Source organism: Sturnira hondurensis, unplaced genomic scaffold (assembly GCF_014824575.4).
Source record: "Sturnira hondurensis isolate 20B ecotype Veracruz unplaced genomic scaffold, ASM1482457v3 Scaffold0004068, whole genome shotgun sequence".
NCBI classification, from domain to species: Eukaryota; Metazoa; Chordata; class Mammalia; order Chiroptera; family Phyllostomidae; genus Sturnira; species Sturnira hondurensis.
In genome coordinates, this window is record NW_028076699.1 from 6,398,933 (window position 1) to 6,464,047 (window position 65,115).

At 40.0% G+C, this 65,115-nt stretch overlaps 3 protein-coding genes across 3 annotated transcripts; 2 read left to right on the forward strand and 1 right to left on the reverse strand.

Moving 5' to 3' along the window:
- Positions 1-9,703: 9,703 nt before the first annotated feature.
- BTF3L4 (basic transcription factor 3 like 4) lies at positions 9,704-29,604 on the reverse strand. Its single transcript, XM_037043290.1, has 6 exons — positions 29,484-29,604; positions 26,176-26,241; positions 21,279-21,392; positions 13,559-13,760; positions 12,683-12,742; positions 9,704-12,152 (listed from the first exon to the last, which is right to left on the reverse strand). The coding sequence occupies exons 2-6, from the start codon at positions 26,227-26,229 to the stop codon at positions 12,106-12,108; spliced, it is 477 nt and encodes a 158-aa protein (XP_036899185.1). The 5' UTR covers positions 26,230-26,241; positions 29,484-29,604; the 3' UTR covers positions 9,704-12,105.
- A 1,077-nt stretch (positions 29,605-30,681) lies between these two features.
- Positions 30,682-55,622, forward strand: TXNDC12 (thioredoxin domain containing 12). The gene is made up of 7 exons (XM_037043289.1): positions 30,682-30,912; positions 41,983-42,043; positions 49,133-49,185; positions 50,207-50,280; positions 51,876-51,945; positions 52,644-52,727; positions 54,806-55,622. The coding sequence occupies exons 1-7, from the start codon at positions 30,816-30,818 to the stop codon at positions 54,883-54,885; spliced, it is 519 nt and encodes a 172-aa protein (XP_036899184.1). The 5' UTR covers positions 30,682-30,815; the 3' UTR covers positions 54,886-55,622.
- KTI12 (KTI12 chromatin associated homolog) lies at positions 44,145-45,872 on the forward strand. The gene has a single exon (XM_037043288.1). The coding sequence runs from the start codon at positions 44,233-44,235 to the stop codon at positions 45,295-45,297; it is 1,065 nt and encodes a 354-aa protein (XP_036899183.1). The 5' UTR covers positions 44,145-44,232; the 3' UTR covers positions 45,298-45,872.
- Positions 55,623-65,115: the final 9,493 nt, after the last annotated feature.

Genomic DNA, 65,115 nt, shown 5'->3' on the forward strand with positions numbered 1-65,115 from the left:
TAGTTCTTTTTCTGGTGTTTGTTCTGTTCTTTCATTTGGGCAATATTTCTTTGTCTCCTCAATTTGGCAGCCTCCCTGTGTTTGTTTCTGTGTATTGGGTAGACCTACTTTGTCTCCCTGTAAAAGGCACCTGCAAATTGTGTGGGGCAGAGCCTCAGGTAATTGCCAGGATGGGACAACACATATCATTGCATTGTGGCTCTATGTTGGGGGAGGGCTCAGAGAGGTGATTGTGCCACTGCCTGATTCTGGGGGTTTGCCTGGCACTTGTCCTGTTTTCAGACACTTCACCCACTCCCCATATATGACTGGCACTCTTCCAGCTTTTGCCCTGGTGTTGAATCCCAGAGTGGATGGGTTTTTGAACGTTTTAAGATCATGTGGACCTTTTAAGCAAAGTTTCTTGAAAATCTGGCAGTTTCTTCCACTGCCCCAACCCCCACTGGTTTTTACAGCCAGAGTTATGGGGATTTGTCTTTCTGGTGCTGGAACCCTGGGCTGTGCAGTCTGGCCTGGTGCTGGGATCACTGACTCCCAAGTTATCCCTCCTGATTTTTATCTACCATTCATGAATATGGGACTGCCCATGCCCATTCCACTGCTGCCTCTCCATGCCATCCTGCGTCTCCTCGCTTCTCTGCCCTATCTCTATATCTCTGCCTTTCTTACCCATCTGGATGAATGTGGCTCCTTTAAATCCTTGGTTATTGGACTTCCATACAATTCCATTTTCTGACAGTTCTGGGTGTTGTTTTGAGATTAAGTTGTAATTCTTTTTTGTGGTTGAATGAGGAGGTAAAGTGTGTCTACCTACTAATCCATCTTGACTGGAAGTCCCTAGAGTTCTTCCTTAAAAGTCATGATAAAACATTTAATTCTTTTTTCTTTACCAATTTTTAGAGTAAGAGTTAGTTAAATGGTCACCTCCAATTGTAGCAAATAGATTCTTTTCTTTTACTTCTTTAATAGTATCATTGTGAGTTTATAGACTTTTCTTTATTCAATATTCAAAAAACAGTGACAGTTGCATTTAGTTTGCCACTATTTTTTATTGTTCCAAATTTGGCCAGTGCAAATTCCTTTAAGCTGCCTCTTGTGTAGATTTTATGTCTCCATCATTGCTTAAGCATTTTCTTACTTTCTGGAACAAAAAGGAACCCCAAGTTCACTTTATACTTCCTCTGACCTAGAATCAGCCATTTCTCTAGGAGAGCCCTGATTCCTTATATTGGGGAATACTATGTAGAAGCCAACATCTGGGCACTAAATGCATTTATTGCTATTGGGGTTTCACTGCTTCTGGGCTTATTTAGTGGACAGAGCTAGATAACTTACATTTAAAATATTATGAGATAATATTGATTTTTCAATAAAAGCTTAAATTTTATGTTCTATTACATTTAGATCTGTTATTTCTTAACATGAAAATAATAGTTTCTAGAGCCCTGGCTGGTGTAGCTCAGTGGATTGAGCACAGGCCTGCAAACCAGAGGATCGCAGTTCGATTCCCAGTCAGGGCATATTCCTGGGTTGCAGGCTGGTTCCCTGCAGGCCAACTCCCAGCAGGGGATGCACAAAAGGCAACCATACATTGATGTTTCTCTCCCTCTCTCCTTCCCCTCTAAAGATACATAAATAAATAAAATCTTTAAAAAAATAATAGTTTCTAATAACATTGACTTATCTATTTATTTGCTTTATCCTAAAATGTACATGAAATAGTTGGAAATTAAATGCCAATATTTGGGCCCTGGCTGGTGTAGCTCAGTGGACTGAGTACTGGCCTGTGAACCAAAGTATCACCGGTTTAATTCCTAGTAAGGGCATATGCCTTTACTAGGAATTTAGTAAGGGTTGCAGGCCAGGTCCCCAGAAGGGGATGCGCAAGAGGCAACCACACATTAATGTTTCTCTCTCTCTCTTTCTCCCTCCCTTCCCCGTCTCTAAAAATGAATAAATAAAATCTTTTTTAAAATAAAAAATATAATACAATGATCAGTTTCAAGAAATTTAATATTTTTGTCCAACACATTGTCCACATACAAATTTCACTCACTATCTCACTAACGTCCCTTCTGTAGATCAGAAAACAACTCCTCACAAATTTTTCACATTCCTGCATTGTGGTTAAAGCTTTCTGAGAATAAAAAATCTGGCCACCTGGGCTAAAGAGTGATTAAATAGCAACCCTAAAAATGAAACTCTTGGATAAGGAAAAATCCTTCTCTCTCCTGGGAACAATTTGTTTACATTCCAAGAAGGTGAAGTAGAAAGCTTTACCACCTCTCCCCACGTGGGATCTGTTTATGTTCCAAAGCAAAGCCCTGTCTCTCAGTCTCTGGAAGGAAGGAAGGCAACTGTGAAGGCCTTTCAAGATAAGGTCTGAGATTCATAATTTTGGAGTTTCTGTTATGTTGAACAAACTGTACTGTATGTGCAGGTGACATCAAGCCCTCTTTCTGTCACCCCAAGGGAAAATAGGGCATAGAAAACTGGTGCTAAGATTGCTATGTCAGTAAAAGCTGTTTTATCTCTGACCCAGATCCAGAGGTTTCATATTCTTTGTGTGTGTGTGTGTGTAAACATTTGTGCAAATGGGGTAACCTCTCAGATCCTTTACAGTTTAGGACTTAACAGTTTATAGCTTTTTTCCTCCCTAGATCTTGGGTCCTGTTGGGGAATCATGTTGCATTTAGTTTGTCAAGTTCTTTAGTGTCTTTCAATATTTACCCTTTTAACCTGTTAGTTCATTGACATTTTAAAGAGTTCAGACCATTTGTCTTGTAGCTCCCTTCTTTCCCACATATAGAAAATATATGATGTATACCCTCCTGCATCTTGCTTTTTTATTTAATAATATATCCCAGGGATTACACCACATCAGCAATTTTTAATCTTTTTCATCTCGTGGCACACATAAGCTAATTACTAAAATTCTGAAGCACACCAAGAAATATATTTTTGCTGATTTGACTAAAATAGGTATAATTTTGATTTATTCACACCAGGCAGCTACTGTTCTGTTGATTTATTTGGCAGTCTAAGGGAAAAGAGGTCAGTGCCCCTGACTAAACAGTCAGATATTGCATGTTTCAAAAATTCTTGCAGCACACCAGTGTGCCTGTCACAGCACATCGGTTGAAAATTGCTGTGCTATATTAATATATTCAGATCTTCCTTTCCTTTTTTACGGCTACATAATACCATGGTTAAATATTCTCTTTCCCTAGGATACAGCATATATAATAGGTACTCAGTATTTCTTGAGGATGTAGGTGGTCTGCCCACACACACAAAAGAGGAAATGAATGGGGACAATTGAGTAGGAGAACAAGGTATAGCCTAGACAGGATCATTTGGAATCAGACAGACTTGGGATGCGAATCCAGCCCTCCTGGCAGTTTTGCATAGCGAGTAAGCAATCAAGCTCTGAAACTTCAGAACCTAGATTTGACTCTACCATGTACTTAGCTGTATTTAGTAGCTTGGGAAAGCTACTAAAGCAATTATGCTTCAGTTTCCTCATTTGTAAAATGGAAATAATAAGAACACCTACTTATATCAGGTTATTGTGAGAGCTCAGTAAATATTAGCTATACTTTATACACAGAGTTCAATAAATACTAAGTATACTTAATAGCTGTACTTTTTTCTTTTTGTGTGTTATTTAACCTTTATTGTATTTTTTCCATTACCATTTAGTCCTCTTATATCCCATTCCCCACCAGCAAACATAATTTTTCAAATCTCAATTTCTTCATATGTAAAATAAGGCTAGTAATACTCATTCGGCAGGGAGGCTGTTGAGGGCTGAGTTAGCACAGTGACTAGGACAGAGAATAAATGGAAGCTATTGAAGCTGGGGGGCAGAGGGGGAACGTAATTACTGGGAGAATTATTGGTGCTCTAAGTTCCCTGTGGGTTGGACTGTTTATCTCGTTCACTAACTCAGGTCCAAACACTATACCCGTCACATTGGCTTTGGAGTTAGACAAATCTAACTCTAATTTTGTGTTTAAATTCCAGCTAGGACACCTGCACATTGTGTGATTTTGGACAAGTTAATCAAACTTTCTGATCCATGTTTTCCTCATTAATAAAACAGGGATATCAATAGTACCTATCTCAGATTCGTTGGTGGAATTAAACAGAATGATGGGTGTAAAGCTATCTGCTAACAACTTAGATGACAGTTTTGAAAAAATAAAGCAGATGCCTAACTAAGGTATGTGTGAGAATGTGATTTGCAGACCTCTAACTACAGGGAGGGTGATTGACCAAGCCTACAGCTGCTGAACTGTGAAACCCATCACTGCATTTGTACTAAGGCCATACCTCCATGGGCAACCCCACTCAGTCACTGAGTGTGGCAGGAATACTAAAGCAGACCTATTTCTGGGAGGCATGGGACTCCTTTGATGGTTGATTTTGGCCTGGGGATTCCCTGATGGTTTGCCAAGCTTTTCCTCAGACTACAAGGCAGACTAAGGTGCTTCTACCCAAGCTTTTCTTTCTCTCTCCCCCAGTTAGGGTCAGACTTCCATCTGACAGCTTTCTCAGCCTCCTTTTTTTTTTACCTTACATAGGAACTTTTAGTAAAATCTTTGCATAGTTAATCCCATCTTGGATTCTTTGAGGACCCAGACTAATACACCTCCTTAGAAAAGGAGCACTTAAACATAGTGAATATGTATGCTGGGTTTAGCTGGGTTTTGTTTTGGAAGGAAAAATAACTCAGAGAGGGAAGGAACACTGTAAAAGATCTGACCCTCAGTCACTTACACCTCCTGCTCCTTCTCTCCTTCATCGTCCATAGGTGGTATCCTCAATGAATTTATTGTATATTATATTTCTCTTGGTGCCTGCTTTTGGAGGACTTAACTGACACTGCCAAATGCAGGAGGAGAGAATTCCTGACTCTCAAAAATTGTTCTATGTAGAACCAGAGAGAAAAGCAGGAGCTAGGGTGGATGAGAGTATGTGTATCGATGGGCTGTCAGTTTCACGTCCCATTTTACCTCTGAAACAGGTCTTTTAAAGTGCCTGGAGATCAGTATATGCAAACTAGAGAGTTAAAATAAGCCTAATTAAGTTCTTCAAAATAAGCCAAAATTAAGTTCTAATTTAATCGAGCAAAGTCAGTAAGTAGTATAGTAAATTAGAGGTCATGCTTGTATGATTCTCTGGGGGATAGCATATAGTCAAAGCTGCAAAAAACTTCACACTATTATGCCTTGGGATTTAGTCCTATTTTATTAGGCCCAGGCAATAAGGTTAAGGAAGTGACTCTCACAACCAATTGCCAAGTGAGTTTCATTGTTCTGCTTTATTGCTACCACCCCACAACATTCCTCAAGCCCCTGAGGGAAGGAATAAAAGGCAGATAAAAGGCAAAATAGTACAAGTGTCAAGGTAGAATTCTTTGTACCCTTTATGAATGTTAGGGCTGGGTGGCCCCTAGTGCAGGCACACAATGCTCTGACAGGTGGCAGAGAGCTTTATGGAAGAAACAGGTAACACAGATCTCATTGTCCAATTTGCTGTCCCACTGGTTTCAGCAGCTGCGGGTAGGCAAGATACCACCACTGTAAGGTCTAATTAGATAAAATGAGTATTGGAAAGTTATCAATGGCTAGATTCTCGCTTCCTGGATTTAGCCATGGTCAAGATAACCTGACCTTGGTGGTCATTCCACAAAGAATATACAAGACATGAGTGTCCTTACACTCATTTTGTAAAAAGAAAAAGTCATACCCTGACAGAGATTTTTTGTTATCTTAGAAAGGAATTTTGATTTTATTACTTGGTGTATTTTGCCAAAATGAAGAAGACATATATTAACTCTGGCCGGGTGGCTCAGTTGGTTGGAGTGTCATCCCGTTCCAGGGGTGTCCAAGCTGTGGCCCGCAGGCCACATGAGTCCCAGGATGGCTATGAATGCAGCCCAAAATGAAATCGTAAATTAACTTAAAACATTGAGATTGTTTTGTGTGGTTACATGTTGCAGTGTTTTTAATGTGTGTCCCAAGACAACTCTTCTTCCAGTGTGGCCCAGAGACACCAAAAGGTTGGACGCTCCTGCACGGTACACCAAAGGTTGCGGGCTCCATTCCTGGTCAGAGCACGTACCTAGGTTGCTAATTGGATCCCCAGTCCCCGGTCCCCAGTCTGGGTGTGTACCGGAGACAACCGATTGATGTTTCTCTTTCACATTGATGTTTCTTTCTCTCTCACTCTCTCTCTCAAAATCAGTAAACATATCTTCACATGAGAAAAAAAAGAATGGGAGAAAATAATTGCAAATTATATATCTGATAAGGAATTAATATCCACAATGTATAAATAACTACAACTTAACAACAACAAAAAACAACCTAATTAAAAAATGAGCCCTGGCTGGTGTATCTCAGTGGATTGAGTGCTGGCCTGTGAACCAAAGGGTCACTGGTTTTATTCCCTGTCAAGGCACGTGCCTCGGTTTCAGGCCAGGTAGGTACCCAGTTGGGGGTGCATGAGAGGCAAACACACATTGATGTTCTCTCTTTCTCTCTCCCTTCCCCTCTCTAAAAGTAAATAAAATATTTTTTTAAAAATGAGCTCTGGCCTGTGTAGCTCAGTTGGTTGGTTGTCTTCCCACAAATCAAGAGGTCACCAGGTTTGATTCCTAGTCTGAGGACCTGCCTGGGTTGCAGGTTCAGTCCCCCGGTTGCAAGAGGCAACCCATTAATGTCTCTCTCTCTCTCTTTCTCCCTCCCTTCCCCTCTAAGAAATTAATAATAGCAAAAATCATTTGACTATACATGTAAAGATTTACTTCTGAGATCTCTATTCTGCTCTATTGGTCTATATGTTTTTTTGCCAGTATGTTGTTTTGCTTGCTGCAGCTTTGTAATAAGTTTTGAAATCAGAAGCAAGTCCTCCAACTTCATTTTTTTTCAACTGTTTTGGGTAATTGGGGCCCCATAAAATTCCATGTAAATTTTAGGATGGGTTTTTCTATTTCTGCAAAATACTTGAGTTTTTGATAGCGATTGTTTTGGGTACTATTTACATCTTAACAATATTGTCCTCTATTTCACAAATATTTATTATGTCTCAATTTCTTTTGGCAGTCTTTTGTAGTTTTCAGTGTACAGGTCTTTTTCCTTTTTGGTTATTTATTTCTAAGTATTTTACCTTTTTGATGTTGTTGTGTTATTCTTAATTTTTTTTGGATTGCTATTGTTGGTGTATAGAAATGCAGCTGATTTGTGTTGGTTTTGTATTTTGCAATGTTGATCAATTCATTTATTCTAACATTTTTGTGGACTAGTTTGATTTTTAAAAACAGAAAAAGTGAGTACAGAATAAATTCATAACCACCTTGTTCGACTTTAGAGTATTTCTTTGATAAGGTATGACTAAAATGTGGCAACATTTTGAGACGAAATGCCAATGTCAAGATCAACATATGTGACCTACAAATTTTTGCCTAAATACTGCTATCAAAGATCTCAAATATATAAAATTCACAGATCCTTCTTTTGAAAAACCTCTCAGATTTACATATTGAATAATTGTGGGTAGGTTCGACATTCAGGTTAACAGTGATATCTGATGAAGATTTGTGTGGATAGGAGCCCCATACACATAATTCTCATTTCAATAAATATTTGTTGCGTGGTGTGGGGTGATGTTTACTCTGTTAAATTTTATAGATCTAGATTAAAATCCTGATTCTCCTACTAATTAGTTGTGTGACATCTGGCAACTTTCCTAAACCATTTTTTTGTTTCTTTAAAAGTTGGATTATAATATCTGTGCCACCGGACTGTTTAGGAGTTACACAAGCTAACTCTTTTCAATAGTATTTAATAAATGTTATGATCATGAGTAGACTACACATTCAGCAGTATGCTAGATGTTGGGGATAAAAGATGTACAACATGCCATCTGCCATTGAGATACTCAATATCTGGATGGGAAATGTATTTTAAAAACCAAATAACCTTAATATTGTACTATTGTAAAAAAATGCAAAGGAACAGAAGCTTGAAACAGAATGGTGGTTTTTAAAAATTATTATGACAGCTCTTTATTTATAAATATCGCATCACGAATAGCTTTTGGAACAATTTTGTCAAAAACAGTGAAATGATGACTGTCTTTTTTACCAGATATCTTGTTTATTTTGTGGAGCTCAGCAAAACAAGTCTCTGGGTTGTAACAGGAGGAAACACTAGGATCTGGGCTCAGAAGGACGCTGTCCATTGGCCAGTGCAGGATAACCCAGCTCCCTTGGGTCTGTATTGCAGGGATCATGCACTGCAAGTCATGTGCATCTTCAGTGGCTTGCCTAATCACAGCGGCTGGGTATGACATGCTCAGATATGAAATTTAGCTAGTGTGGCTCCTGTGTAGAGGAAGGATTGGAGGGAGTAAGTAAGACCAATACGGGGGCTACAATAATCCAGGCAAAGTCTATGTGGCAGAGCAATGCAGGATGAACTGAGGTATGGTAGTGTACAATAGAGCCTTGCAGTGCCTAGACCCATAAGGTCCTTTTTGCCATGGTTTGGGAGACATCACACTTTATCTTTTATCTTCGTCATTGAGGGAGTTCTAAGGAACCCTGTTTGATTCAGCCATTTTAGAGAAGAAAACAGGCTGAGAGCAAGGCTATTGTTAAAACACTATCATGGGGCTTTATTAACATTGTACTCTATGAACATCGCCCCCACTGGAACACAACAAATCTAAATAATGGCCCCTGGAGGTGGGCTCTGCAGCAGTCCTGTTGGAAAGGTTACAGCATGGTAGGTAATGAAACTGATATCCATATAAAGACCTGTGATTTCCTACTATACCATGCTATGGCTTATCATGACATTTTATTTATTGATATATAGCATACTTAGGGGACAAACACAGAATGAAAACAAAGAAACAAATCAAACACATCCCAATATGGGTTTTCACAAGAATCTGGTAGACTTATTAAAATTTAATGGAATGCTGTAAACACTAGTTACTTAACAAATTAAGGTACTTAATGTATTATTCTTAAACCATTGCTTAATGGGAAAAGTACAGGTAAAACAAATATGAGATCTCAACTATTTACTTTGGGTTTCCTAAAAATAGATAAATGAGCGTTACAAAACTGAAAGTGCTAACCACAAAAATTAAGACCATGAATCAATTCTTTTTGCAGAAAGATATTTCTTTGATTGCCCCAAAAATTTAAAGTGAATTTTCCCCAGAAAATACTTCTATACTTATCTTGGCAATAAATATATAACCTTGGGAAAATGTACATATTTAGTAACTACTTCACATATTAAAAAAAACTATGCAATTATTTTTGCCAAGAACACTACAATTTACAAAAGTGTCATTCATACTCTTACCTATGCCTACTCATTCTGAAGGCAGGAACATTTCTTTGGGTTGAGTCAGGATCTCAATATGCTTTGTCCAGGAAAGAAGGTATGAAAACTTTTTTTTTTAAAGAATACTAGCTTATAGGCCTGGCTGGTGTAGCTCAGTGGATTGAGCGTGGGCCTGCAAACCACTCGATCGCGGTTCGATTCCCAGTCAGGCCACATGCCTGGGTTGCGGGCCAGTTCCCAGTAGGGGACTCATGAGAGGCAACCATACATTGATATTTCTCTCCTTCTCTCCTTTCCTTCCTCTCTAAAAGACAAATAAATAAAATCTTTAAAAAAAAAAGAATACTAGCTTATTGCACATGAGAGAAGCCAGCCATTAGTTGTTAACAGGGTAAGAGGAAATACCAGAGCTCCTCTGGGTGAGTAGTTAAAGGCTTTATGGGTATTGATAAAAAGATATTTCTGAAAAGATGATAAAATCATCTTCTTGAGAATTTTCAGTAATGAGTTTTCCAGGACAGCAAGAATCATTAAGATTTAGAAACATCTCAATGGACTAATGATGAATTTTAGATTCTGTAATTAGGTGACCTATCTAGGGTCACATAATTATTGCCAAAATCTAGACTAAGACCCAAGCCTCCTGTTTTCATCTGGAAGACAGGAAATCTTTCCTTTCCTATTTATCTCTTACATGTCTCTAACCACTTCATGCCCACCCTGTCTCTGCCCCCCCCACCCCCCATGTCCTTTGATGACAGAGGAACAGAACTCTGGACTATATAAACCACAGGTGGAAAACACAAGGCCTGCAGGCCGAATCTGACCCTCCCGGCACCTTGTTTCTACCTGGTGGTAGTGCCCAGCTCTTGCTTAGCTGTTAAGGAGTAGTTACATTTATACAGTCCTAAAATTACATTCAGCCTTTTGAAGGCAACCAGGAGGCTGATGTGGCCCCCAATGAAAATGAGTTTGACACCCCTGATATAGACCACTTAGAGTAACAATGGATGAAACATTATTTCAAATAATGATTGGGCTGAAATTCATTTGAGACTTAGGGGTAGAGATGAAATACAAAAGAAGGAAATTCTGCAGACAACAATAAGAGAAGAGGAAATATCCTCTTTTGTTATTTTATTTTGTAGTTAAGTCCATATATTATATAAAACATAACAGGAAAATGAACACATTTATAAAATAAATTGAGGTGTCTGGACGAAAAAACACAAGAGCTTTGCCTTTGTGTTTACAGATTGCTTGGTATCTTCTTGGTCCTGCAGTTTAGATGTCAAATAAAGATGTCTAGCTTGAAACAAAGCTGATAGGCTGTGAGGTTAAGCCACAGTTAGTTTGATGTTGGGCCAGGAAATAATAGATTTTCTAAATCTTATCCTTAAATATTGGCTAAAACAAATGCTGATATAGCAAAATGCAAGCTTTTATCATTAGACATCAAGAGGGAAACTTTAATGAATGCAACTTACCTCCAAGTCCTCTAAAAGGAGGTGACAATTAAATACTGTGTTTTACCAGTGTTCTCCCCAAAGCATTACTCTAGTAAGCATGCAGGAGGATGCTGTGAGCAGCAATAATAAGATCCAATCTAGAGGTAGGTTCAAGGCCAGAGTAGGAGAGTGGTTGAAGAAATCCTCCTGGGGTCAATAACTCTTCATAGAGTACCCTTTGGTGCTGGGGGATGAGTATATGGCCTATTTTTTTTTTCCTGATTCAAAAGGACATTCCCAATCCCAACCTTGCTTTGAAAAAAAAAGGCATTTTTGCACCTGCTATTAAGAACAGCTAGGATACAGGATAAGGCTGGCATAAAATTATTTAGCAAGCACATGCTAGCTATTCCAGTTTGAAATCTAACAAACTGTAAAACCAAGGGGGAAATAAAAAGTTGACGATGAAGCATTATTCCTTAAGATAAGGGAACAAAATCCCCAAAAAGAGGGATTAGGCACTCACTTAACTTTATATGGAGAACATTCTTCTGAGGCTAGGAGGAAGATGAGGAAGAGCATTTCCAAAGATGGGCCAGGCCATGTGGAGGTCAAAAGGAGGAAAAAAGGCGTTTAGAAAAAAACTTCCGGGTCTGACTAGGTAAGTGAAATCTAAGGCAATTGTACCAAAGACATGCTACCTATTTCACCGGCAGGAAGCTGGTGAAAATATCTCAAGACATTTTAAACCCAGTGAAATGTATGAAAAATGTGTTAACCAAGCAAACAAAAACCAAACCTTCAAGGATAAAATCTCTTCAGATTTGAAATCCAAGATTAATTCACTTTTCATTAATTTTATGCATTAGAAAAAATTAAAAGTAACAAATGTAAAGATTTGTTTTATTTCTACTGGGGGAAGAAGGAGGATAAATAGAACTGTTTTCCAATTTGCTCTCCACTGTATATACACATACCCACACACACACACATAAACATACACACACCAAAAACATCCCAAACAAAAAACCAAGAGTCAAAAATCAAGACACCCTCAAGCTGCACCAATATTTCTTATTTTGACCAAAAAAGTAGATCCTGGGAGGAAGTGCAAAATGCAAAAATCATATGACCGAAAAATGCTGAACAAACAGCATTATTAATATACAAAATATTTATATTACTGAACTAGTAACAGTTGATATTCTCCATGTCTGTAAAACTTTGGAACCACATAGCTGATGTTAAATCTAGTCCATGCCAGCTTCCAAAAACCAGAACAAATTTTAGTTAGCTTCATTCTTTGATGCCTCATCAAAATTTTCTACGAGATCTGAAAAAAGCCAAAAAGGGTAAATGAGTTAAAAGTACATAAAAAGAGGTAAATAAAATTCCTAACTTCTAACCCCAGTAAAATAAAATTTTTCTTCCTAGAATTAGCCTTAAAATATATAGGACTTGGGGGCAGAAATGAATTGGTGGCATTTTGCTAATATTTCAATTATCTGCTAACACCATAATCCTAAGGAAATGTTAGTCTTTTTTGTTTATGCATACTAAAGTGGATAGCATTTTCATATATCAATCATAAATCCGACAAAAATGTTATAATAATACCTATCCAAATTTATAATCACAGTGATTCCAAATTCATAAATGCAAGGCAGCAAAGCTTTACATGGTAATTTTGTATTCTAGTATTACATGAGAAGGCTTTTAATCTTTTTAATTAGATCACATCATTGTGAATCAATTTAAATTTATGAGCTCACCATTGACAAAAAATTGTAAGTCATTATGCAGTGAATTTATATGAGATCAGCAGGATACTAAAAATCTTAAAACTAAAGAAATGTCACTTACCTGGAACATCATCATCCTCTTCATCAATGTCTTCTGGTTTTGGTGCTTTGCTATCCAACACTGCAAAAAGTTTATTTTAAAATGAGTCACTGAGAACAAAGACATCTACAAATACTTTATCTTTTTTTCCTGTCTGTATCTTATATAATTATCCAGAAAAAGCTAAGTACTATTAATCTAATGCCATATTTTTTACTTAATACTAAAAATCAATGGAATTTTAACTTCATTAGCTATATACTACATACAGCAGGCAATCTGAATGGGCAATGAACGTAAAACTTATACGCAAAATGGAGTAATTCAGATTAACTTGAATGAAAAGACAGTTAATTCATTCTCCAAATTCTATAATCTCCAAATAGAAAGTTAATATTCAAGGTTGTTTTTCATCTCTTTTGGTGTAAGAAAGTCTCTAGCTATGTAGTATGAGCACTAAAGTAACAGGCTCTTTGATTTTTAGGGGAGACAGGTCACATTTGAAATCAGAACTTTCTTGGAAATTCAGTACAAATGGTCATTACGTCTATAGTAATCAACAATATTAAACAAAAATATAGTTCTGTGATAACACTATGTTCTTGTTGCCATTAGTCAGAAGTGAGTATCAAATTGACTGTTAAATGTGGCCTGCAGATCCTAGCACTTTACCTTTTAGGTAATTACTCTCAACTCTGTATTTCTACCAAAATGTTCCCTATGCCACTGTATAATATTTAGAGAAACAAACTAAGTAATTTATGACGCATACAAGTAACATTATAAAAGTAGAATATATATACAGGCAAATCCTTCCAGTAATGGGACACCTTTTAAAATAAATAGGTTCTTTAATTAAGGTTAGGAGGAAAAGAGGTGCTAAACTGAAATACCTACCTTGCCGAGGGAACTGTTCAGCTAACTTCCTAAGACTTGTTAAGCTGTCAGCACCAAGCTGACTTAATATTCCAGGAAGCATTTCTGTGATTGGTTTGGCTTCTGCATGACCGGTAATTGCAAAGGTGTTGGCAGAAAGGGAAGCTTGGACTTTGGGATTGTTGAAATGAATAACTGTTCCATCATCTTTAATCATGTTTACCTGTATGATCATGAAAGAAAAAGGTACTTCACAAAATAGATACAACTAAAACAGTATCTTTTAAAAAATAGTTTAGCCAGTTATTTTTTTTGACCTGGTAGTTATACAATCCCAAGGTAGTAATTATCTAAGCAGTGGGTATGGGTGGGAAAAGATCCTAACAAGGTAAAATGGTGTATATGGCACAGATTACTAGGATGGTCAAAGAATCTACATTTTAAGTTCAAGACTTCAGAAAGAAGTTCATGCCCACATTTTAAAAAAATGTAATAATCAACCAAGAACTGGCTTCTTAATGAAATAGCCATTATCTTACTCAATTTACACTATCAAACTAAATTGGTACAGATACCATTTAGTGAGGTAGCATCTTAGGGGACGGGTTGTAATGGGGTAACAGTGTCTGGTAAAAATAACCACTGAAAATCCATAAAGAACACTCAGAAATGTAATTGATCAAGTATTTCACTCATTTTAACCCTTAGTAAATTTACAAAGATTTCAACTTGTTCTCTTCTTGTCATTCTATGTAGAGGATTTTTATCAGTTCCTCTAATTCTAGCATGTTGCTTCTCAACAACCTTCAACAACTCTTGTAAATGTCAAAGTACCTCTCCCACCCACTCGCCTGCCCACCTGGACATGCTTTATCAATTACTAGGAAACCTTTAGAATCATCCTCACATTCTTTCTGTAGCTTTTACCAGTATGAATTCTGACTGTTTCAAATTGGACTTATCACATGGCCTTGGACTAATTGAAAAGGAAGATTGAGCTATTTAAAATGTTATTTTTCTCTCACTTGTTCACTTTCTGTTTCAGTAGAACTGAATTTGCATAAGTTAAATGTGTAAATAATGTGATTCCACTATGTAGTTGACTCCACTGGGTAAGTTACCTTGGTGGTAACATGCTTATTATGTAAAAAGGTTAGGAGAGTTAACTCTTGGCTACTTTAGAAGCATTTCATGATCCATCCAAAAACTGCCCTTGTCACAATCAAGCAGAGATGCTGAGTGTTCTCCATGGTCAGTGGAAGTGGGCTTTTCTTCCTCAGAGGTGATCACCACCACTGATAGACAGCACCAGAAAGGAAGGGGAAGAAAGGGGCATCTAAATTTCAGGCAAGACCTGGAACACAGAGAAAATAAAGGCAAATTCCCTGGAAAACTGTAACTTTACAAATAATTTCCCAATTTTTTTCTGAAATAATCACTTTTCAGTTCAATACGCGTCCTCTTTCAGTATTATACTTAAGGTTCTATTATACATATTATACACAGTAGGCACTCAATCTAGCTATTGTAACAAATATCATCATGAGTTAAAAATAGTTTGTTAACTTTAGGAAGAGATATACAGTTCTGAAGATAATTATAGTTTAGTTAGAAAAGTTTAATGTTAAAGTGGCTGAAATTCTGGGAGAGAAAAAAGGTGGCACAATGGATACAAAATGGGATGTTGCTCTGGACCTACCCTAGAATCACATAATTTTAGTATGGGAAAAAAATAAAGATATGGTAGGACTATATTTTCCAAATCAAGACCAATCACATAACTTAATAAAAGATTTCTACAATAGTTCCAGGTATGAAAAAAGTCTCAAATATTGGAATTTGAGATTTTTTAAATTTACAGATGTTAAAATCACAGGAGACTTGAAATAGATATTGTTCCCCCTAAAGTCAGGCCATATTATTTGTTGAACTTCTAGTCAATCTGTTGTGAAGGAAATAAATACTAAAGACAAGAGCTCTTGGTTAAGCAACATACCCAAGAACCAAACGGCTGGTTACATGCAAACTGAACTGAATTTGGGTTTCTTAACTTTGTTTAATTTCCTTCCTATGATGTCATTCATATTCTTAAAATGCTTATTTGCTGATAAAAATTCAATTCTGTGCTCCCATAAAAACTTTCTAGGAAATTATTTGTCTCAGAATATAGGCAAATGGAGAATGAGAAAGGAAAACAGCACAGATACATGGATAACATATATTTTCCTAGCTACAAAATAAATAATAGGCCAACCCAGAACCAAATAGAATAAACAAATTCAAGAGTTTTTCTTCTGTTCAAGCTTCTTCCCCAAGGGCTAAATGTTAAGTCATATTTTATGCCCTGATGTAGGTCTTTGTAGGCCAAAATATGCTGAGTTTAGTGTAAAAAGCAAGATAAATTCCACTTCAGACTGAAATGGAAATAAATTTATTAATGGTTGTTTTAAATGAGGTTGTTTTTAAAAAATGAATAAAAGGCACAGAAAGGGGTGGAGAGTTAGTTTTAGAATACCGAGAATAAAATACTAGAAGTTAAAAAGGCCAGAATATTTTATTTCTGTCTAACATTCCTTCCTCTCTCCTAAGCAAATGACAGTTATATAAGGCTCCTAGACACAAGCGATTAGAAACTATTAAAGGATGAACTGTTGGGCTGATCAGTTAGACACCTCCCCAACTCTTTTAGAGGTAAAAGAGGGGCTAAGGAACTTACTAAACTCACAGAGCAAATTGCATGCATTACATATGGAGAATTCACTTTTTTTCCTGGCGATTTTATTGATGTTTAGTCTAAAATCATAAAATCTACAATCTACATAGAGTATAAAAACAAGAAGCAGACAAGTAAACAAAGACTATTAAATTAGCTACTATACCCTTTTTTAAACAAACAGCTCTTTTATGTCAAAATGTTTTTCCCACTTAATAGGTAGTTGAATGTAAAGGATATACTTGAACAACAGAGGAGACATTTTTGAGACTCCTAGTCCAAAACATCAGATGCCCTTGCTCTCATTTTTTATGTAGCAACACTGACATGTCTTGTGGTTACCAGAAAGTATTTTGTCCTCTCATGCCTAGTGCATTTACATATGCAATTTTCACTCTTTAGAAAAACTTTTTCCTGCTTCTCCACCTTGTAATTTCCCATTTATTGCATCTTTGGGTCTGATGCTTCTAAACTTAAGGTGATCTATAGCACCTTCTATACTTTATGGGTATTACAACTAGACTGTTGTAGTAAAATCATGTTTGCAAGTTTTTTACCTTAATACAGATGAACTCCTAGAGATAAGAGACCATGCCTTACTAGACATAGTATGTCCCCCAAGTATCCAGCACATAATAGTCACTCAAATTTGCTGAATGAATGGACACTGCCTATATACAGAATTTATTCTAAATCATGGATACCATCTTAAGGTTTAGAAATAGCACCAGTAATGCTCCCCAATACAGATGCCCAGAACCATCTGGGCTGTATCTCTGGCCTGACTTTTCCTGCTGTTCTGGCCTTTCAAAATCAACCGGACTGTCCCACAGAATTTAGGGCCATTTTATTTTATTTTATTAAAATCTTTTAAAAAGTTTATTTGATTTTAGGGAGACAGAAAGGGAGAGGGGGAGAGGGAGGGAAGAGTGGTGGGGGAAGAGAGAGAGAAAGAGAGAGAGAGAGAGCGCGCGCAAGAGAGCACCATTTGTTGTTCCACTTATTTATGCATTAATTGCTTGATTCTTGCATGTGTCCTGACCTGGGATTGAAATCACAACCCTGGTATATTACAATGATGTTGTAACCAACTTAGCTACCTGGTCAGGACAAACCTAGGGCCATTTTAAGTCATTCCTGGCATCTGCTGTGTGGCATCATTATGCTGGTATCTAAACTTTTAAAACCCTGGCCTTCCCTGGCTTCTGAGTAGGGTCCATATATTAATCACATCAGCCTTCTATCTGATAAATTCAATGCTTGTTTTATTCCTACACAGCAGTTTTTAAGGCAAAAGGAGGTTCACAAAGTTATACTTGACTACACAGCACTAGCTAACAAATGCCCTCTCAGTTCAGAGAGGAGTTTAAATTTTTCTACTGTGTTCTTTTTGTCCCCACTAGGCTAGGTGGTGACAGTTCTGAAAATTGACAGTTATCTTAAAATCAAGTTTTATTGCCATTCCTTCCTGTACTGGCACTTAAATGTGAGGCTAAGGGATATCATATTTTGAAGATTATGGGCTTTGTGCACTCCCATAAGTCAGTATCTTTCTCATTCAATCCTTCTATGCTCAGCACATGTTTATTTCTAAAGGCTAGTCTAAACTATTATTGGTGTTATAAGCTAAAGCTAACAACTGTCATTATACTATATGACATGCTGAGATCATTTTCTCTTATGCTCTGGTGGCAAAAGTCTGATGAGTTCTCTACAGCTATGCTGTAGATGGTGTAAAATGGCATATCCTTTCTGAAAAGTAATTTGGCAACATCAATGAAGAGTTCTAAAAAGAAAAAAATACAAACAGTAAAAGTTATGTGTACAATTACAAAATTTATACAACCAGCCCTTAAACCTTCTCCTGAGCTCCATCTCCTTATGGCTAACTTTTTGCAGAACAGTTCCTCTGGAATAATCAGTATCTCAAATTTAATAATAAGCATAAGATATCTCATCATGGGAGTAAGCATGTGATAGATGCTAAATAAACATAGTTCCTTCTGTCAAGATTCTTATAATCTGAAAACAGGCAACTTGGTTAATAAGTAACCACTGTAACTCACAATATGAGGTCGTAATAATAAATGTATTATAATGGAGCAGTTTAAGCTAAGGGCAGCAGAAGTACAGAGAAAGTATTAATTATGCCTGGTAGGATAGAGAAGGTTTCAGAGGCAGAATTATACCCTAGTTTAAAAGCTGAATGTAACAGTAAAATTCTATGAAGCAATTAGACCAAATGAATCAGAGATTCAGATTTTTTGTGACTTTTTCATCAAATAATTCTGATAAAATCGATTGTTTCTGAGAAATGGAACAGCTCCCATTTTTTGATAGACTCATGTTATCAGTGGAAGAAAAGTGATAGCACAGTCCCTATATCCAACTAGATTACCAAATAAGAAGTACATCCAAATTTCTTCAAATGTCACAGAACATAAAACACTTCCAGAAATTTAGTTCTGGATTACACTTTTAGAATTCACCTAGGAATTCCTTCCTAAAACCTGGTTATTTACTTGGCTTTGTATGAAAACCATCTGTGACACTCCCCTGCCCTTTACTTTTTGACAGCTTTGAATTTCTCTCTCTTTGGTAACATGTCAAAGTAATCTATATATAATTATTATACCAAATCAACAAACTAATGCATACATAAAAAAGCAGAGAAGCTCGTCTCCATCCAAATAGTCTTTCAGTTTTTAAAGTTTCTAAGGAAGACTTAAGCTTCAGGAAGAGAAAGAAATCACAAATACTGATTTCTTTCAGCCTAGAAAGTAAGATTAAAATTTTACTAGGTAAAAGTGCATTCAACAAGTTATTTAAAACCCACCACTGATCTCCCTGCTCCTCACCCACCAAACTGAGTACTTAACTTTTCTTTCTTTCTTTCTTTCTTTTTTTTTTGGTGATTCAAGGTCTAAGTATAGGAAACACAATAATATTATTTTTGGCAATCCTGTCTTTTCAAAAGATTTTACTTAAAATGCAAAACAACAAAAAGATAGTATATTCCTCAAAGTTCAGCACTATGTAACAAGTTTAAAACATTCCAAATTAAAAACAAAATTCTACCTAATGTGCTTCTTCTAGGACATATTTTTGATATCTTAGTGTTTCTGAAAACTGTATGTTTTCATGTATACATTTAATGCAGTAGTTTTCTTTCTCCTAATAACTTTTTAAAGCAAGCATATCATTTTCTTTAAAAAACTGAAAAATATTACTTTAAATATAGTAATGTAGAACATAAAATGTTTGAGGTAAACCAGATTATATATAGCATACTAGATATTCCTAAACAATATTATTTTAGATATGCAAAATGTTATATCTTGGTTCTTAAAAAATCAATTTTAGAGGGAAAGAAAGAAAAAAGTAAAATTCCTTCCCATCTTAGGTTCAAATATTCAGAAATTTTACAGGTATTAAATGCACTGTTAATTATCTTTATGCATATTTTCTCTGTACAACTAGTTTGTGAGGGCTGGAAGACAGCACGCATGCACACACACACCAGGGTGAAAGAGCGAGAGTATGTACATGTCTATCATGTACCATTAATTTTTTGTGTGATGTTCTGGAGCTGACTCTTCAAGAAGTTAGAACTGAATTGGCAATACCAACAAAATGGAATTCACAATTCAGTTTAATAAATACTACAATAAAATTAAAAACAGAACATTATGGAGGAACACAGGAAAAGCATGCAATCCTCCTTTGCACAAATGTGTATGTGTGCTATAGGAAGGCTTCCGGGAGAAAATAACACCTGCATAAAGACCTAAAAAAGGAGAAACAGCAATGTCCTCAGAAACAGTGATGGGGATTTCTTTTATCTATAATGGGGTAAATAATGAATTCTGATGGGAGGTGCTATTTAATAATACAGGATATAAGCAGGTTACTTTTCCTTTCTTTGCTGAGGTGGTACCACACATAGTAATGATATAATTAACTCTTAACTTATGGCAGTGGAAATTTAAACAGTGGTTACTATCAGAATGGAATCATTAGATAGAAGTAGATCTAGATGGTAATATTACAAATAGTTGATGTTAATATAATTTTTCTTGAGTGTCTTCTGAAATAACATTAATCTCTGAGAGAAACAGTATCATCAAAATATAATAAAATGATTTAAAAATCCATGGAAAGCTACTGCTAGGGCTTCTTGGCTGAGGTAACAATTAGATAGACTTGTGGAGTAGAATGGTGCTCTTATGGGGGGAAAAAAAAGTCCACTGTATCTGTAGAAATCTTGGGGTTTCTTTATTTCTATGTTATTAGAAAATAATCTTATTTTACATTAAAACTCAAGACCATATTTCCTGTTTGAAAATATGAATTCCTTAACTGTCTACTAAAATCATTTTTGGATAATCATCCAATTTTATACAATAAGCAAATTAAATAGCTATAGTTCTTCTAAGATAGGACTAATCTGAATGGTAATATCAGATTCTCTAAGCTGATATTTTACATGTAAAAGTAGATAGCCCTGGGTGATGTGGCTCAGTGGACCGAGTCTAGCCTGTGAACCAAAAAGTTGCTGATTCAATTCCTGCTCAGGGCAGGTACCTGTGTTGTGGGTCAGGTAACAGTTGGGGCATGTGAGAGGCAACCAATTGATGTTTCTCTCATACATCGATGTTTCTCTCCATTTCTTTCTCCCTGCCTTACTGCTCGCTCTCTCTCAAAAAAAAAAAAAAAAATCTAAAAAAAAAAATGTGGCTAATTAGCCCTGGCTAGTATGGCTCAGTGGAATCAATGCCAGCCTGCAAACCAAAAGGTCACCAGTTCAATTCCCAGTCAGGGCACATGCTTGGGTTTCGGCTGGGCCCACAGTTGGGAGCATGCAAGACAAAACTGATAGATATATCTCTCACACATCAGTGTTTTTCTCGCTCTCCTTCTCCCTCCCTTCCCCTCTCTCTGAATAAATAAAACCTTAAAAAAGTGTGGATAATCATTTGTGAATATGCAATTTGTTCATATATTTAATAATTTAAAAAGTGATCATACCTCTTCAATACCAGCTATATTATTCACAGCCAGTTTTTTTAGAGAACTCTGAAGTTTTTTGTCATCAGCTGTAGCTGTTCTATGCACCACCTTCTTCTTTCTGCGAGCTGTACCCTGAAAAATAGCCAAACAGAAGGGTTATTGCAACATGCCTTGCATCTAGAACTACAATCAGATGTCTTCCTATCCATAGTTCTCTTAACGAAAACCCACATAAGAAACTGCTAACTGAACAGTAATGATTAGTAATGCTCAGAGTTATGTTTGTCACAATAATCCAGATTTTTGAAGGTCAGTTCTAGCCAGTTCTTATTCTTCCCAATATCTAGCTTTTATCATCTCAACACATTATGTTTCAAGTTTTCTAATAAAAAATAATTTATAACTTCAAGACAATTCAGTGTGCTTTATAATAATTTTCAAACATTATAAGGAATACCTTTTTACAGTACCTACCACCCTGATGAAAAAAGTCTAAAGATATTCTGAAACTATGGAGATTATGACAATATTAAGAGTCAAATGCTGCCCTGGCTGGTGTGGCTCAGTAGATTGAGTGCCAGACTCTGAACTGAAGGGTCACCAGTGTGATACCCAGTCAGGGCACATGCCTGTGCTGTGGACCAGGTCCTCAGTGGGGACCTGATAGGCAACCACACTTTGATATTTTTCTTTCTCTCCCTTTCTCCCTCCCTCCTCCTCTGTCCAGAAATGGATAAATAAAATCTTAAAAAGAAAAAGAATCAAATGCCTACTATGTGAGTATTCTAGAGTCCTAGAATCCAGGAATGAAAAACATTAAGTTCTTAGTTCAAGGAACATATATTATAGTGAGAGTATAAAGTCAATAAATGCATAAATTGTATCATTTCAAATGGGTTAAGGGTATTAAGAAAACACAGTGATAAGAGCACTGGGTAGGAGCTAAGTTAAAAAAAATAAAGACGCTATGTGAGATAGAAAAAAAGAAAAAATGTTAAGGGAAGGCCTCTCTGAAGAGGTGACATAAGAGTTGAGACCCATGGGAAAATCTAGGGGAAGAGAGAGCTAAACAGAATGAAATGAGTGAACCTATTGTGTTTAGACAAAGAAAGCAGGCCAGTATGGCTACAGCAGAGGGCACAATAGGAAAGGAGGAGGAAAATGAAATCAGAAAGATAGGCAAGGGCTAGGTCATGTAGCCTAGAATGCCAAAAAAAGAATTTGGATTTTACTCCAATAGCAATAGAAAGCCATTGGAAGCCATTTTAAGCATGGAAATGACTTTATCTGATTTACGTTTTTAGAAGATGACTGAGGCTGCTGTGGAAAATGAACTATAATGAGATCAACCAGGAAGCTACTGTAGCAGTCCTGTTGGGGAGATGAGGATTGCGGCAGTGGAGATGGGTAGAGCTCAGACTGTCAGAACACATAGGACTTGCTGATGCACTGGATGTCAGATAGGAGAAAAAGGAAATCTAGAATGATGTTTAGAATTTTGGCCTAAGCAAATAGGTTGAGAATTACATTAAGATAGAAAAGTCTCATTTCTAAATAGGTACTTTGAAATTCTAAATACATTTTTCCCACTGAAAACTATTTAAAATAAAGGATATTTTCAAATAAATTTTCAGAAGTGGAATAGCTGGGTCATAAGGCAGTTCCACTTTTAATTTTTTGAAGTATCTCCATATTGCTTTTCACGGTGGCTGCACCAATCTGCATTCCCACCAACAGTGCAGAAGGTTCCCCTTTCTCCACACTTGTTTGTTGATTGATGATAGCAGTTCTGACAGGTGTGAGGTGATGTCTCATTGTGGTTTTAATTTGCATTTCTCTGATAATTAGTTTAAGCACCTTTTCATATGTATGTTGGCCACCTGTATGTCCTCTTAGGAGAAGTGTCTAGGTCTTTTGCCCATTTTTAATTGGATTGTTTGGGGGTGTTATTTGGTGTTAAGTTCCATAAGTTGATTCTGGGAATTTATCTGAAGAAACTTGAAACACTAATTCGAAAGAATATACACATGTCTATGTTCATTGCAGCATTATTTACAATGGCCAAGATTTGGAAGCAGCCCAACTGTCCATCAGTAGATGAGTGGATAAAATAGCTGTGGTCCATTTACACAACAGAACACTATTCAGCCATAAAAAAGAATAAAATTTTACCCTTTGTGATAGCATGGGTGGACCTGAAGAACATTACGCTGCCCCAACTGGTGTGGCTCAGTGGAGTGAGCACTGGTCTACAAACCAAAGGACTGCCAGTTTGATTCCCAGTCAGGGCACATGCCTGGGTTGCAGGCCAGATCCCCAGTGGGGGATACATGAGAGACAACCACACATTGATGTTTCCCTCCCTCTCTTTCTCTCTCCCTTACCCTCTCTGTAAAAATAAGTAAATAAAATCTTAAAAAAAAACATTATGCTAAGTGAAATAAGCCGTTCAGAGAAAGACAAATACCATATGATTTCACTCATATGTGGAGTTTAATGAACAAACTGAACTAACAAGCAAAATAGAGAGAGCAGGCTGACAGTTCTGGGTGGAGGCTTGGGGGTGGAGGGATGGAGAAAAAAGAAAAGGAACTCATTGACACTGACAACAGTGTGGTGACTGTGGGGGTGGGTGGGTGGAGGTGGAAGATGGAATAGGGGTAACTGGTAATGGAAAAAATACAAAAAAAATTTCTGTAAAAAATAAAAATAAAATAAGGGATAAAATTCCTGGGCCAATTTATAAAAATGAAACCTAAACCAGAGCTGAAAAACTAACAAAAACAGCCTAAGTCTTGAAGGCTAATAAGCCTTTCTGAGGCATGGCAGGAGTGATAGGAGAGGAAGGGGGTTTCGATCTCTGAGTAGCTCCTGCAGTAGTACTCAGCCTTACTGAGGGCAGGCAGAAGTTCACTTTCAGTAACATTGGTAGGAGTGGAAGAGAGCCCTGTGAGTAGCAGCAGAGATCGTGATGAAATCCAGTTTCTGAAGGATGGATTGGAGTGACTGTTTACATAGTCATTTATTTGTGAAACATTCCTGAATCAGGGGTAGCTTAATTGCTTGCTGGATACCTCAACTCAAATGATCCTCAGATATCTCAAATTGAACAGGTCTAAAAGCTTATCAATCCACCAAACTATTCTTCCTGTATTTTCTAAGTTTTATAGCTAGTGGTACCATCATATATCCAGTATCTAAAGCCAGAAATACGGAGTCATCCCAAACTCCTCTCTCCCTTTAATCCCCCATATACTATCAGTCATGTCAATTCCAACCCCTAAATTTGTGTCCCACATATTATAGCAGTAGTCTCTCAATTGCTCTCCTCTGTGCAAACTTCTATTTCATTCCATTTTCCAGACTGCCAGCAGTCATCTTTCTAAAATGACTTTTACTTCCTTCTTAAAATTCTGCAGCAGTTGCCCCTTGCCTCTAGGATAAAATCCTCAGCTCCTAGTATGGCATATAAGAATATAATGCAACCCCAAATTATATACTCTAAACTCTAGCTGTACCAAGGTAAAGCAAACCATCCCATTAAAGCACCATGTTATCTCAAGAACCTTTGTGCCTTTCCATGTGTGAGAATGACAATCTCTTTTCAACCTACCCATTTTACCCTCTCACCTGTCTATCTAGTGACAAAGTCTTATTCTTCAAATCTCAGCTCAGTGATGACTTGCTTGTCTCTCCTAGGCAAGAGTGCCTTGTACTTCATTTTAACATTTATAACTCTACAGAATAATTGTAAGGATGTCTCTCTTCCAAGCTGAGCTGTGCTAAGAGAAGGGGACCTTAACTTATCTATATTCTATGTGTTTGGCACATAGTAGGTGCTCAATACACTAGTTAAATGAATGTAGGGGTGTGTGTATCTGTATATATATATGTATATGTATATGTATATATGTGTGTGTGTGTATATAGTGATGTGCTACATAAACTCTTCTAGGTATATTCTGTGGTTCTTGAATATCCCTAGTTTTTGCATTGGTACATGACATCACATTTGATATAACAACTTGACTACTTTGGTTACATGAATGCTAATTTAATTCCAAAGTCATATAACTGTATCACTATGAAAGGAGAAAGTACTAGTCACTTCTTCCCTTCATCATCTCCTGTCTCCTCCTCAGGAGCTGTGGTTATCATCAAAGTAAATGACACAGTGGGGCTGCTACGTAGTATCCTACCTACGTCTCCCCAGGTCAGAGGTAAGGACTGTCCTTGCTTTTCCTTTAGCAAAAATTATACTGGGCAGAGATAAAGTTAGAATATTCTCCTTGAGCCCAGAGCCAGAGCTGAAGGGCATCAAAGACTTTTCATGTTTAGAACTAGCTCTTCCTTAGGCTTCAAAGTATATAAGAATGCTCATGTTCATATAGGCAGGAAATCTGGGAGAAAAACCTAGCAATGAACAAAATGTACAGTCAGCTTGAACATCTCTAGTTAAACCACTTGTAAACCAAACTACAGCAGTAAAAGTATTCAGTCAAGACGAGGTAACCTTAACATCTGGGATGCCCTACAGGTCTGTTCTGTGCCAGACACCATGTTAGGTGTTTTATAAATATCACTCTAATTTTTAGGAGCATCTTATGTAGGATTATTTCTCTTTTGCAGATGTGAAAATAGAAGCTTAACAAGGTTGGGTAGCTTGTTCATTTCACATAACTACCAGATATTAAGAAAATTCAAACAAAGGTGCCAGAGAGAGAAGTCTTCTAGTTATCTATTTTAGAGTTAGACAAGTTATTTTCAATTTGGAATGTGCTTTGACCTTGATTATTAAAAAGATTTTAGAGTTTCAATGACCACAAATCCAAAATAACAACAACAACAACAACAACAACAACACTATCTGGTAAATAATACATTCTCCTATCAATTTTTCTTATGCCACACTCACCTTGCCCCCTATCCGGACCTGAGCCTGAAGTTTGGCTAACTTTTCTTGATTCATGCTGTGGTAAATCTATGGGGGGAAAAATAGATTTGTTAAAGTCACTGTTTTACCAAAATAAAATAACTGTTTATGCAGCAGTACCTTCTGGTTCACTGAGCTTGCAATATTCACTACTGTCTATATTCTTAATAAATATTAGTAACCTTTTTGAGCTTCATGAACCAGATACTAAAAGAACCAAAATTAAGTAATACCACAAAGGAGTCAAATATACAAATAGAAAACAGAATGGGATTCAATGTTACCTACTTGAAGATATCCCTCCTTTAAAGCACGATTCAGTACTTTGGCATTCAGTAAAACCTAACCAGTTATAAAATCTCTGAAGGCAAGCCAGTTTTTCCCTAAGATTTTTACAGCAGAGAGCTGTTACCAAATGTTATCAGCACAACCTTTAGACATTTTCCAAATCACATTCTGTATTCCTTGTAAACCATAAATAGAAGACCGGAAAACAAAAACAAACAAAAAAAACCCCAACTAGACAAAGAAAAATTCAACAATAGCCTGTCTAGCTGTCAAGATATGAGGTGGCTGTGTCCTCTATTCAAGGTCAGATGGTACAGGGAAAGAACCAGATTTTTAGATGTTCAGTGTTTCTGTAGCACTTCCCACCAAGTTCATCAAATACTTTGCACTGATACATTATGTCATACTTGTCAAGATATTCTTGTATTCAGGGTATAATGCCTCACTGCACAATTTAACAAAAACATCTCTGCCACATTAATACTAAATTTTGGGGGGAGGAGGAAGTAAAGAGACTCTTCAATGTAAGCTCTTTAAGGCTAAACTTAATTTTGAAAATTCTAAGAACATTACAAAGTCAGGAATCCTAGTATGGACAGTGATATTTGTACAAAGGAAAAAAAGTTCTTAAGTTTATAACGGGCCATAACATTCCATACAAAGGCCAATGTTAAAGTATTGTTTTGCTTGTTCTGTGGATCAACAGATCATTATTGAGATGTGAGGGATGGAACATAGAAGAACAAGGCTGTTATCAAATCTCTCTGGCCAATTCTCTAACTTCTTCATGATCATTCAGGTGAAAAAAATTGTTTTCATTTGAGAAATGAGAGAATCAAAGATTATATTAGTACAAAACATCCTGTATTCTGACTCTCTGTTTACACTAATTTGTATGTATCTTTGCTTTAAGGCCAAATAAATCCCGTTCTCAACATTTATTTTTACATTAATTCAGATTTATTTATAGTCTTCATTTTCCTAGTTGTGCAGCTTAATCAAATAACATTTAGAACTTATGATTCCTTAGATCTTTGTTGAAGCACTGTATCACAATGCTCAAGCAGCTAAAAACACACTTTCATTGAAGTGTGATTAGAGTACAAAACCAGAAGTCTTCAGTGTGTGCCAACCTCATCTTGTAGATTTATATGTGCTGGTGTAAATCCCAGTATCTATACTCAGTATCCACAGAAAAAGACCAATATTCACTTTTCTCAAAGGAACTGGCCATGAAGATATACTGAACTAACAAAGAGCCTAAGGACTTTTTTTACAAAAAAGGGGCACAGGGAAAATATTAAAACTAGACATAGGGTAAACCTTTTGGGACTCTTACACGTTTTGAAGTGAAAATCCCCAAGAAGAGATGGAAGAGAAGTGACAGAAGATAATGAATCCTGACTTGTTTGAAACAAAACCAACAAAACTATTTATATCAATGTGTAGAATAGATTCCATTTCAGGTAATCAGGAAAACAGAGAACCTGATCTCAGGCAGCTATCTCAGAAGAAAATTTTAGGGAGGTTGGAAGCTCAAGAAGGTAGGGAAGGAAGAAGGGTGGTCCTTTGTCTGTTAGCATTGGGGGTGTATAGAATTCAAGTAGGAAAGAGGATTGGACTTTGTCTATGAGAAATGTCAGGCTCAGAAAGGATCTGGACTAAACTTCAAAGATCATCTGGTTTACTTCCTTATTCCTCAATCAACTTGTAATTCTTGTACGGGAGTCCATCTGAAAAGTATGGAGTCCATACTTGCAAGCAGCCAGGAGGGTAAAAATATGAGTAATAAACAGTTCACTTCCTTCTCAATTGAACATCTGCAAATAAGGGCCCAGAAGGGAAAACTCACTTTCTAGTTTCAAAATAGAAAACTTCCTAAGGCCATATGTTATAATGAGTTCTTTCCTGGGGATCCTAGAATCTTTTAGCCCTTTCTTTCCTGAAGGACTCAAAAAGGGTATAAACAATGAGGTTATACTCAGTATTTGAGTGCCTAAGTTCCAAACATTATAATATGCACTTTCACACAGATCATTTTGACAGAGATAAAATAATTTCTACTTTTAGTCCAGACTTTTTTTTTTTATTATTATGCGGGGTTTCTTCAAGAGAGGCGTCGGCTTTGGAATCAGAAGAATCAACGTTCTACCTCCTAGGGTTTCTGAAAGGTATTTTACTTCTCTGAACCAATGTTCCTCCTGTACTAGAAAAGGTGCAACACCACACATTTCATAGGGTTATTTTAAGGGCTAAAGGTGATCAATAACACGGGGTATGGCTCACAGTAGATATGCAAAAACTAGGAACTACTGTACTCAATCTCGAGGGGACAGCTATGGTACAATGATATAAAGAACGTGGTATAAAGAACGTGGGAAACGAAGTTGAGACCATCATTCCTAGCTGTGCAACACTGTGTCTATGGGTCAATCATCAGTTTCCTGACAGCTTATACTAAGCATCAGGCGGTGTGATGGGGCTATGCAGATGGGCAAGGCACGGTACCACGAGTGGGAAGCCGACAGATAAACAAATACTGCCATTAGGAGCTGAAGAGCGTTGCAACGTAATTCGGTTCCAAAGGCTAGGGGCTCGGAGCCTGCTAACCTCAGTTTCCCTATCTGTAGGGGAGGAACAAGTGAGATGACAACAGACTGGCTGTGTATACAGCTCAAAGCTCCCAGCACTGTTGTGAATAACAAGAGTAACAGGACAGAAGTAGGGAACCACCCGCCTCCTGGGGCTGGATCTGAGTGGCGAGAGCGCGGGCCCGCTCGCCCCCACAGGGGGCGGTGGTGCTGGGGACCTTCCCTCAGGTGCCGACCCCCAGCTGCGCCGCCGGTGACCGACAGGCCAGGCTAGCCGCCTCCGCCCCCACTTCACGCGCCACGGCGGAAGTGGCAGCCCGAGAGGTTGGTGGGTGTCGGAAGAAGAGGGCGGGGGGAGACCGTGCGCAGAGGCCTATGGCCGTGGAGTGGCGGGACCGCCGGGGGTCTCACCTGAAGCAGGGAGGGTCCTCAAACACCAGCACGCGGCAAGAGCAAGATGGCTGCCTCAGTGGAGACAGAGAAAGACGACGGAGGCGGCGGCGGCGGGAGCGGAGTCCACGTGACACGGCGGCCCTCGCCTGAGCAACCTATCCGGGAAGAGCATACACAAACTACAGGGCCCAGCCTGCTCTGCGCCTCCCAATAGAGGGGTGGCAGGTGCCGGTGACCGCGCTGCATTCTGGAGCTTGCAGTCTCCCGAGCATTCCATTGTGTTGGTTCCTGCAATGTATAGGGAGCCTGAAAAAGGGCCGTGTGTGTTTTTCTTTGCGTCTGTACGTTGTCAGACTTTTTTACTAGTCGTTAAGTATATACTGTCGAACTCGTCTTCGCTCAGGAGAAGAGACGGGAAGTTTGACCAGTTATGCATCAGAGAGAAAAACTGAAGAGAAATATTCAACCCATAAAGTTTAAAAACAAGTAGATTTAACCAGAAGGAGCTTTGAAAGGGGTGCTAACACTTTAAATGCCTGAAGTAACCTTATGTCCAGATTCACTCAAGAGCTAGGTCAGTTTTGCAATAAGGTACCAAGTTTTGTTTTTCTCGGAGCTGGCACGAGTTAGTTGCATAATCCCTGATGGAAGCACTGAGGTTGGAAGGAAAATAAGGTCCAGCGCTTCTCCAGCAAGGGGCATTCTTGCAAACAAGGAAACCAAGTACCCCCAAACAGGTTTCCCAGGTCTACGGGAGACCTAAGCATGAACCTAAGAATGAAATCCGGTCGTCTAGACTTAGATTTGCGGCGGGGGAAGTGATGGGGCTAGGGGACAATCTGTTTGGAGCGGCTGACTTCGGCGATCAATAATTTGCGTCACGAGAAGACAGAAAAAAGGAAAGAATTTGCACTGTGAATATTAAATGCAGCTGTCCTAGGGGGCGGGGCTAGCTTGCTGAAGGACGCAAAGAGAAACTGTTCAATGAAGCCTCCTACCCACCCCCACCACCCCCCACTATCCCCCACTATATCGGCCCACCTTTTCCCCTCTAGGCGCCCCGGGTGAACAGCCAGAATCCCGACGGTGGGGGAGGGGAAGCAACGTGCGCTTGAGAACAACATCGGTACCTTTTTACGTGATCTGCACCTTTAAACTCACTGGGTCACAATCCGGACCTCGGAGGCACCACCCACATCCGTTTAACATCACTTCCTTTAAGGTTAGGAAAAAAAAAAAAAAATCTGGGAACTCAGGGGGTTGAATTGAACCGCACTTGGGAGCCGGCGCGACCCTTCTACTAGGAATCCAAACCTTCGTCTGCTTAACCCGGTGGCCCCTCACACCACCATGGAGCTGCGGCCTGGTCTCGGGGCCACCTGTTTGCTGGGCTTCAGTTTCCTGCTCCTGGTCACCTCTTCTGATGGACATACTGGGCTTGGAAAGGGTCAGACCACGTTCTTATCTTAATCTTTACTTATTCTGGGGTTCAGCCTAGTACAACCCTCTGCTCGTCTTAACACGACCCCTCCCCTCTCCCGTACTATCTCTTGGGTCACACCAGATTCCTTTTTATCTTCTCCCACCGCTCCTGAATTTGAAGAAGATTTCTAAGGGTAGGGAGTAGCGGGTCTGGGGAATGCTTTGATGGGGAAATTGTTCTTGGCTTAGGGTAAAGAATGGCCCTAGCCCATCGTAGTGCTTAGCGCTTTGTAGGTAGGTCCTACGGGACCGCCACCTTTACTGCTAGGAGAAATAGGGCCTTTGGGGACCTGCACATCCAGAGAGCCTTGGGTCTGAAGATTTTCCAATTTACCCTCTTCCTTGAGTTAGGTTACTGCTTCCTCCTTGCCCTGGGGGGAACAGCACCTGCATTCCAGGAAGAGGGGCAAAAGGAAGGGCTTAAAGGAGGATAGCTCTAATGTTGGGTCACCAACAATCATCCCTCCTGTGATTCAGTCAGTATCTCTGAAGAGAATTAATTGTTTTTGAGGGCTGATGGGACAGTGTTTATAAAGGGAAGATAAGAGATGTGACCTCCCTACTCCATCCCATTACTTACATCTTCATTGGAACCCAGGGTTTATGCTTTTTTAAGTGGATGAGTGATATAACTCACCCACCATCACCCATTGAGTCCCCTCCCCTTCCATTTTTTTTTTGTACTGACCTTACTGTATGGAATGACTCTGCTGCTGTCTTAAATTCTATTTTTCTCTTATCCTCCTGTTTGTCTATTTATTGGTATGTGATGAGCTTGGGTGGACACTCAGTGTGCCTGAATACGGTCACTCCTTAAATCAGTAAGTAATTTTTGATCACTTATCATATTTCCAGGCACTGTCTTGGGCACTCCTGTTTTCACAAGCTTATATTCAACTCAGAGAGAGAGTAGACATATGAACAAATTAATAAGACAATTTCAGCTGAGGATCAGTGCTAGAAAGAAAATGCATCTGGAATGTAGTACAAAGGCTAGAAAGACTGAGGGAACTGTCATTATTTGAACTAGGAGGGTCAGGGATTGTTTCTCTGAGGTGGTACGTGGGTTTCCATCCCAGTGATAAAATTGCATGGTAAACTATACTGGGCCAGAATGTTTTAAATACTGACCACCCTATTTTAAAACAGATTACTGTATCTTTAATGTTAAAATTGTAAGTACCAAGGGAGACAGAGTGTAATGTTAGTAGTGTGGGTTTTGATCTGAGTTTCAATTTATTCTGCCACTAACTAGCTAAGAGCCCTGGAGCAAGTTGCTTAACTTCTCCAAGCCTCGTTCTTCATCTACAATAATGGGCATAATATTAACTACCTTAGACATCAACAAGTAATTTACTCTGTTCCAGTTATTCTGTTAGGTATAGGAAACTGCTTGGAGTCATGTATTCAGTATTTTTATTCTTTGTTAGACATGAAGGTGTGTGCGGTTATTCCAATTATTGTTTCTGTATAATAATCTACCCCAAAAGTTAGTGGCATAAGGAAGTCATTTTATTATGTTCATGATTCTGTGGGTCAGAAGTTTAAACAGGACCCAGTGGGGAAGGTCTCTTATTCCATTCCATGATGTCTGGGGCCTCAGCTGCTGGTTACTTCTCTGTGTGGTCTTTCTTCAAGGGCTAGTATGGGCCTCCTCACAGTAAGAGGTGGATTTCAAGAGTGGCTGCCCCCCAAAACAGATGGAAATGCATAGCATTTTAAAAAATCCTCACCCGAGGATATGTTTGTTGATTTTAGAGAAAGAGAAAGAAACATCAATCGGTTGCCTCCCATATGCAGACTGGAATCGAACCATGACCTAGGTGTGTGTCCTGACCAGGAATCAAACCTTTTTTGGTGTGTGGGGTGATGCTCCAACCAGTTGAGCTACCCGGCCAGGCCTGTGTAGCATTTTATCATCTAGCTTTACAAGTCACATAGCATCACTTTCACTATACTCTGTCTGGGCCTGTTCGAGGGGGAGGGACATTAACCTTCCCACCCCCACAGAGGGAAATGTTGAGTTCACGTTGTAAGAAGAGCATGTGGAATGGGAGGTAGCCTGAAGACTGTCAAGTAAGGAGGCAATTACATGACACTGTGAGCAAGGGACACCAAGTAACTAGGATCACCTAGGAGGTCAGCTTGAGGCAGGGGGACTGTGTTGTGATGATTAAAAAGCAAAAGGCTCTTAATATTGTGTTACAAATTTGGAAAGTATTTAGGTAATGCTTATTATTAGGCATCCCAAAGAATATTTATTGCTCCTGAAAGGAATTAATATTTTAAACTTTCATTTTTTTTAGTAATTCTTGGGTATGGATTCTTGGGAAATAAATTACAGCCTACCCACTCCGCCTCCCAAAAAAGCGCACCTGATGGCAGTTGTTCACAAAAATCTTAATGAGTAAGATTTCGTCCCAGATGTGTAGGTAGCTTGGGCTCATTCCAGAAGCTGGCCTGGTGGTTGGCAAACAGGAGAGACGGCGTGTTTTCATTAAGAAGAGGAAGTGCATGCATGCCCTGGCTCATGTAGCTCAGTTGGTTGGAGCATCGTCCCATAACCAAAAGGAGAGGAAGTGCAGTGGTGTGGTGCGAGTGAGCACTGGGTAGGAATCAGGAGGCCTGGGTTTTAATACTGGTCAGAACGTGTAGCCTGCTGTGGTCTTCCCTGGGTACTATTTACAAAATAAGAGAGTTGAATCAGAAATGATTCCTAAGAGTTCTTCTGGCTCCAACATTGGACAATAATTTTGTTATTCTCCATTTGCTAAAAGTTTGGACTATATCCCCATGGGAAAAAGTGTAATGACTAACATTTACCATACATTGCTATATTCCAGGCACTGGTCTGTACATTTTTTACATATTTGCTGGCTTAATCCTCATAGTAAACTTTGAGATGGGTAATATTATTATCGTTCCCATTTCGCAGTTAGCCTAAAATGGGGCAGAGGAGTCACAAAGCCAGTAAGTGTGGGCTGCAAAGCCCAGAGCCAGAGTGCTCTTAACAAGCACACCACTCCTGCCTCTGAATGCAGAAACTGCTTTAAAGGCTTAAGAGCTGAAATGAGGAAGCTCTCAGTGGGGACAGTTCACGTGCTGTCCTCCTGAAACAGAAATGTCAAGTCTCCAGAGAAAAAATTTGGCACTGACACATGCGCAGTGTTTACATTCTACATTGCATCCTATTCACAACAACCCTATGGAATAGATACGTTGTGAGAGCCGTATTTTGCATTCGTGAAAACAGTGGCTGAACTAGAATTCCAGTGCAGGTCTGTTTGACCACAGACAGACTTTTATTTAACCACTGTGTTATTTTATCTCTCAGGTACAGTGTTCCCTATTTTAGAGGCTTGGCAGCCAGCTCTGACACTTGACCTTTTGCCAGCTGGGAGGGGGTAGAAATGCTCTCCTGATGTCTTTAGTTTACACTCATGAACGTAATTTTTGGGTGAAGGAAGTCTGAGGTAAATGCTGTGTTTAGAAATGGTCACTTTCCTTATTTTTCCTCTTTTTAAAAAAGTAATGGTCTTAGGGAAGGAGTTGCTGATGTGGGAGCCTTCAGCTCACTTTGCAGATAACTGGCATAAATTAAGTGGCTGTGCAGGTGACATGTTAGGTAACTGGACTCTCTTCAGATGTACACGTTGGCAGCAGATGAGGGTGGGTGGGGCTGGGGAGGAGGTGGTTTTAGTAACTAGATAAACACTCTGTGCTTTCAAGTTATTTCTGAAAGGAAACAAAAGGACCTAGATTCTCCAGATCTGAAGACAGTGTTTTCATTCTGCTTGGGTGGAGCCACATTCCTTCATCCATTTATTCCTTTTGTTTTTGCTAGAGAGGCAGTAAAGTAGTGCAAGTGATTAAACTCCAGTCTCTGGAACTCCACCATCTAGGTTCTAATCCCAGCTCTGCCACTTATGGGCAGTGTAACCTTGAGCAAGCTATAAACTTCAACTTCCATATTTGTAAAATGGGGATAATTAGAGTTTCTACCTCATAAATTTATTGTGAGAATTAAAGTCAATACATGTAAAAGCACATAAAACAGTGCCTGACATGTAATAAATGCCACGTGAATGTTAGTTGTCATTATTTTGTTGTAATTATCACATAAAGTAACAATTCAAGAAGTAATGGTGGTGATTATTCCTGTTATGGGAATTTCCAGTTACTTTTTAATATAAATTTTCAGAGACATTTTGTACATATAGTGAACTGCTTCAAATTACACCTCTACACTTACTCTTAGGGATAACGAGGTAAGGCAGTTAAAGGAAGTACTGGGGTACCAGAAGAGCATGTTAACTGGGAACCAAGAAACCTAGATTCTGGTTGTAGCTTCCTTTGTGGTTTGGATAGGTTCTGCTCTTTTCTAGGCCTTTGTAATATGAGACGATTGGGCTAACTGATCTCAAGTTTGCACTGTCCAATGTAAGTAGCACTAGCCACACGTCACTCTTAATTAATTTAAATTTTAAATTAGTTAAAATTAAATGCATACAATTAAAAATTTAGCTCCTCAGTTGCATTAGCTACATTTCAAGTACTCACCAGCCACCTGTGGCTTGTGGTTGCCGTATTGAACAGTGCAGATACAGGACATTTCCATCATCGACGAATGTTCTGTTGAACTGCCCTGCCCTAGAGATTCTCTTAGTAATAACCTGCTGTGACTGTAAGTTTTGTCAGCTAGCTTCTGAGTAGCCCAAGTTTATGGAGAAATTTTAACTAACCTGATAGTAATTTAGCTTCCCTGACTTTCTTTGGGCTGCTATTGCCTGGTATAAATGTTTCAATAATTTTATTTTTGACTTTTTAAGTCCTTCTGTTTTAAGTGCTCTTCTAAACATCATATAGTGTTTTAAAAAATCTGACCATTTCTGTCTTTTAACTCTGACAAGTTCAGTCCTCTTATTAAGTTTGTGGCAATTATTGACAGAGCTGGTCTTATTTTTTTCATCCAGTTTCTACTGCTACTGTTTTTTCTATGCGTTTTTCTCTGTTTGTGCCCTTTCTTGGGGGATTGAGTATTTGGTTGTTCTTATTTTGCTTTATCTCTTTTGTTATCTTGAAGGTGGGCACTCTAGTTCTTTTCTTTTAGTGGTTGCACTTGAAATTTTACTTGCATGCTTAACAAAATCTAACATTAATATCTTAATGTTATTAAGAACATTTCACCTTCAGTCACTTCCTCTTATCAGTAGTTGTCTAGTGCTTTTGTTCTGCCTTTTTCTAAAACTCTACAAATTGAGTATTACTTATTTTTATATGAATAATGTTTAGATTTATCTACACATTCGCCAATTTATTTGCTTACTGTTCTTTGTATCTAGGCTTTCTTCCGGAATCAGTTCCTTCCTGAAACTTGCCCTTTGTTTATTTTTTAGTTTCTCTGGTTCTTCTCCCCTGAAGGACTATTTTATATTTCCTGTGTAGTCTCTTCAGACCTCCAGTACTTCTTCCACCCTCCTTGTCCTCAGCTGGTGACCATGTTTCCTATTTAATAGAAGGCAGAAGGACTTAAAAGAGGCCTTTCAAAAATTGCACCACTACATTTACCTACCTTCTAGCACAAGTGTTCATGTATTTTTCCTTTCTTGTCTTTATTGGATAAACTAGCTGTGCTCCTAACAAAAATTAATCCCTCTTCTTGAGTACTAAATCACATGTGCTTTCACCTACTCAAGATGTGTTGATTGATTGATTGATTGATGAGAGACAGAGAGATGGAAACATTGATTTGTTGTTCCACTTATTTATGTATTCAGTGGTTGCTTCTTGTAGGTACCCTGACTGGAAATCACACCCAGAACTTTGACATATTGGGATGATGCTGTAACCCACTGACCTACCCAGCCAGGGCTACTCAAGATATTTTCTACTTTCCCTTCTTGTCCTGTACCATCAGTTTTCTACCATTATCGTATCATTTCTATCAACTTTCAACATCCTATACTCACCTCCCCATTGAATTAAAACCCTTCATCAACTCATAACTCCCTTTAGCAACCCCCCCCCCCCCTTACCAACTCCAGTAAAATTCCTTGGAACAGTTTACGTACTAGTTCTCTAGTCCTTCCCCTGGGCCATCTTGATGTGCTCCAGTCATGCTTTCACCCCCACTCCTCTGCTGAAACTGGTCTTGTCAAGGTCAGCATTGTTCTTCAGTTGCTAAATCCAGTGATCATTTCCGATTTAAAAGGAATATTCAAGTCAGTTGATCACCTTCCCTTCTTGGAAGCACCTTTGAAATACTTGAAATGTAGGTCTCCACATGCTGTTGGTTTTCTGTCACTGTCACTGGCAGTTCCTTCTCATGGCCTTGGCAGGTTCTTTTCTCCTCCCTAACCTGGGGTTGTTTCAGGGTTCTTGGACTCCCTCTCCATCTATATTCACTACCTTGGGGTCTCAGGCTTTAAATAACATCCATATGCTCATAACTGCTTTGAATTCCAGGTTCAGATACTCGGTTGTTTGTTCAGCATCTCTAATTGGATGTCTAGTAAGCATCTCAAAATGAACATATACACATCCAAAGTTTGTTTTTATGAAGATTTTATTTATTTATTTTTAGAGAGCGGGAAAGAGAGGGGGAGCAACATTGATTGGTTGCCTGGCACGCGCCCTGTGTGTTCCCTGACCTTTCCAACTGGCGACTTTTTGCTTTGTGGGTTGATGTTCAACCAACTTTAGCTGCACTGGTCAGGGACAAATCTGAACTTTTAATGTTCCTTTCTAAAACTCACTTCCCAAGCTCTCTTCCCCATTTCTGTAAATGGCAACTCTATTCTTCCACGTGCCCTTAGACTCATCCTTGTCTTCCCTTACCTTATATCCACAGCAGTGCTTTCAAAATATAATCTGAATTTGAAAGTATCTTACTCCATCTATTGCCACAACTGGTCCAAACCATCATCATTGCCAACCTGGCTTATTGCAGTTCCCTTTGCTTTTATCCCCTGTATTAGTTTGCTAGGGCTGCAGATTACCACAGACTGAGTGGCTCAAATAACAGAAATTTGTGTGTCACAGTTCTAGAGGCTAGGAGTCTGAAATCAAGGTGTCGATAAGATTGGTTTCTTCTGAAGGCTGAGGGAAGGCTCTGTGCCAGACCTCCTTCCTTGCATATGGCTGTGCTCTCCATGGGCGCATATTTTTATAGGGAGACCAGCCATATATGGTTTGGGCCCACCCCAATGACCTCATTTTAATTGTATCCCCTCTGTAAAGACCCTATTTCCAAGTAAGGTCACAGTCTGAAATACTGGAAGTCATGACTCCCACAGATCTTTTGTGTGGGGAGGCAATTCAATTCATGACACCCCCTACATTCTGTTTTTACATTTCAACTAGAATTTAACTGTATTTTGATTTTGTCATTTGCCCGAGGTGTTATATATTGTGCTTCTTGTATCTACACATTCCTGTTTTTATCTTCATTCTTGAAAATTCTCATGATCTTTATTTAAAAAATGCAAATTTATTTTTAAAATATATATATTTTAAAATATATAATATATTTCATCTTTTAACAAGTATATTTTCCTCCTATTTTTGTTCTCCTGTCACCCAGTGGCTCACCCGGGGTGTTTTCTCTCTTCAAGTATGTCCTTTTCCTTCAGCTTCTCATTCTGAGACTCCAGTTTTATGTATACTAATCTGTTTCTTCATCTGCCTTATATCTCTTGGCCTCTTCTTGACATTTTCTATCTCCTTATCTCTCTCTCCTACATTCTGGATAACTTCTAATCTATTTCTACATCTGTCTCTAATATCCTGTTTTAACTTACCCATTGAATTATTTTTAATTAAAAGGTGTTTTTTGAGCAGTTTAAGGTCTATAGAAAAATTGAGCAGAAAACACAGTTCCCATTTAAGCTCTCACCCCTCTACCCTCCCCTCCCCCAGATTCCCGTTATTAATATCTTACATTTAGTGGTACTTTGTTACAATTTATGAGAATTGACTCAAGTCTGTGGTTTATATTAGGGTTCCCTCTTTGGGCTGTACATTCTATGGAATTTAATGAACACGTAATGACATGTGTATTTGTCTGCTAAAGCTGCAGTAACAAATACCACAGAGTCAGTTAAACAACAGAAAATTCTTTTTCACAATTCTGGGGCCTAGAGTTCAAGCAAGATCATGTGGTTGGCAGGGTTGATTTCTTCCTGTAGATAAGCACCTTGTTTCTGTGTCTGTGCATGGTTTTCTCTCTATGTGTGCCCATATCCTAATCTGTTTTTGTAAGGACATATTAGATTAGGGTCCACCCTAATGACCTCACTTGAAAAAGCCTGTCACCAAATCCATTAAAAAAAAAAACCTCTGTCAGCAAATATGGTCACATTCTGAGGTGCTGGAGGTTGGGACTTCAACATACTGAATGTGGTAGGGGAGACACAATTTAGCTTATAACAAGATGCATTGGCCATTACGGAATCATATAAAATAGTTTCTCTTCTGTAAAAATTCCTTTTCCCACCTATTCATCCCCCCCCCCCCCCCCCCCCCCCCCCCCCCCCCCCCCACAATGAACCTCTGGCAATCACTGATCCTTTTCCTATCTCCATAGTTTTGCCTTTTCTGGAATGTCAGTTGGAATCATTCATTATGTATCCATTGATTTTGTATTTCAACAACTAAATTTTTAATTTCTAAAAGTTCTATTTTTGTGCCTTTACATATTTGCCTATTTTGTGTATTGTTACATGCCCATTTTTGTGATTCCATGTGTTATTTCTTTAATGATCATGCATAGTTAGTTTTGTATTCTGTGGTTGATAATTCTAATATCTGAATCCTTAGGGTTCTAAATCTATTTGTTCTGCAGACTCTTGCTTGTGGTACTTGTTTTTTTATTACACATTTGGGTAACTATATGATTGTGAGCTCGCAATGGTTGTTCACCATTGGCTATCCTGAAGACCCAAAGTGGGTTATGTTTTTCTCTAGAAAGCTTAGGCATTTGATTAATCTGGAAACCAGGGGGTACTATTGACGTGGAATCACTAGTCTTTTTTTTTGACGGTGGACTAATATGGAGTCTCAGGTTCATTTCCTCCATTTTGCTATATATAATGGATGTTTGTTTGCCTTACGTTTGGTTGTTGCTCATGGTTCCTCATCTGGTTTTAGTTTACTCTGTGTTTGTGTTCATTACTGTGAGTACATTTTGAAAGTCTGTTTTATCTAGGATTTCATTGACTGTCTAGTCTGGCATCCTGCCAAAGCAGGATCAAGTTTGATCAAGTTGCCTGCATTTAGGTAGGTACTGACAAGTGGAATGGTAGGGATCTCATTAGGTCCAATTCTTCCAGTTCTTCTGAGCATCTTCTTAATTTCACTCTTACTTAATCATTCACTCTTTAGGGTTAGACTTTGTGCTGTGGGCGAGTGACCCATTTTCTCTTAGCCACCACCCCGTGCTATTAGGAATACAAAGGGATGATGGTTAGTTTGGATTCTGCCCCCAGATGCTAATCTCAATGAGCTATTTATTTTTCTGTTAACACTGATGGAAATTTGAATTTATACCTTGGAAAGAGAGGCCTAAAATATAGTATAGTAAGTGAGAATCATTAAAGTTTAAGGTTAAATTCCAGCTTGGCCATTTACCAACTGTGTGTCCTGGTACAGGTTATGTGAATTCTCTGACCTCAGAAGTCCTGACTATAAAGAATAACAAAAGTTGTCATTCATTTACTGGTCATTAATACCTATTTTATTGATGAGAAAATGGAAGTTTAGAGAGGTCAAGTAAAAGAGTATTATTGTAAATTATTGCCAAATTTAAATGAGATTAACAGGTGTAGTGGGCCAGGCATATTTAAGATGACCAGTAAATAACAGCTAGCATTAATATGATCATTAACATTTTTCAGGTATAAAATTAAGTTATTATGTTATAGCCAAAATAAGATTCATATACTCAATAAATACTTTATAGAACACTTATTTTGGCCACGTATAGAGCTGAGTGCTAAGGAAACAGGAGGGACTAAGATAGATATGGTCCCAGCCTTTAGGGAGTTCCCTCTGGGGTGAGGGAGACCACGACAAATCCAACCTTTACAGTTCAGCCTGGGAGGTGCCGTCTTGGGCATGAATAGGGTGCTTTGGAAATCAGGGAAAATTTTCCAGAAGAAAAGCCCTTTAGGTTTATATCTGAAGAATGAATTGGAGGTGAGGGTAGAAGGAGAGGCAGAAGGAGCAGTGATTATGAAAGCTGAAGGAGAGAAAGTGCATGCTGCATTTAAAGAAATGAAAGAAGCTTTGTGTGTAGGATTTTAAGAAAAGTATGGAAAGTGAGACTGGAGAGGTGGGCGAGTGCCATATTCTGAAAGGCTTTGTAAGTCCTGCTACAAGAGTTAGACCTTTCTTTTGGGAGCATTGGAAAGCCTCTGAAAAGTTTTTACTTACCACAAATGGGATTTTAAAATACCACTCTAGCTGAAGTGTGGGAAATAAAAACAAGAAGAGCTTTAAAAATACTGTCTCATTTAATCCTTACACCAACACTTGGAGGTAAGTATTATTATCTTGATTTTACAGATGAAGAAATTGGGACTTGGAGAGCTTACTTTATTCACAAAATTCACATATTTGATAGGAAGTAGAATCCATACCTATGTCTTTCTGACTCTAAAGTCATGTTTTTGTATTGTCTTCGACTAGTAATGATTCGTTGGCAACCTGTTTTATGTTTACTCTGTGGAAAATTCTCATTAATTCTTACAGTATTATTTTCATACTCTGTGTTAGGTTACAAAGCATTTTACAGACATTATTTAAGTTCCTTAAAAACTATGAGTAGGCAATATTGTTTCCATTTTACAGGTCTTAAAAGTGAAGCTTAAAGTATGGGACTGTCCATGGTCCCATACACCTAGAAAGTGGTGGAGTTGGGACTTGAACACCATGCTCTTGACAGAGGAAAGCCTTTTATGGGTGAACATGCCATGCTTCTTTCTTGGGTCTTTGCTCTTTGTTCATGTGTGAGTGTTTATAAGACTCTTCCTTCTAGGTTTTGGAGATCATATTCATTGGAGGACACTGGAAGATGGGAAGAAAGAAGCAGCTGCCAGGTACAAGATACGGTTTTAGGTTATTTATGGTGGTAAAACACTTTTCAGACTTCAATTTAGCATTAATTTTAGGTGAAGGTCATGCCAAAGCAGTGCAAGAACTGAGTATTACCTGATAACAACAATGATAATACTGTTTAACATCTATTAAGTGCTTACTATGTACCAGATGTTGAATTATGTGAATTAGTTTATTTAATTCTCATAAGTACTCTTCTGAGGTGGACACTGTTGTTATCTTCACTTTGGAGATAACTAAGGCACAGAGCACTTAAGTAACTTGTCCAAGATAGCACAGCTAGTAAGTGGTGAAACCAAGATTCAGACACAGGCATTCTGGCTTCCAAGCCTGCACTCAACCAGTAAACCATATTGCCTACTAGTTTATGAGTAAAGTCATATTTGCCTACTCAAATTGAGTAGTCTTAAGTTCCAAGTAAGTTTAGTCTATGCACAGAACACTGATACAAAGGGGAAGAAAAGGGTGGAGTAGGGGAGGGATGTGCTGTGCATGTATTAATTTATTTAATCCTCATAACCTCTGAGGTCACTTCTGTCTGTGAAATAAAAACTGTTATACAGGGGAGGAAATTGAGATACAGAATGGTTAAATAATTTGACAATAGTTTACACAGCTAGTAAAGGGCAGAGCCAAGACCTGAATGTTCTCTACTATAGTGTTCTGGAGAGATAAAAAGACCCAATGTGTATGTGCACCTATTTTATACATACACATACCTGCACAGAAACACTCACACTTCTGCAAACTATAGTGCTTGCTTTTGCTACAACAGATCCTACAGCTTTATAGTTCAGAGTCTCAGACCTACATGACTAGATTTAACAAATAAAAATAAAAGATGCCCAGTTAGCCCTGGCTGGTAGCTCAGTGGATTGAGCGCAGGCCTATGAACCAAAAGATTGCTGTTCGATTCCCAGTTAGGGCACATGCCTGGGTTGCAGGCCAGTTCCCAGCAGAGGACGATTAAGAGGAAACCATACATTGATAAATATTTCTCTCCCTCTCTCTTTCTCTTACCCTCTAAAGATAAGTAAAATCTTAAACATATATATAAAGATGCCCAGTTAAATTTTAATTTTAGGCAAATGATCAGTTTAAATATTCCCTTTGTAATGTTTGAGACATACCTATATTAAAAACGTTTTGTGTTGTATATCTGAAATTAAAATTTAACTAGGCATCCTTTATTTTATCTGGCAACCTTACCCAGACGAAAAATTTCTGTTAGTTTTTCAAGTTCTAAATCAAATGACTATTTCTAGATAAAGTCTTCAGCTATTTTTCTGGGCATTTTTTTCCCTTTTCAGTACTGTTACAACCCAACCTTTTTGTACATCTATCCACCACCCATTAATAGTATATATTATTCTGCTTACAGGTGCCTAACTCTTCCCAGTCAGACCCTTGATCTCCTATGGGGGAACTGTTTTATGTTCATCTCTGAATCTCCAAATATGGAGATATTGAATGATTGAAATGGTTATTGAATAAACAGTTACTGAGAGTCACTGGGTGTAAGGAGTGAAGGAAAACTAGCATTTGTGAATTGTCTTCTGTGTGCTAAATACAGTTTCTCTTGTTTTGCAATATTTAATACACATTAACGCCTCATTAGAAATGAATGGGCCAGGTTTTTGACTGCAGGCTGATAACATTCCCATGAGGCCTGTAACATTTGACATGATCCCATTCTCCTCCCCATCTCCTTTCTGAGAGAACAAGAACTGGGTTTAGCCATGGCTGGTGTGGCCCAGTGGACTAAGCACCAGCCTGCGAACCAAATGGGCGCCGGTTCAATTCCCAGCCAGGGCTCATGTCTGGGTTGTGGGGCCAGGCCCCCACTTTGGGGGCTGTGAGAGGCAACCACACATTGATGTTTCTCTTCCTCTTTCTCACTCCCTTCCCCTTTGTCTAAAAATAGAGTTTCTCTTCCTCTCTTTCTCGCTCCCTTACCCTTTGTCTAAAAATAGATTAAAAAAATAAAATCTTTAAAAAACCAAAAATACCCTGGGTCTAGTTGGCTAGAACAGCTCCCATAGCAACAGAGCAGAGGTCCTTTAAGCGTCAATGGTTGCCGGAAGTTCAGGTTTTGCTTCCGGGTTGCGCCTGACTTCCCGACAACCCGGAAGTTGGCGCGCGTGGTTGCTCACAGCTGCGCCTGGGTAGGATGCCGCTCGTTGTGTTTTGTGGTCTGCCCTACTGCGGCAAGAGCAGACGCGCAGAGGAGCTCCGCCGGGCGCTGGCGGCCGAGGGCCGCGCGGTATACGTGGTGGACGATGCGGCGGTGCTGGGCGCAGAGGATGCGACAGTGTACGGCGATTCGGCTCGTGAGAAGGCACTGCGTGGGGCCCTGCGCGCCGCGGTAGAGCGGCGCTTGAGTCGTCACGACGTGGTCATCCTTGACTCGCTTAACTACATCAAGGGCTTCCGGTATGAGCTCTACTGCCTGGCGCGGGCGGCTCGCACCCCATTGTGCCTAATCTACTGCGTACAGCCAGGTTGTCTGAACCGTGGACCTCGGGTGGCAGACGTGGAGGACGGTAGGAGCCAGAACGTCAGTGTGAGTTGGCGGCCGCGCTCTGGAGAGAGGGGAAGACCTCTGGCAGCGGGCAGCGGTTTCTTCAGGGAATCGGGAGCAGTGGATTCGATAGTAAATGGAAGAGCCCAGGCAGAGGTATCTAAGGAACTGGAGCGGGAGGAAACCAGGGCGCCAGATCTTTCAGCTCTCGTGACTCCGGACCTTGAGAAATCTGCAAAGCATGTGTCCAGTGCCTTTTACCCCGCGGAACTTCTGGAAGCTTTAGTGCTGCGCTTCGAGGCTCCCGACTCTCGGAACCGCTGGGACAGACCCCTGTTCACCTTGGTGGGCTTAGAGGAGCCATTGCCTCTGGCAGAGATCCGGGCTGCTCTGTTTGAGAACCGGGCTCCTCCACCTCATCAGTCTACACAGTCTCAGCCCCTTGCCTCTGGCAGCTTTCTGCACCAATTGGATCAGGTCACGAGCCAGGTGTTGGCTGGACTGATGGAAGCTCAGAAGAGTGCAGTCCCCGGAGACTTGCTTAAGCTTCCTGGTGCCACGGAGAACCTTCGGTTTACTCGGCCCTTAACCATGGCAGAACTGAGTCGCCTCCGACGCCAGTTTATTTCCTACACCAAAATGCATCCCAACAATGAGAACTTGCCTCAGTTGGCCAACATGTTTCTGCAGTATCTGAGCCAGAGCCTGCACTAACCGTAGTGGGTTAGGGGAAAGCCATGGCTCTTTGTCTAACCTCTCCTGCACTGTAGGAGAATAATACTCCTTGGGAAGAGTAATCAAGAGTCTTCAGAGCGTATCTATGTGTGATACCAGAACTGTTGTGACTGATTCACCCTTTGCCTAATGCCTCTGTGCCAGGCCTGGAGTTTAGGGCATACTCTGAGACTAGAAAGGAGAACAAACTTAAAGGACCTTGGCAAATTTCTCCAGAGGCCAGAGCTCAGGTGGACAGGGCTTGTTTAGATTGGGTTCTTTTTGAGATACCACACTCCATTGGTTTCCTCCAACTGAATTGTGGGAGAGCAGACTGAATGGATGAATTGTTTTAGAACAATTGTGAACGGAAACTGAAGATGGCACGGTTCTACATCTATTGGTCCTTCTTTCATACCACAAATAGTTTTGGGACCTAAACTTTTTGCCACCCTCTGCTGGGGTATAGGGTTACAGATAAATCCACTGGTTTCTGTCGTTAGGAAGTTTTGGTTCTAGTGGAAATGAATGACATAACCATTAGATTATTTTGTCTAATAAAAATTTTTAGAAGAGTTGGCTGGAATCTCTTGCACTTAATGTAACAATGTTCTTCATGTAATTTATTTTTAATTATTTTCAAAGTGTTTATTAATTTGAGAGAGAGAAACATCAATTGGTTTCCTCCCATACACGCCTCAACCAGAGATTGAATGCACAAATTAGGTATGTGCCCTGACGAATTGAACCCCTAACCTTTTGGTGTTGGGGGTGATGTTCCAATTAACTGAGCCACACCGACCAGGGCTTCATGTAATTTATTTAATGTAATGTTTCGTTTTATTTTATTTACTTTTTAATCCTCATGCCAGGGTATTCTTTTGGGGGAAGGAATGGGGAGAGAGAGAGAACCATTAATGAGAGGGAGAAGCATCAGTTGTCTCCTATATGCACCCTAACCAGAGCTTGAACCTGCAACCTTTTGGTTTGTGGGACGATGCTCTAACCAACTCAGCCACCTAGCCAGGGCTATTTAATATAACATTTTAGATACACATACAGGGGTAGACAAAAGTAGGTTTATAGTTGTAAGTGGAAGTTTATTCTTATATTATTATTTACTAATTACTGTATTATTTCTATTACAATTGTAAACCTACTTTTGTCCATCCCTATATATTTCAATTGTGCCTTAGACTGAAATATTACTTGGATAGTGTTTAGTGAGAGGTGAGTGATTATATTATAACTTTTGTAACTTGTGCTTCACTCTGTATTTCAAGACAAATGTCACTTTAAACTTGTCTTTCATTGATTTCATTACACAAATGATAGATACCTATCTTACCAATGCTTGTGATTTTCAAAGATGATTTAGGTAGTCTTTGTCCTTGAGAAGTTAATTTGGTGGGAAACACAGACAAAAAAACAGATGATTATAGGATGTAAGGGGCTGGTTGGTGGTTAGAGGGTGATCACACAATGCTTTGAGAGCCCAGAGGAGGAAAGGACTACCTAGCTGTTGAAAGGTCATTTTGCAAAGTCTTCACAAAGGGATTAGTATGTGAACTGACTAGAACAAGGGTCAGCGAAGGGCCAAAAGGCTTTGTGGACCATAGCATCTTTGTTGCAGTTTATCAGCTTTGCCATTGTAATACAGAAGCAGTGATAGTATAAAAAAGTGAGTGTGGATGTGTTTTAGTAAAACTACATTGAAATGTGAATTATATTTAATTTTAACATTGCAAAATACTATTCTTTAGGCTTGTTTCAACCATTTAAAAGTGTGAAAACCATTTGTATCACATAGCTCTCCAGGAGTAGGCAGTGGGCTTGATTAGACCTGCTGATTGTAATTTGCTGGCCTCTGCTTTGGAAGGCTTAATAGCCTTCTAAATAGCCTTAATAGCTTAGTTTGCTTGGGAGAAAGAAGAGAGCAAAACATTCTAAACTCTGCAAGTGTGTGGAGCTGTTAAAGAGATGGGCTGCTTTGGTTGGTGACGTATTTCTTGCTTTTCACTCAATGTGGACCACGTTTTGTTTCTGATACATAAGAGAAGATTCCTGTGTGAAATGGAGGTTTGGACTAAGAAAGCTCTAAGTCTTTTACCTACATTCTCTGATTCTAAGTTAATTGATTATTAGTTAAGTTGAGTATAAGCCCATGAATTTTGGATTGCCATTCTAAGTTAGAGTAGACTATGCTGGCCAGAAAGAACGTTGGTTTTGAAGTCAGACTTAGGAATTAGTAAATTTCAGAACCTAGATTTTATGTGTCCAAATATATAATCTCTTGGGAGTCTCAGTTTTATCATATCTGTTATGAAACCATTAGTAATATCTATTTTAGAATTATTGTAGAGATTTAAATGAAATAATGCATACAAAGCACATAGCACAGTGTTGTATAATAAAAGTAGTATTTTGGCTATTAAAGTCACTTAGATCCCACTTCTTACTTAAGCTTGCCCTCCTCATTTGTTTTATAAGCTTTTCAAGTATTAGAGGCAGAAATCCATCCCAGATTTGGAGTAGGCTTCTGATGAGCTGAATAATTCATTTGACACTTACTAAATTAGTTGGCTTATGTATATTTAGAATAGTGTCCAGTACATAGTAAATGTTATATATGTATTTGCTATGATTTTTATATGCCAGATGTAGGGGTTATGGAAACAGCTGAGTCCCTTAGGACAGCTCCAAGTCTGGTGGGTGAGATATGTAAACATAATAAATACGAGTACAATTCAGTAGTGTTACAGTGTGTATTGGTGTGCTGATACGGTGGCTGGATGAAGGCTACTTACCTAGGACCCTCTTGCAGGTTGTCATTTGAGCCTTAGAACTTAGGCTTTCAACTGACTAAGACTGGTTCAGATGGATTATGTTACTCATTATCTTAAAAGAGAAAAAGCTTTTTTTACTTCCTGATTATAAAAATTGCATTTAATTATAGAAAAATTGAAGATATGGTAAAATCCACAATCCCACTATCCAAGGATAACTGCTATTATGTTTTGGTACATTTCCTTCGGGTTCTTTTTCCTGTACATATTTGTATAATTAAAACCAAACTACAGATAATAATTTTATATTCTAGGTTTTAATTTAACATACTAATGGAAATTTTCATTAACATTTTCAGTGATGATATAACCTTAACATTTAAATTTGATGTTTTCTTCTACAGTCTTTTCTCCCTACCTTTTTTTCCTTTTTTTAAGATTTTAGTTATTTATTTTTACAGAGAGGGGAAGGGAAGTACAGAGAGAGGGAAACATTGATGTGCTAGAGAAACATTGATTGGTTGCCTCTCGCACTCCCCCAGCCAGGGACCAGGCCCATAACCCAGGCAAGTGCCCTGACCCAGGGAGCTACACCAGTCAGAGCTCTCCCTAGCTTTAAAGCCCAAATTTGCAAGGTTACAGGAATGTCTGAATTTATCAATAATTTTGTTACAATGTTACTGAGGAGGTTGTCTTGAAATTCTCCCAATTGAAATTATACTACATGAATGTCTTTGTCCATTAATCTTAATAAGTTGGTCATTTTTATTAGTAGGATAGCTATGAAGAAGTGGAATTGCTCCCTGGCTGGTGTGGCTCTGTGGTTGAATGCCAGACTGCAAATCAAAGGGTCTGGACTGTGATTCCCAGTGTACATGGGAATCACATGCCTGGGTTGCTAATCAGGTCCCCGGTAGGGGGCGCAAGAGAGGCAACCACACACTGATGTTTCCCTCTTTCTCCTTTCCCCTCTCTAAAAAGTGAGTAAATAAAATCTTTTTTAAAAAGAAATGGAATTGCTAGATTACTTATTTCATTTTGTTTTTAAGTGGATTGCCCCTGATGGTGATTATCCATAAGTCCTGGTGTGGAGCTTGCAAAGGTAAGTACAAATGATCAAACCTCAGATGTGTTCTCAAATATTAGCATTTTAAAAATATGAGCAGTGGCTTTGGCCCAGTGACTGCTGATTCCTTTAAGGAATGCCAAAGAAGTATATGACAGATTCCCTGCCCACAAGAAATTTGCAGTTGTATTTGCAGGGGGTTGGAAGGTGAGGCGGTGAAGATAAGTAGAGTGTGAGATTAGTGCTACAGTAGTCACGTGGACAGTAAATGTCAGAGGAAGCTGAAATGTACAGAGAGAAACGTGAGAAGTTTAGGAAAGTCTTCCTGGAGGACTTGACAAACAAATTAGATCCCAAGGTTATCTTACTTTGTAGCATGTATTTTTTCTACTATACCTCCCTGCCACTTTGCAGTTAGACTTATTTCTTTGGTTATGCTATACTTTAGTCCTAGTTGAAAAAGGAGTATAAAATTAGTGTGAATAATTAGTGTAATTATATATATACATTAGTGGTATTGTTACTTTATTGTCTGTTCCTTTTTCTTTTTTCTTTTTCTTTTTTAAAAGATTTTATTTATTTATCTTTAGAGGGGAAGGAGAGGGAGAGAAACATCAATGTATGGTTGCCTTTCGTGCGTCCCCTGCTGGGAGTTGGCCTTCAGGGAACCGGCCTGCAACCCAGGCATGTGCCCTGACTGGGAATCGAACTGCGATCCTCTGGTTCGCAGGCCTGCACTCAATCCACTGAGCTACACCAGCCAGGTGTCTGTTCCTTTTTCAATAGAAGTCACTGAAATGTATAAAAAAGCAAATAGTTAATTCTTCATTTGTATATCATTTTCTGTATTTTATAAATTAGGTAAAAACTTCAGAGAAATGAAGTCAGTCACTCGAGTTTACATAGCTATGCAAGTAAGTGGCAGAAGTAAGAATTCAAATGTTCTGATTTAAGGGTTAGTTCTATGAATTAGCTCAGCAAATGAGAGTTTAGTACATTTAGTACATAGATAACAATGATGTTTTCTTCTATTACAAAATCTTTTTTTTTCTCCTAGCTTTAAAGCCCAAATTTGCAGAGTCTAAAGAAATTTCAGAGCTTTCTCATAATTTTGTTATGGTAAATCTTGAGGTAAGACTTCTAGAGTTTCTCCTTTCTGCTATAATATTAAGTTTTTACTGTTTTAGAATTACCATTATTAATGATATAAAATCTTATTTAGCAGAGCTGGGTCCTTAATATGTATGTGTTTAGCATTTGACTCTTAAGACTTATATCGGATACAGTAGAAAGCCATCAGCCTCCACTTGTGGGAGGAACTAGAGTCAGTGGGATTGGATAAGATGATTGAATTTTAAGGTTTCTTCATTCTTAGTCTATGATTATGACATGTTTTTACATCTTTGTGTAGCTGATATAAAGGTAAAGTCCTACATGCAGACTGCAGGTTCCTGCAAAATGTAATTCAGTTGGAAGCCTCCTCTGTCCTGGGCATGTATGGACATCCTTTTTGTTTATTTATTAGGTGTCCTTCATGTACTTCACATAGACTACAGGTCTTAAGATTCCCAAATCAGCATATCAGATCTTAGAGTTAGAAGGGCTTTTTAGGCCATTTGTACTGTTTCCATTTTACAGAAAGCATCTTAGGCCTGAAGGAGGTGGCCTAGTCAGGATTGTAGAGCCTAATAAATGATAAGAAGAGGTACTGTGGCCTGGCTGTGCTGTACCCTTCCAATGTGGGATGCTTGGATGCACTGTGATGATACTAATAGCCCTAAATTTCTATAGAATAATGTTTACTTAAACATAGTACTAGAAATTTCCTAAACACATTAACAGTTAAAAGTCGAGGCAGCTAAGGGATTATTTTATAACTGGTGGGCAGCCTGAATGCTGATACACCTCACTCAAGGCAAAGTTACATTATCTGAAGAAATGACTCCATTTAATTTCTAAAATGGGGAGCACACCATAAATGACGGAATTACTCTTGATTCCTATGCATATGAACTCATTGCCACTTTCTGTGGTAAGTTAGAATCACTTTTCAAAGGAAACAGAAATGTCTTTAATGATCATTCTCCAACTTTGGAGATGTTTAAAAAGAAAGCTAATTGTGATCATATCTCCTGGGAGAGCTACAACTTACAACTGTAGCTAAAACATCAGTCTCATAAATTCATGCACTTGAGAAATACTATGTGCAAGTCAGTGATGTTTGGGGAATCAGCAAAGTACAAAACAGAACTCTCGGCCCTCATCAAAATTACCTATGGAGACTTGAGTATGGGGAGACAAACAGACATCAGATGGTGGTAAATGCTCTATGGCTAAAGATGAAGGGCGGGGGCAGTAGTTTGCAAAGATAGTTTTCAAATAAGGTGATGTTTGAGCAAAGAGTTGAAGCAGAAAAGGGAGTGAACTGTAAGGATAATGGGGGAAGTGTGTCCAGGCAGAGGGTTAAAATAAGTACAAAAGCCTGAGTTAGGAGCATGCTGGGCTTATTTAATGACAACAACAGCCAGCAGGTTGTTGTGCTTGAAATAGGCTGAACCAGGGGTAGGACGTGAAGTTTGAGGAGTGCCCAGGTGGCAGATCGCATAGGGCCTCTCGGACCACTGCAAGCAAGGACTTAGGGGCTTTATGCTGAGTGAGAGGAAAAACCACTGAAAAAATGTGAGGAGAGTGGAGACGTAATCTGACTTAAGGTTTACACTTAATAGGACGAAGAGGAGCCCAAGGATGAAGATTTCAGCCCTGATGGGGGTTATATTCCACGAATTCTTTTCCTGGGTAAGGCCAAAGATTTTAATCTGTGGAAGGAGAGAGAAATGAGTCAAAGCACTGTCCCACCTAGTGAAACCATGCTGGAATGGCTAAAAACAAAAACACGCAAAAACCAGTTTCAAGAGAGAGTGAGGGGAGTTCTGAGTGCCAGAACTCCCAAGTCTGAAGGAAAGCTCTTCCCATGAACTAACTCCTTTTGTAACAGAGTATTGATCAATCTGTTTATTCATTCAACAATAATTTGTGCATCAGCTATAAGTCCAGCATTATTTGAGGCATTATAAGAATACAGATAAGCCCTAATTCCTACCCTCGAGACCATAGTGCAGCAAAGGCAATGGAATACTGTGACCAGACAAATGTCTTAACTGGGAACAATTTTATAAAAGATACTTAATGCCTACCTGATTTTTACTCAGCATTCTGCTAGACTCTATGGAGGATACAAATAAAAATATAGAATTGCATCATTATTAAACAAAAGGAACATAACAGGAACAGCACATGCCAAGACATGGAGGAGGGGTGTTGCATTCAGGAAACTGCAAAGAGTTCTTTGTGATTGCAGAATAAACAGGGAGTAGGATGGTGAGATAATGGGCTGCAAAGGTGGGCGTGTCTCATTTCCCAGAGCCTAGTGTGCTATAGAGTTTGAAGCACCTCTCGTAACTATTGCAACCCATGTGCCATTTTGTCTACAATAGATCCCAGTGGCAAGGTGCGCCCTGAAATTATCAATGAGAATGGAAACCCCAGCTACAAATATTTCTACATCAGTGCTGAGCAAGGTATGGTTATGTTGAAAGAGAAGAGGGAGGGTTGCTAATAAATTTAACATACAAAGTCTATGATGGGAAACTCAATTCAAAATGTTAGCTGAGCCTCTCCTGCAGGACTAGCTTTTGGCTGGATCCTGTGTAGAATAAGGAGAAAGGTTAGTCTTACCTCCTTCCCTAACTACTTACAGTTCACGTGAAAGCAAACTGATCCACATGGAACTGAAGAACCGAGGCTCACAGAGATGGTCACTTGGTCTGTGGTGTCATAGTTGATACACCACAGAGCCAGGATTTCAGTCCAGAACATAGTTTTTTCCCCTCTGCATTAATACTACTATTGTAAGAATTCAGAGCAGGAGTGTGGTAACTATTAGCTGCTCAAGTCTAAAAGTTGTGGGGTTTTTTAAAGATTTTATTTATTTTAAGAGAAGGGAAGGGAGAGAGAAAGGGAGTGAAACATCAATGTATGGCTGCCTCTCATGCACTCCCCACTGGGGACCTGGCCCACAACCCAGGCATGTGCCCTGACTGGGAATTGAACTGGTGACCCTTTAGTTGGCAGGTCAGCACTCAGTCCACTGAACCACACCAGCCAGGGCAAGTCTAAAAGTTTTTATAGATAGTAAACTTTAACTGGACCTAGAAGGATAAGAATTAGTCTCTATGGACAGATGGGCGAAGGAAATTTCAGGCTATGAAAGTGGGGGTCGGGAGTGGTGGTTGCCCGACATGGAGAGTCCTGAAGGCTTGCCAGAGGAGATGATGACCGACTGGAGAGTGAGGCTAACCAGCAGAAAAATGCAAAAAGCATGTTCCAGGAAGGACAGCAGCAGCACAGACAAGTGAAGAAGGTCGAAGTCATGAGGCCGTCATGTCTTCTTACCCCTAGTTCTTGAGCTGCCATTCTGGAGGTAGGGTTGGGGTTCACGCCAGGTGCTGTCACTGTTTTCCCTCTGAAGTTCCCCCTACCGTGTGCAAAAGGGGCTTCTTTGTTTGGTTGCCATGTGTCCTCATTGCCATGCTACCAGGTTGTCGATCACTTTATGTTTTGAGTCCTTGAGACTCATTTCTCAGATTAAGAGAGGAGAGCAATCTGGAGAGGTTAGCTGCGCCATCACATCTTCCTTACCTAAGTGCAGATTACTGGAGCTTGGTATGAAAAGGAAATTTCCCACATGGAGAAGAGCAGCTGGGCTTTAGGTCCCTAGATCTTGACCCTGGAAATTCACCTTTCCTTTGGAATTTCATCTGTGTTACCACTGCCATCTCTACCTTGGCATCATCCTTTAACACGTTAGTCAAAATGTGAACACAGACCTTTGCCTGAATCCCACATGGCTCAGCTAACATGACACTGGGCCCCAGGAACCTGTTTTTCCTAAAGACGTAGGCAAAACAGAAGGTAAGTAACAGACTATATACTACCTGGCTCTTAGGAGGTTATAGGCTTCCTTTCTGAGATTCACAGACTGGCTCAACTTAACTCCTGGCCTGCCATTGTGTGGGGAGCCTGTACCAAAAGCGCTGCCCTCCTTGAAATCTAAATCTGCAAGAGCACACCCTGAGATAGACAAGAGGTTTCATCTCTCATCTGCCTAGGGCCTTCTTTCCAGGTTTCTCTTTTGCCTGAGAACTTGGCTTCTACCCTATATAATTGATACTAGAAATGACCACCTCGTTCAGTGAAGACCGTCTCCCCTCACAGTACACACTCATACTCACACATCGGTGTAACCTGTAACCTTGACAGGAGAGGAAATGAATGCAGCATTCATCCAGAAGGTATAATGGAGGTGGTGGGAAGACGTTTTCTATCCCTAGTGTCAAGTGAACATGTTCAGTCTATGACGGGCTCAGCTCTGATCTTGGAGGGAAAGCAAAGGAACTACTAACATTTTTGTAGCACAAAACAAATTCACGGGGGTGAAATGACTTCCCTGGGCTAAAGTCCAGAGCTAGATTTTGACTCCAGATCCCATGCTCCTCTCATTTCTCCTAAAACATAAAAATCTATATTGGTTGTTAGATGTCAAATATTAAAGCTCTGCTTCATACTTCCTCCCCCACCCCCGACCTTTACTTCACAGTTGTTCAGGGGATGAAGGAAGCTCAGGAAAGACTGACGGGTGACGCCTACCAGCAGAAACATCTGGAAGATGAGCTGTAACATGAATGTGTCCTGTCTTTCATCAGAGTTAGTGTTCCGGAAGGAAAGCAGCAGGGTGAACCGACCAGGAAGCCGTGCTCCTGCTTGTGTGGGTCGGAGCCCTCTCACTGTGGGAGAGTTCTGCCAACAAGCTGGTCTCCATGTTTGTGGACCCGCCAGCATGTGGCCGACTTCCTTCTGCCCCTCTGACCTAAGTGTCTGTTTGTCACTGAATGTAAAGGACGACACCTTTGACAAAAAAACTTGAGCCATTTGGAGGTCTGCTCCTCGCACTTCAGTATTTGAATCTTTTTCCGTATCCTCCTGCTTCACTCACCTTAGTGGTGAAAGGAGACCAGGAGCATCTTTTCTACAATGTTTAAAATTGCAGCAATCGCTAATCATTTCACACGGCAAACCCTCAATGTAAATTAGTAATTCTGCCCCCACCAAGGAGACCACCCTGATTCTTCTTTTTCTCCTGGGAATACTCCTGGCCTTCTTCCTGAATCCCTACAGCTTCCTCTTTTTCCTGCTCGGACTTCCCTGTGTGCACGCCTGTGTGTGCAGGAATGGTGGTGTGCTTGGACTTAGCCCGGCTGGAAGCATGCCATCCCGTGACTGTTGGAGAAACTCAAACCTTCAAGTCCTAGGCAGAGCCATTTTTGTCAAGTTGTCAACTGTATTTTTCTACTGGGGTTAACTAAATAAATAAATATTGATTGTACCATTACACTTTAATAAAACTTTAAAGGGAAGTGTGTTGTGATAGCCTTTTTGTTATTGGAGAGTGGAGGGAGGGATGGAAATCAGAAAGCAAACTAACCTTGAGGGCCTAGTCTAGGATTCTTCCCACGCCTGCATCTTCCGCATTCAAATGGACCCTTAGAGTCAGCTCTTCTACTTTGTACATAGTTGGGTTCCCTCCATCTTCACTCTCACTGTTTTAGTGCAAAGCAGGCTTCTTCTGTTTTCTAGACTGTATTGTGAAAGCCTCATAATTTGTTTACTACCAGTGTTCTCCCCTACAGTCCATTCTCCCTGCTCTCCAAAATGCAAATGTGACAATGTCAGCCTTGCGTAAAGCCTTGCCTGCACCTTCAAGATAATAGTATTAATAGGAAACACTTGGGCGTCTTTGTGTGCTAGGCACTACTCTAAGTGATTTATGCGTGTTACCCCATTTTGTTTGCCTCCAGTCCTGACAGCCCTGTGAGGAAGATGCGTGCTGCTCTCCATTTTACAGGAGAAGGATTTGAAGTGTATGATGAAACCAAGGCACGGGATAAAGTCAAGGCCTTTACTAAGAAGCTGCCTGCTTCATCATCCTCATTTATTCCCATTCATCTTTGCATTTTGCGATGTGACACCAAATTGTTTCAAGTTCTGCTCACAACATGCTCTTCCATGCTTTTGCTTGGCTAGTGTCCTTTGCCTAAAACTCTTTACTGATCAGTCACATGTTGAGCCACCTCTTCTAGAGTCTTTCCTGACCTTTCTCCTAAGGATAAAATGCCCCTCCCCCAATACATACATCCCGGCTTCACACCACAGTGTAGTTACCTATTTGCACATCTGTGGCTGTCACCAGGCAGCTATGCTCTTCTGGAGCAGAGGCTGTTCCTCTGTTTCCTGCACCAAGGTCCCCAAACGATGTACATTCAAGTGAACTGTCCTGTTCTGTGGTAGGTTCTTTTCATCTGTTATCTATATTCCATCAGTGGTCCTACGGGTTAGGTATCATTAGCCTCATTTTATGGTAAAGGAAACTTTGGAAATGGAAGTGGCTTACGTTCAGTTTTCAGACTAAATACTGGTTTCTAACCACCCCTACCTTACTCCAAGTTCATGGGGGTTTTTCCCCCCATCATACTTACTTTACCTTTGTGTTTCAAGGTGCAACTCAGAACAGTCGTTTTCAATTTGGGGAACATGAAGACTTTACAAGAGATACCTGCCAACAGAAACTGGTGAATTGATACCCAGATCTTCATTTTCCCAAAATTTTTCAACATCCTTCAAAAAAAAAAACAATTAGCATATATTCCATCCATTCCACTTTTAAATATATCCCCCAAAGAATTGAATGCAGGGACTTGAATAGCTACTTGTACACGTATATTTATAGCAGCATTTTTCACAATAGCCAAAAAGTGGAAACAACTGAAGCATCTGCCAGTGGATGAACAGTGCGGGGTATAAATACAATGGAATGTTACCTTCCTTTCCGGCTAGTTTCAGCACCATGGCTACCGGTCAGTTCTGAGAGGATGCAGTTCCCATTTAGAGCACAAGGTGGAGTACAAGACTAAATAAACCTTTGCAAAGGGTCACTGGGCCAACTCACCAGCCTCAGCATGCCCTGTGAGAAAGGCAAAATAGGAGACAAGTGGGAACTTTTTTGCAAAATTAGAAAGGCAGCCCGAGTCAGATCCTGAGTGAGTGGGAACTGTTCTTCAGTTCCCTGAGCATGTATTTGAAGTGGGAAACCACTGACAAGCATGATGAACTTCGTTAAGAGCTATCAGATCTCTTAAGTAGCTGATGCTTTTGAATATCCTATTATGCACCACACATTTTATGTACATTATCACTTTTCATTTCACTCAAAGAGCCAGTGAAATCATTCTTATCTCCACTCTACAGATGAGCAACCTATGTGATCAAGAGAAATTCAATCATGTAACTTGCAAATGGTGAAATCTGTATTTGAACCCAAACCTCTGATTTCAAAGCTTCTGCCTCTTTTTATTATTCCACACTGGTTTACCTTAGGAAGCCTTGGAGTTTAGTTTTATTCAATTCCCTTATTTAGCAGAGATGGTCCAAACAGGGGACTGGTCAGTGGTGAGTGACAACTGAGGAGACCAAAGAAAAACATGGTGCCCGGGGTGAGCTCATTGAGGTGAGGACCCCTGAACACAGACCATAGTTTTGCAGGGGGTGGGGCGGGCAGGGGTTAGTACTCACAAAGCTAAAGAACACAGACCATAGTTTTGCTGTGTAAACACCCTGCGGGGGGGCAGGGGTTAGAATTGGTCATTTAGCTTTGTACTCACCCTGGGAGAATCGCCTGTCCTCTCTGTTCCCCTGTCCTCTCTGTTCTGTAAGTGCCTCATGGGTAAAATAGGCTGAGTCCTCTCCATCAGGTCTCAAACGTCACTTCCTTCGAGAAACATTCCCTGATTAGTCGTTCTAAGACAGCTCCTTCTCCTAGTCTTTATGTCTCATAATCTTAGAATATTTCCTTAAGTGTGCTCATCACTAAGTGAAATTGCCTTATATATTATGTTTACTCATTTCTCTCCCCTCCTAGTATTCATAATCTCTGTGTGACCAGGGATTCTGTCTGTTTAGTTCATGTTTGTGTACACTTGTGCCCAGAATACTGCTAAGTGTTCTCACACAGAATGATCAACAAATCTTTGGGGAATGAATGCATGAGTAATATAATACTGAAGAACTAGGACCAGAAGGCGAAAGCTACAAGCAGGCAGACCAGCAAAGGCTTTCCTAAGAGTAAGAGTTGCCCAAAACAAAGCAGTCTACTCTGGAAGAGGCGGTCTCCCTATCTACGAAAGTGAACATGCCAGTGCTGTAGGGTCTCCCATGCTGGATTGGTCAGTGAGGGCTGAATGAAGGTGTCTTTGGCTCTTCAGGTTTCGAACTAAAACCCTGATAACAGGGTGCTGTCTAGTCATTGTCAGTGTTAAATTATGGACTGGGTATTCTCTCTAGTAACTGGGGAAAGAGAGGCTCAGAGGGTAACAGAGGTAGAGATGAGTTGCTTGACAGGGCTAGATTCTGCTTCTAGAATCTGTGGGAGATGCCTAAGATGCTAGTAGGCTTGCTTAAATTCAAATACAATATGTGAAGACAATCATGGCTACTCATTTCCAACTCAGTTGCTGCTTTTACCACTGGGTTCTGTTCCCTTTCTCATAGAAAATGGTAACCCAAGTCAGAGATCTCTTCTCATTGCATCTCTCTTCTCATCTCATTCCTTTCTCCCCATGCAGAGCCCAGGAGTCACCAAAATCTTGTCCTTCTCATCCCTTTAACAATCCACTGCATCTCCCAGCTCAGATCTCATCATCTCTTTTTTTTAAAATTTTATTTATTTATCTTTAGAGGGGAAGGAGAGAGGGAGAGAAACATCAATGTATGGTTGCCTTTTCTGCATCCCCTGCTGGGAGTTAGCCTGCAGGGAACCAGCCTACAACCCAGGCATGTGCCCTGACTGGGAATCGAACAGCATCATCATCTCTTTGTAAGTCTCTGCATCAGGCTTTTTTTCTGGTCTCCCTGCCCCCTGTATCTTGGAACTCCCAGCCCATCTCCCATTGTGCAAGCTTAGATCCGTCTAAAGCATGAATTTGGTGAAGCCCTCCTCCTGGACAAAGCTCTATAACAGCCCCATATTGTTTTGATCATCCTTAGCATGGCCTCCCAGGCCCTGGCTGACCTCTGGCTTTGACTTACCTTCCCACATCACTCATCACCTATACTGTGCCCATCACCTCGATGCTTCAGAGATTCATAGCCCCTAAAGTTCTCTGAAGATTTCTTATCATTTCACACCTTTGGACCTTTTCTCATGCTGGTTCATCTGGCTGGGTTGCTTCTCCACGAGTTAACTCCTGCTTTTCCTTGAGCGCTCAGCCTAAGTCTCTCTGTACCCCACAACCTGCATCCCAGCATGGTGCCTGGCCTAACTCTCAACCTCCTTGCTGACATGTCCCACAGTGAGGAACACAGTCGTATCTTGCCAAATACATTAATATCGCTGATTTTAGTCCTGGCTTATTTTATTTTCGGTAGTTATGAAATCATGGGTTAGCCCTGGCTGGTGTAGCTCAGTGGATTGAGTACGGGCCTGCGAACCACACAATCGCGGTTCGATTCCCAGTTAGGGCACATGCCTGGGTTGCAAGCCAGTTCCAGGTTCCCGGTTCCCGGCAGGGGACGAATGAGAGGCAACCATACATTGATATTTCTCCCTCCCTCTCTCTCTCTCTCCTTCCCTTCCCCTCTAAGATAAATAAATAAAATCTTAAAAAATAAATAAAAAATATTTTAAAAAAGAAATCATGGGTTAATTATTTCTTCCTCACATCTAAGGTGGTGTGAATCAGTCCCTAATTCTTAGGTTTATTGTGAAAATTAATGATATAGTGAACGTGAGAAATCCTTTGTAGATATTTAATGCCTATTTATTCAGCAAATATCCTCTGACCCCTTATTAGAATGATCCAGGAGGCTCTGTATTGGGTAGTTGTGGCCTTTGTCTTCGTAGAGCTCAGACTAATAGATCTTAGCACCTGCTATCCTGCACTAGACAATGAGCAACTTTGGATCAGGGACCATTTGTTATTCACCCCCATGTGTAGTAGGTACTCAGGAGATATTTGCTGTGTGGGTAAGTGAATAAATGAATGAATGAATGAATGAATGGCATCCCAAGTGAAAGAAACTTATGCAAATTCATGGACATGTTATGGAGCAGGTCACATTCAGGGAACTGCAAGTAGTTTAATATTGGAGCTCAGGGCATGATGGGGAAGTGTTCAGTGATGAGGCTAGAGTGTGGGTGGAGCCAGACCATAAGGAGCCATATGTGTATATTAAAGAGATGGGCTTTCAAGGCCAAAATGGGGAATTTTTAAGCTGGGTTTAGGAAGAGTCCTATCCTATCATGATAGGATAGTAAGGAGACTATGACATGAATGGAGAGGAAGGGATGGAATGGAGAGCTCTTGGGAGATAGAATGGATTGGCTTCAGTGAAGCCTCTGCAGGTAGGTGGTATCTGCCTTCCAACTATTCACAGTTGCATGTTTCCCTGTGTGTGCTCAGATTCACCCCTGCTGACAGCAGTGTGCCCTGGTGATTGACAGGGTCCTCAGTGTGCATGTTAACCAGTTTCACCTCATTAACTGATGCAGGTTGGAAGAGAATGGACCTTCCCACTCATTTATTTAACAAAAGAAGAAACTGAAGTGCAGAAGGAAGAAATTATTCGTAAATGAAATGGCATTTGAGATACTCATCATTTTTTCTTATGATCCAAATCTGTTCCCACTCCTGTGAGAGACGGGTTAAAGACCATAGATCCCTTCCTTCCTTGGATCCATGCCCCTTTGTGACGTAGCTTCGCTCTTCTTCCCAGTCAGAGGTGGAGTGTATTTCTCTACTCTTTTCAATATGAGCTGGACATAGGACTTGATTTGGCCAATAGAATAAAGTAGGTGTGATGCCATGCAATTTCTGAGGCTAGGCAAAAGAGATGCTATCTTCTGCATTCACCCTCTTGGAACACTGCCCCAGGACCACCATGTAAGCTGGTCCAGCCTATTGGTGGGTTAGAACATGGAGAAGAGCCATGGCATTTAGTCCTCAACCAGCACCAACTGGCAGACCTATGAGGGAGGCCATCCAAGACCTCCCCGTCCAATTGACCTTCCAGCTGAGTGCTGCTTGTAAGTGATCCAGATAAAATCAGCAGATGGACCTATTCAGCCACCACCAGAACTGTAAGGAGTAAGAAATTATTGTAGTTTTAAGCCACTGATTTTGGGGTGGGGTGGTTTGTTAGGCAGCAATTGTTTTCAGTAAATGGCTTCATTGTCTACCTGGTCACTTATGCCAATTCCCTTTTTCTCATATCTTGCATTTAATCTGTCACTAAGTCCAGGGAATTTTATGTCCTCAATACATATCAAATCCCTCTCCTTCCCACTTTTCCTGGTGCTATGACTTGAGTTCTGATTCTCTTCATCTCTCGCCTGGATCATCACAGCACTCTCTGTGTTCCCCATCTCCTGCCTCTCTGCTCCCTACCTTCTCATCTAATACGTCATAACACAGTTAGAGCTATTGTACTTACACGCATGTGTAAACACATTACTCCATTGTTTAAAACCTTTTACTCGCAGTGTACATTCCCAAATCTCTAGTGATGGTCTAAGAGGCCTTAGACCATCTGGCCCTGCCTCTCTTTCCGGTTCTGTCTTCCACCACTCCTCTCACTGAACCCTACGTTTCTAGAGCTGCTTCTCAGATTCTGGTGACCTCTGGCACCTTCTCTAGCTCCCCCATTACATGAGGCAGCCCACTGATGGGATCAGATGAAAACGTTTGACCTGTCAACACTTCTCAGTCCCTAGATGGCCACGAGGGACTCACACTGGAGTATAGATTTGAACCCTGTGAAGAACAGAGCATTTCAAATGACATCCACACTTATGCTATTACCTTTTCTAAGTGACTGATTCTCGTTCAATAAAAAGCATCAATTTCTTTTTTTTTTCATGTAAAAACCAGGAGCTAGAGAAGATTGATTGCTCCAGCAACTAAAAAAGATTTAAAGAAATTTTATTCGTAGGACTTGTAATCACAGCGGTGTTCACTGAGCAACCATGATTCTGGGGTCTAGTTGAAAGAGCCCTGAAATTGGAGTCAGAGAGATGTGGTACCTGATTCTGTTATTTACCGGATATATAACCTTGACAAGGAACTTAAACTTTCTGACTTCCGTTTCCTCATATATAAAAAGGGGATGACAATCAATACTTTGCTTGATTGTATTGAGGACTAAATGAGGTAAAAGATGTGAATGAGCCCAGTGTATTTTAAGGTCTTAGTGATTGTAATTGTTGACCGATGTGATCCAAAGGAAAAGGTAGAATTTTATCTTTCTTGCTATTCTTAGTTGGGCATTTGGAATTGGAAGTGAAGAAAGTCTAATATAATTAGATTTGTCTTGTTCTGCTCTCTGGTGGTCATCTGATAGTCAGTAGGGAGGTAACTATTGGGGCATAAATGATACAGTCCAAATGTGGCCTCTCTGCCTCTCTAAGATCTAAATGCAATTGGATTGAAGCCCAGCTCTCACGTTTTATGACCCTCCTAAGTTCGAAGCCCTCCAGGAGATTTCTGCCAATTTCAGTCGGGCTTGTGCTCTCATAGTCTCTGCGGCTAGTGTTTTCAACTCAGAAAAACAAAGCCCATTGCTCACTTCGCTTTCTCACTCTCACAGCTCCCCTGTCCCAGAGAGCACTCCTGAGTATAAAGGCCTTTCCTGGACTCTTGAAGGCAAGAAAGCTGGGCATTAGGTGTGTGCTAAACAATATCTCCCTTATGTACTTGATGTTTAAACACCCCTTCGTCCACCTGCCAAGGGAGGGTTTCTTCTGACCCTTTACTCATGTAGCACCTGCACCAACACTGGTTTTCTTACTCGTCCTTTTCCTTTCCCCACCCTGACTCTCTTTATTACCTCTCCCTTCCATTTGAATCTCAAATTGTTCTCCTTTTTCTCACACAGAGCAACTTAGTGTTCCTCCCCTTCTCCCACACTTACATATTCACACTCCTCAAGGCCCTAAGTAGGACAAAGGGCCTTCTATGCATTAGGGTCTATCCTTCACAGAAGGTAGTTGTGGTTTAAAATAGCACTATTTCTGTTATAATCGTGACCGTGTTTCCTATTTATTGCATGTTTACTGTGTGCCTGGCACTCTGTCATGTGCTGCTAGTCATAATCTCATTTACTTATTTGATCTTCACACTGACCCTGGGAGCTAGCTTTCACTATTGCTATTTCTACAAATTAGAATTAGGTGCCTGGGTCAGAAAAATTAGGTAGCTTACATAAGCTCACACAGCAACAAGCAGTAGAACCAAATCTGTCTGGTCCCAAGTCTGTGCTCTTTCCATTTTAATACAAAGCCTTTCAGGGGAAGGAGGAGAAAGTAATCGGAAGACCCGAGGCTGCATAAACACAATGCCATCTGTTCTTCTATTGTTTTGCAACTGTAAAAAGAAGGTTTTATATATTATCTCATTATTCCTGTGAAGAATGAATAATATTATCATCACACCCATTTTGACATGAGGAAATTAGGGTCTTGTGGGAGAAAGGGAGTGAGGAAGCAGGCAGCACAGGACATTTGATTTAAAGATCACAGAGGCACTAGCTGTGGTTAATGACAGAGTTCAGAGTGTGACCAAGGGAGCCAGTGGCTGAGGTGATGTGGAGAGGAGACCAAGGACTGAGGGATCAGGAAGCCATGTGGCTACTGAAGTCAGCAGGAGGATGTCAGGACAGGGGCTGATGAGGATGTCCAGGAGCCAGGGGCTGAAATAATCAATTCGTAAGAAGCATGTGGGTGTAACTGATGTCCTTGATGGGGAGGGGTAGAAGGAGATATGGCTGACAGCAAAGATGGAGTTTTTTACAAGCATGGGAGTGGCAGTGCCCACCGCACTTCCTGGGTTTATGATGTGAGGGGAGTGGGAAAGTGAGAAGCCCTCTTACAGGGGCTACGAGAGAAATCCTGGAGGAGGGTAAAGTTTCAGTGAAGGTGAAGAAATAATCTGAGTACTCTCTGAAGAAGCAGAGGATGTAGGAGAGTCTGCTGACGAAGGAACAGGATTTGAGAGGGCACAGTGGAAAGGGCTGCCAGGAGCTGGACAGTGGATGGGCGAGTGAAAGGGAGGGAGCGGGTGGAGAAGCTCAGCACAGTGCAAGGATTATTCTGATGGAGAAGTCAAGACCACCAGAGGGGCTGTCGGTTGGGAGGTTCCCCAAACTGGAGGGGCAAGTTGTAGATAGGTACATAATGGAACTTGGGCCCCAAATGGTTTTGCTATCCAGTTCAGATCTCTGAGATTTGGGATGGGGGAATAGTGTGGGAAAGGACAGTGATTCTAAAACCAAGCTGGCAGCTGGCTCCTGTGACCTCGGGGAGATTCGAGTCCCCGTGAGGATGGGCAGATACAGGGCTAATTACATCCTATACTTACTTGCCTTCTCTGGTGGAGTTGGGATTTCCTAACGACCAGGGAAGAACACTTCCCGCACTTAAGGCTGCTTCTGGTAATGGGGAGCCATTGAAAGTTTTGTTTTTGTTTCATTTGTTTGTTTGAACCAGGTGGATGTAACATGGCGACATCTGGAATGACGACTCAGGCTGCTGGTGGAGAGGACGGACTGGAGACTGGAGGCAGGGAGACACATTTAGGAAGCTGTTATATTAGTTCAGGTAAGGAGTGATGAGGCCTGAATCAGGGTGAGGACCGTGGACACAGAGAGGAAGGGAAGAGATAGGTAGTTCGTGTTAAAGAGGTGTGATTACCAGATTGATGGGGTGCAGGGGATAGGGTAGAGGACAGTGTCCAGGCTTCTGGCTGAGTTTCCTCTTGTTAGCAGCCCAGATTCTGCGTCACTCCCTAGGCTTTAGTGCGGATG

Excerpts from the sequence above, each read along its gene's own strand:
- BTF3L4 (XM_037043290.1), bottom strand. The coding sequence starts at position 26,229 with ATGAATCAAGAAAAGTTAGCCAAACTTCAGGCTCAGGTCCGGATAGGG. Across the intron at positions 21,393-26,175 it reads AGGTCCGGATAGGGGGCAAG|GGTACAGCTCGCAGAAAGAA; the intron begins GTGAGTGTGGCA and ends GCTATTTTTCAG. Across the intron at positions 12,153-12,682 it reads AGAGGATGATGATGTTCCAG|ATCTCGTAGAAAATTTTGAT; the intron begins GTAAGTGACATT and ends GGCTTTTTTCAG.
- KTI12 (XM_037043288.1), top strand. The coding sequence starts at position 44,233 with ATGCCGCTCGTTGTGTTTTGTGGTCTGCCCTACTGCGGCAAGAGCAGA.
- TXNDC12 (XM_037043289.1), top strand. The coding sequence starts at position 30,816 with ATGGAGCTGCGGCCTGGTCTCGGGGCCACCTGTTTGCTGGGCTTCAGT. Across the intron at positions 49,186-50,206 it reads CTGGTGTGGAGCTTGCAAAG|CTTTAAAGCCCAAATTTGCA; the intron begins GTAAGTACAAAT and ends TTTTTCTCCTAG. Across the intron at positions 51,946-52,643 it reads TCCACGAATTCTTTTCCTGG|ATCCCAGTGGCAAGGTGCGC; the intron begins GTAAGGCCAAAG and ends TGTCTACAATAG.